The sequence below is a fragment of the Neofelis nebulosa genome, chromosome 11 (assembly GCF_028018385.1).
Source record: "Neofelis nebulosa isolate mNeoNeb1 chromosome 11, mNeoNeb1.pri, whole genome shotgun sequence".
NCBI lineage: Eukaryota > Metazoa > Chordata > Mammalia > Carnivora > Felidae > Neofelis > Neofelis nebulosa.
The window spans coordinates 170,626-239,577 of NC_080792.1; the positions used below are offsets into that span (position 1 = coordinate 170,626).

A 68,952-nucleotide genomic window follows, 5' to 3' on the forward strand; every position below is an offset into this window, starting at 1 on the left:
CTCAGTTTGGTAGAACATGTACCTCTTGAACTCAGGATTGTGAGTTCAAGACCCATGTTGGGCATGGAGCCTACTTTAAAAAAAAAAAAAAAAAAAAAAGACTGTTTTGGTTACCCTCAAGAATATACCGTGTTCCAAACTCTTTGAATCTGCCTGTCTAGTCTTTTTTGTGTAGACATTGGCAACCCTGTGGGAAAGCAAGTTATAGACATTAATTTGTCTTTATGCAGGTTACTACAAGTAAGCAGCTTGCTGATTAAGTGCCTAGGAAATGGCAAAGACCCATTCTCTATTTCCAGTGGATGGAAAATAAAATGTATGATTATATTGAGACTGTTTCTTATGAAACACAGAAGGAAACACCATCCCCCGCCATTTTGTAAATGGAAAAACAGGCATATGGGGCAAGAACTTGGCATACGTTCTCAGAATGAATAAGGTTAAATAGTTCTTTTTCAGAACTTCTTAAGTATTGAGAAATTAGATAGGAGATATTGCTTAAATTATACTAAATCCCTCAGACATTATGGTGAGTATTTTGATCCTGGAAGCAAAATAGGTTTCATTTGGACAACAGTGTGCAGTCCTAAACATTTATTTAAGGATTCATTTCTAAAGTGGGACCCAAATAGATTAGAACTTATAGACATGGTAATGTCCTTAGACCATTTATTACCGAATTTACCAAGTTTTTCATTTTAGTTTTTAAAATATTGAATCAACATGTTTAACATTTCAGTAGTAATGAATCTATTTTTGGTACCTCAATCTTACCTTTAGTCACATCAGTTAACACAAAATATTATGTAGACTCCAAGCATCAGCAATGTCAATAGCTAGAATATGGCTAGAAAATTGTACAGTACCGGGTGTTGATATATGTGTGTTCTGCTTACTTCTAAGTACCTTACCGGATGAAAATGGTCACTACCATCACCTGCAAATAAAAACGAAGTGAACAGTGAAACAGACTGTGACTAGGAAGCAGGGGCACCTAGAACCAGTGTCATACAACATCCAGTTCGTATGTTATTGATTTTCTAAGTTAGAGAAGCACAGTAGAACTGCATGTGGCTAAAAGGCCCTCATGGATGTATTTGGGGTCATGTGACCAGAGTGGAACAGCAAGTCACAGAGGCTGAGTGTGGGTCTCCTTGTGCATTTCAAAAATTCCTGCCTCAGTTACTGTGCCTTTTGTGTAAGTTATCTCGCTGACCTACACACGCACTCTATTTAGTTATTTGAAAGCACATATAAAATCTAGACTAGTTTTTTAAAATAACCCCAAATTACCTTCCCCACAAAGTGCATGATTTCACAAGTCCTGTCCCACGGAAGCGCCAACTGTAGAGGCGCCTTCTGTCCTTTTTAGGGCCAAAGACACTTTTCTTGTAATGAGAAGACCTTAAATGAAATCTACATGAAAACACTTTCCGGCACTCACTGGGCTATGGTCTATGTGATCGTATTAACGTGTGTGTGGTGTTGAGAGCGTGCGCTTTTCTGCTTATTCTCCACCGCTCTTCTCACTGTATTTCATAGACAGCGCAGGGTTTTCCATGCCTTTGGTCTTCTGACAGCTGCTTGGTAGGGGGCTGGGGAAGCAAAAGGAGTCAACCTATCTGTAAACCCTGGAAAAACTTCGTTTTTTTATGGATTTTACAACTCAACTAACAATATTATTTTGAGATATATCTATGTATCTGTACAGAAAAGTTGTCTTAAGAAAAACTACTGAACCGTTAAAACTTTATTATTCATTGCTATCATTCAATTTTCTCTAGCTTACTTCTACTTCTAGGTAAATGGTAACTTATTTAACATTACATTAAACTTTCCACATCATGGATTTGTAAGCTGTAAGAAACCAATTTCTGAAAAAATATATGCACTTATGACAACTAATTCTGAATCTGTACTTGTAGAACCACACAATCTTAGTTTGTAGTCAATATGTCTATATGGCTGAAGTTTGGTTTATAATTTAAATCTTAATAAAATTCTAAATTTTTATTAGAAAAGCTTGCCTTCTGAAAAGGACTCTATATATTTTTTCTTTAAAAATAAACATATAGCTCATGAGTTTGAGTGGGACACAAAAGTGGTCCGAAGAGCACCTCTTTAAAGGCTATGAAAAGCTCATCTGAGCGACTACTTACCACCTTAGAAATATTTCCCCTCAAAATGTGTCGATAGATCAAATGCATGAATGGTATTAGTGTTTGTTCTCGATATGACTATATGGTGGACAGACACAACAGATTTTGTTTGACCTTAATCTATTTTAGGAGGTCTTTCTATTAGGATGCACTATATATCTTGATACACAAAGAACTAAGTACATGTATGGAGAGAGTAGATGTAGTATTAGAGACAGTATTGCATCATCGTTAAGTGACAGGTCACCTGGAGTAAATTAACGTCGAGTAGGGTGACCAACTTGTCCCTACTTGCCTGGATGTTCCCAGTTTGGGCACTGGAAAGTCCAGAGAAATACCTCAAGTCCTCAGCACACTGGGACAGCTGGTCATTCCACCTCTAACCCCATTTCTCCATCTATGAAATAAGAGGCACCGTATCTCGTCCATCAAGGGCATGAAGCTCTCCAAGCCCCCTACCTTGGGCAACAAAAGGGCCCGCTTTAGGCATCAGGTGCCATCTATGTAAAATGGAACAGTATCGCCTACCTTTAAGCAAATGTTAAAGTGCAGATGGCCCTTCAGCAGACAGCACAGCGATCGCTCAGTGTGACATGACATTGTCACTAGTACTATTGTTCAAGTATTCAGCCCATTTCCTAGCAACAGTAAACAGCTGATAAATGTCTAGAAACACTGCTTAAAAGCTGAGGCAAAAACTAGGTTAGAGTTTGAGGCTGAGTTTTTCTTCTTTTTTTCTTAGGGTTATTTGTTGCTTCATTTAGTGAGCTCTTAAGAAATCTAGAACTGGGGGCGCCTGGGTGGCTCAGTCAGTTAAGTGTTCAACTTCAGCTCAGGTTACGATCTCGTGGTTCCTGAGTTCAAGCCCTGCTCCCTCTTTCCCTCCCTCTCTGCCTCCCCACCACCACCACCCGCACCCCACCCCCACGGCCCACTTGTGCTCAAGTGCTCTCTCAGATAAACTTTAAAAAGAATGTTTTTAAAGAAATCTAGAACTGCACGGTACTCATCAGATTAAAGGGGCAGCTGGATGAGGCTGAAAGAGGCGGGCAGCCGTCCTCCCACACGCACCTGGGAACTTGGCAGAAGGAGCTTGGTGTGTCAGGCTGCCTCAGAGAACACTCTCGTCCTGGAGGCTCCACCAGGGCTGCTGCCTTTGAAAGCGAGGGGAGGTCAGTCAAGTATCGACTACTGCACAGCAGAGAATTTCCAGGGCTCTTACTTCAAAACTTATGAAGAAACGAGGGCAGAGAGTTCTTTCTAAGAACTGTCCATGTGGACTTTTACGAGGGAGATGAAACCAACCTGAGTTTGAGGGAAGGGATAACATTGAGCCCAACCCAACACCAAGGAGGCCAGGTGGCCAAAGGTCTCTTATGAGCAACAGCGCTTTCCTGATAACTATGTGGGTCATTTTCTAAAAGAGCTCCGGAAAAACATCTATGCCCAGAGATACGAGTCCAGTGCGGTGACACAGCAGCTGTGCAGGGTCTCCGTTTTGGTGGTTATCTGTGGTGTGTGGATGAAGGTCTTCTGGCTCCCGACTGGCTTCGTCGCTGACTGCAGTTCGGTCTCACTGACGGAGGTGAAGGGCGGAAGAGTCAGCACACGGGTGGCTGAGCCAAAGAGCTCCCTGGAACCACCTGCGCTACGCAGGTCTCCACGCCACTGGGCCAGCTCCCCTTCTTGGACTAAGGCACCAATGCTGCTGTTGTATCCAGCACTGTCCTTGAACATGGCCACCTTTGCTTCTGTCTGGCCTGTCTGCCCCAACCCTGCACGCTTCCATCATGGTGATGTCTGCCATCCAGATTCTGGCCCACATTACAGAAGCGGCAAAAGGCGCATCTTTCCCATGACCGTGCTATTGGGAGTCACCGTGCTATTTGCACTTGCAGCCTTGGGAGGCCTGCCATCCGTTAGCACTGTGGGAGCACCCTCCGGCCTCCTGCTGGCTTCCACCTCGTGCCTCTGCCCTGTACGATCCACCTGCAGCTTTTTAAAGAAGACATTCACAGGGTCCCTGGGTGGCTCAGTCGGTTAAGTGTCTCACTCTTGATTTTGGTTCAGGTCATGATCACAGTCTGCGAGACTGAGCCCCAAATTGGGCTCTGAGCTGAGAGCATAGCGCTTGCTTGGGATTCTCTCTCTCCCTTTCTCTCTGCCCCTCCCCTGCTCGTTCATTCTCTCTCAAAATAAATAACTTGAAAAAAAAAAAAAAGAAAGAAAGAAAAGAAAACATTCATGACCCTTAACATGAGGCTGAAATCCAAGATGACTTATCCAGATCTCTCAACCATATTAGAAACCTCCATTCCATTAGCAAGGCAGTGACCCACTCTGGAAGCAGCATGCTGGTGTGGGTGGATGACAGATCAAAGAAAAGCGTTCACATAGAGACTTGGCATCAAAGGCTGACCAACAGCTACAACACAATTAGAAATCAGAATTCCTCTGTCACAGTGGTTCTCATCAGGGCAGATTCAATGACACCTTTGGTTATTATGACGGGGTGGGGGCGGGGGGGTGGCAGTGCCGTGACTGAAGCAGCTGAGGCCACGGGTGCCAGCCCAACACTGCACCGAACAGGGCAGTCACCCCCAACAAAGAATTATCACCCAAGAGGCGAACAGAAACCCTGACTTACATCACTTAACAAAGGTGGGCCAGGTGCTCCCCTCACCGCTGCACACAGTAAACTGCTGCTGTCAGCACCTCCAGACTGGCCTCCACCACACGGACAGTCACCAGCACAGCCTCAGGACAGGCGAGTTCGACCCTACTTGACATCCGATTTGACGGTGGAGGCCAACATCACAGACACGTCAAGAGGATTTAGCCACATCTACCGTGGAGGCACTGGTAACTAGCTCTTTGGGGTTATCCTGACCTACTTTCACAGTGACAAGCAGTGTTTTTTAGCAAATAAATGTGGTATGTATTTCTACATTTAGATGATTACTAACTCACAGTGACACATCTGTTAAAAGAATTAAACAGTTCTGTTTGCAGTGGTATAACAAATTTTAATTCAAAATAGACACTCTGAAACAATAGGTTAAAAAAAAAATAAACTTCAACAAGCTCTTTTTGGATTTACAACAGAGTACACCAACAATCACAGACCAGTTTCACAATCGCCTCAAAAATGCACATTATAGCAATTACATGCAGGTATTCTACTTTTTAAAATCCATAGAGTAACATCGTCTTATTTCCCAGAGACCGTCATATCCTCTGAGTACGTCGGACAGGTGCCTCTGCTGTGTACCACCAGGAATACGATTTAAGGTCAAAACTGGCTGGTCTCCATTGCTGGCTCTGGTGCTTTTAGTTATTGTGTGTGTGGAAAAAAAACCCTGGAGGTTTAACTGTCCAAAGGACAGTAATACAGTGGAGTTCTTCAGCAATCCCCATCCCACTAACCCAGACAGCTGGGCTAGAGGAAAGCCCATCTCCCCAGAACAAGTACGTTTACCTCTAGAAAACTGTCAAAGATGTAACAGCAACACGGATACAGCTCTTGCTCTACTCATTTCGCTTTGTTCTCTGAAAACCTATGTCTACACTCTAGTTAGCTTCCACACTCAGGGGTAAAAATTTTATTCCTGAGTCACATGGTCCTTTCCTTTCACTGGTTTATGAAGAGTTAGATTGGGAGGAGAGTCTGAGTGTGTGTTCAGCGTTTATTCTAAAGGCACTAAAAATGTATTGTCTTACTTTTGAACGGGGAAATGACTTACCACCATATCAAAAAGGGGAGAAGTCCACACTAAAAAGGATTTCCGCACCTACAAAACTGCTTTATTTGAAAATAACTCTTAACGAGCTAAATAGCAAGCTTCAGGTTCAGTATATTTTTAACAAAGGAAAACATTTGGTTTTCTATGAGTTGTAATAAAAGACAGCAGCTAGGACAAACTTGAAAAAATGTAAATCAGAATCACAATCTAGAAAGCAAGTACCTTGAGAAGAAGAAACCAGCGTAAGTTAATGCAGTGCGTCCTGAGGGAAGCACACACATCACAGGGGTGTGTACTCACTTCTGTCAGCCTCGGCGCTTACCGTTTGCTGCTACACGTGAAGCTAACTGAGGGAGATCAATGCAGTTAATCAAGTATTCTGAAACAAGCTGAAATTTCCTTAAATGAAAACACAAACATACAGATTTCAGTTTTCATCCCACAATACTGACACTACTAGGAAACAAGACGTGCATGGAAGAGCCAAGGATTTAATTTACATGACAGCGAAGAACTAAAAATAATTGTTACAAAATCAAACTGCAGGAAACAATAAATCCAAAACAACTATTCACTTCTTTTATATAGAAGTCTTTCTGAGCACCTGAAATAAATCTAAAGAGCAGCATAAAGACCACTGAAATTGATTAGTTCAACATACAGTGAAGAAAATAACATTTTTTTAAATCTCAATTGAAAAAACTACTAAATATCTAGTACTTCAGATTTCCTATTTTTTTTTTTACAAGTTTTGTGGCTCAAACTCAAAGTTCAACCTGTGTTTAACATTTTTAAGTTCAGACATATCAAAGCCTAAAAGCACAGAAGGCTTGTGATTTTTTATTGCTTTCATGCAAATGTATCTTCTTTTTCCAAAAAATGAAGCCACATCAATTTTCCACACCCACAAGAGTGAGGAAAGTAGTTCTATTTCCTTTTTACTAGGATATGGTCTCTTGTGGAAATAATCTCTAAGAAATTGCTTTTTTTCCTCGTAAGAACGGTCTTCATATTTTTTAGGATTTAATGCTAAAATCTGAAGGGCATCCTCACTAACGAGCGGTCCCTCTGTCCTGATTTCATTCCTTTGTCTTTTAAAAGGCACCGCACTCGTCACCTTTTCGGGAGCCAGGGCTGCGTCGGTGTTTATGACGAGGGGCCGCTCCTCCACGTCCCTCTGGTCTTCTGTCCCAAAGTGGCCATCGGGCAGCTTCCTCTTCACAGAAAAACTGGAGTCGTGGATCACCTCCCCATTCACCAAGAGCAGCTCGCTGTTCTCAATAAAACTAGGCTGGATCTGGAGGTCTGAGCTGCTGTCCTTTGGGGCACTCCTGCAGCGCAGCAGGTGGATGGCGATGGCTGCCAGGGTCATGTTGCCCGTGTAGACCCCACAGCAGTGGATGCACTTGAAGGCCGGAGACTTCAGGATGGTGTGGACCGTTGGCGTGATGTGGTGCCTCTCCTTCAAATGCAGCTCGTATGCCTCCGTCGTCACAAAGGTGCCAAAGCAAAAGGGGCAAGTCAGAGCCTGTTTGCTGGGGCTCCCAGAGGCGCCCTCCGTCTGGGGCCTCACCTTTATATACACAGGCACCAGTGACTTGGAGTGTATCCCCGCCAGTATCGCCAAGTAGACTTCCCGCTCCCCAAGCTCCTCCTTTGGCAATATGGTAATGAAGTCAAGATGGGGAAACAGCAGGTTGCCATTAGCATCGATATCCAGTTGAAAACCTTTGTTACTATAATCCACAGGTAACTTCTTCTTCCCTCGGTGCACAGTCCTACTGTGCTCCGAAAGACCTTTAATGTCATGAAAAGTGCACGGACAGAACAAGCACCCCAGGCCGTGCATGAGCAAGTGATGGATAAGCTCCTCCTCGGACACTAAGCACTTACAAGAGAGACAGCGAACGGTTTTCTCTCTCATCCACTTTAAAAACGGCGCACACGCTGCCAGCTTTTCAGGTTCCAGTTTTTCAGCAGATTTGGACTCACTATGCTTATGAGCCACTTCCATATGAACTTGGTAGACATTGGAAGGGAAGAGCTCATTACAGACCGGACAGGTTTTCCACTGCTTCGCCTGTTTGAGCGCCTGACTGGCCTCTGCCACAGATGGAGACGCCTGAACAAACATATTCTGAGTGGCATTTACCACCACTGGAGGAGAGGGCATGCTGGCCATGGAACTGGCCATCTGCGCAGCTGTGCCCGACTGCAGGAGCTGGATGGGCACCTGGGGTGGGGGCACAGTTGCAACACCTCCTGGAGGCACAGGCAAAGTGACAGATACGGGGGCAAGTGTGTACGTGGGAATCCCATTCACCTGTTTCCCTGTAGGTATCAGCTGTCTGAGAATAGAGCCTGACGTGAGGAAAGTGGTGTTCTGAGAAGCGCCAGGTCTAACTGGCTGACCTGCAGGCAGGATGTTGGTGCTCACAGGCTGATTCAGTTGCAGGACGCCAGGCCTCACTGGCTGGCCCACAGGGAGCACTCCTGACATGACAGGCTGGCTGAGCTGCAGAACACCGGAATTAATACCCTGGTTCACAGGGAGAACACCCGACGAGACCGTCTGGTTGGGAGAAAGGAGCCCCGGTGGGACGACCTGGCCTGCAGGCAGAACCCTCAGCGGGACCGTCTGGCCCGCAGACAGAACCCGCGAGGGGGCCGTCAGCCCAGCGGGGAGAACCCCCGATGGGGCCGTCTGGCCAATGGGGAGAACCCCTGACTGGACCATCTGGCCCGCAGGAAGCACCCCAGAAGTTGCCGTCTGTCCTGAAGGGATGACCCCGGCAGGGGTCATCTGGCCTGCAGGCAGGACCCCTGACGGGACTGTCCGACTCACAGAAATCACCCCTGGTGAGACGGCCTGAAGAACCCCGGGAGTGACGGACGGACTGACAGGAAGAACTCCAGGCCCAGCAGGTCTGTTTACTGAAAGAACTCCAGGCCCAACTGGTCTGTTTATGGGCCCGACCGGCTGGCTAAGGGATACAGCCCCTGGGCGGATGGTCTGGTTTAAGGGGAGGACACCAGTTGCAACAGACTTATTGATAGGTCCGACTGGCTGACTCAAGGGCAACACAGGAGGATTTGCAGACTGATTAAGCGGGACTCCATGAGAAAGAAAGACAGGCTGCGGGGCTGAGGGCGGCAGAGGGAGGTTGCTCTGGCCCACCGGCAGAGGACTGGAGACCAGGGTCACGTGGGACTGGGCAACAGCAGGCGGAGAGTGGGTGAGGCTTCCAGAAGTGCCTGAGGCCACAGTCACTGGCTGGACTGCGCCCTGCACTGGCTGCACGACGGTCTGGCTTTGGCTGTTCTGTGGCAAGGCAAGACGAAAGCAGGGAGATGTGGCTGCGATGCCCGGAGCTCCGCCGTTTGGGGGCACGGCCAAGGGTGCCGCTGGCTTTGGAGCAATGTGCATCTGCTTCAAAAGGCCGGGCTTCTTAATATGTTCTGAGATCACAGATCTGAGTTTATTTTCCAAATCCCTGTGTATATCTGAAGTCAAAATATGGTACATTAAAGCATCCTGGCTGCTGGCATTGGCGTTGCACTTTTTACAATAGTACTTGTCAGACGGTGGCATCTTCTCAGTAGAAAGACTTTCATCGGTTTTCGGTTGCTCACCCGTTTCCTCAGTTCGCAGGCCAAAGTAGGAGTTAATTAAGTAGTGAAAATGGGCTACCAGCACATGCTTCTTCATACTGTAGTACAAAGTGTTTGAAAAGTTACATTTTAAACATGTAAAACTTATCACATCACTCCTAGAAGACTTAGGTTCACCTAAAATATTCACTGTGTAGTTCTGGACTTTCCGGACAGGTGCATGAAACATTCTGAAGTGCCTTCCCACAACTTTGGGTTGAGAGGAAAATACACAGTTTGGGCAAGGGATCACCAGCTCTTGATCAATTTCGTCTTCATGGTAGCGATGTAAATGATTTTTGAAGGAAGTAAGCACTTTTGTAGAGTATTTACAGAGGCTACAACAGTATGGCTTTGTTCGATATCTCTGTTAAAAAAAAAAAAGAAAGTCAAACATACTTCAATAAAAATACCAGATCCTACACCTTCTACAGTTCACAAGTATAGGATTCTTTTTCTTCTAATGTGCCAGATAATGTAACACTATCACCCCTCAGGGAATGGTGTTTTTCTGAGCCAGGGCAAGCTTTTTCTTAGAGGGCCAGACAGTAAATACTGCCTCTATGCCAACTACTTGGTGCAGCCATCGTAACACAAAAGCGCCTGTAGATAATATGCAAGTCAATGAGCGTGGCTTTGTGCCAACAAAACTATACAGACACTAGTTCAAATTTCAAAGAACTTTCATATCACAAAACAGTATTCATTTTTCGCCTCAAACGTCTAAAAATGTAGCAGCGATTCCTAGCTGCAGACGGTGCTCATAGGACCTGGCCCATAGCACGTCACTCCCTGACCCCTTCCAGGCCATCTACTAAAACCTGAATCTCCTCACTCCAGTACAAGAAACCCAGTTCTCTGCTACAGAAAGTTAGTTTCTCCCTTTCTCCTCCCATTTCCCCTAGTTCCAATGTTGTTTATACTTGAAATTCTAAAACCTCTAGAATTTACCTGCAAATAACCTAACATGCAAATTGTTAAACCGTCATTACTGTTATTTCCCTCACTCCTAGAGAAGGTAGGAGCCAAATGGACAGTGCTTACAACACGCAAGTGTCCAATACGCTATGTGACAAGTTGTAAGGAAAGAGGCTGTTCCTCAAGGGCTACAACAATCCTGAACGAGCTCCAGGCCAGAACGCAGACCAACCACGCAGAACTTCTCTTCGGGGCAAACATAGGGGAATCCAATAGGCTTGGGGCATAAGAACAGGCATCTGTATAAGAGCAAGACAATGGAGCAATGCAATGTTCTAACATCCAAAAATTTGCTGGGTTTGTGAAGGTCTGACAGCCGTGAAGTCTTTGGTCTCGCAAGTCTCCAGACCCTAGAGGTGCTGAACCACAGAACACCTGGCCCTAGTGTCACTGAGGAGGAAGGTGAGACCTGGACCTTCACGCTGGGTCCCAGCATCGGCTGTAGGGGAGATAGGCTGTGTCGTAGATCTCTCTAAGACACGGATTCTTGCTGCCACAGTGGATCACCCCACCCTTCCTAAGCTTGTGTTCTCATGCCCCCACACACATTCTGTAGCTTCTGTCACCCTCTCTCTATTTGTACAGGTTTCCCTCTTGTCACAAGTCAGAGAAGTCACCCAAACATGTTCAGCAATGTGGAACTGCCTTCTCAGCAATTAGCAATATCCCAGGTTCTGCCATTCTGATAGCACGCAGAATAAACCTAAGGCAACAGCCAACCCCGGACCAAAAACTAAAAAAACAACAACCCGTATTTCACAGATTCATATTTTATTATCTCAGAAATCTGGATACACCTTACAACTAACAGTTCAACAGTACAACAAAGTTTAAGCATTGCTTTAGGTTTTTTTTATTAGTGGTTCGTTAAAAAATGGTGTGTCTCAGAACATAGTCAATAATGTTGTAATAACATTGTATGGTAACTGACTACACTTATTGTGGGGAGCACTGAGAAATGTATACAGTTGTTGAACCACTGTGTATATCTGAAACTAACATTATACATCAACTATACTTGACTAGTACAATTTTTTTAGCATTTTAAATTTTTATCTTTTATATATATATGTGTGTGTGTGTATATATATATGTATTTTATTTTAGAGAGAGAACACGCATACGTGCAAGCAGGGGGAGGGGCAGAAGGAGAGAAAGAGAGAATCTCAAGCAGGAGCCACACTCAGCTTGGAGCCTCACACAGGCTCAATCCCACAACCCCGCGATAATGACCTAAGCCAAAATAAAGAGTTGGACCCTCCACTGACAGCCACCCAGGTGCCCCTAGAATTTTTTATTTTTAAGTAACCTCCGCACCCAATGTGGTGCTCAAACTTACAACCACGAGATCAAGAGCCTCATGGTCTACCAACTGAGGCAGCCAGGAGCCCCAACAATACATTTTTTAAATGGTGTGTTTTATACTTAATGAAATAGCATAGTGAAAAACCAGTTAATGAAAATTACAGTCAATGAAAGAGCCAAAAGAAATTACTAACAACTGCACGTTACTATACATTAATGTTGAACAGATCTTTGGATTAGGGAAAGATTTCTTAAATATGAAAACATAAACATAATCCATAAAAAAAAAAAAAAAAACTGATAAACTGGACTCCATCAAAGTAAGAAAGCTTCTGCTCCGTGAAAGACACTGTTGGGGTGCCTAGGTGGCTCAGTCAGTTAAGTGTCCGACTTTGGCTCAGGTCATGATCTCTCAGTTTGTGACTTCAAGCCCTACGTCGGGCTCTGTGCTGACAGCTCAGAGCCTGGAGCCTACTTCAGATTCTGTGCCTCCCTCTCTCTCTGCCTCTCAAAAGTGGAAGGGAGGGAAGGAGGGAGGGAGGAAGGAAGGAAATGAAAGAAATACACTGTTTAAAATATAAAAAGACAAGCCACAGGCTGGGAGACAATATTTGCAAACCTCACACCTAATAAAGGACTTATATCCAGAATACATGTTGTAGACATGTTCAAGTCCCAATAAGAAAAAAATAACCCAAATTTTAGAAAATGGGTAAAAGACTTTTACACTACCGGAGGGCATCCAGCTGCCAAATATACACATGAAAAGATGCTCAACATCATTAGTCACTAGGTAAATGCAAATTAAAACCAGAAAAGGTACCACCACAACCCTATTAGAATGGAAAATAAGTGGATAAAACCATAAGCACCATAAATGAGACAGAATTGAGGCTAGCTTGTGTGCACAGTAACTAGACCCTTCCCCCCCCCCCGCCCCCATCACAGAGGGAAAGCAAAATGGTATAGCCACTTTGGAAAACAGTGTGGCATCTGTCATAAAGATAAATATGTACTTCTTTATCATATACAATCCAGCAATCTCAAGCCTAGGCACTAGGCACTAGGCAAGAGAAATGAAAGTCTACGTTCCCATAACAGCCCCCTGCAGAAGCTCTGGGGTGAATACCACTGGGGAACACGGGGAGTGGAGACCTGGGCCCTACTGGCAACAGAGGAAGAAAAATGACCAAGGACAGATGCAGAGGATGGAGTGAGGCATCTAGGTGCCGGCAGAAACCCCTGCCCTGGACAGTGCACCGTCTCCCTGTCAGGCTGCTTCCTCAGGTCTTGCACTGAGCTCCGTCACATGACGGGACCTTAGCACGTCTCTCTCCCCAAAACCCGAATGTTTAACAAATCTCTTTTTTCTGAGCCCCTGAAGACCTCACTGTAGCACAAGCAACAGAATCAATCCAGCATGACTGCACATTTATGCCACTTTAGGAACAAACAGGAATAAGGCCCTGAGCTAGCAGACAGCACAGCCTCTGCCACACCAGGCTTTGGTGGCTTTTCTGAACATGGTGTCCAGTCAACAAATCCAAACACCACTATTTCATACGGATTTAACACGTTATGCCTGGGCTCTATTCACCCCAACAAAAACATACACACCTTGAGGAAAAAACCTAACTTGTACCTCTTTGTATTAGGCACTCAGAAAGTTTTACCTACTTTGTAGCAGGTTTCAAAAAGTGTTTCTTGATGAAAAGCATATAATTATATATTACAGTGCATGTTGCGTTATAGGATCTTCTGAGAATTTGGAAGACAGAAATCAGTGAGATGTAAGAAAAGATTCATGAAGTCAAGGTCTTCAAAGCAAGGCATATCTGAACAGCCATATGCTGTTCCAAGCAGGAGAATTACCAAGTCAAAGTGGTTTCAAGGCATCTTGTGTCTGATGGTAGAGAGGGAAGTGTTGGGTCAAGGAGGGCAGGAGACCAACAGGTGTGACACAAGACAGGCAGAAAAGTGGAACTGAGAACAGTTGACAACAGAAACGTTGATACAGAAAATTGTGACAGAACAATGATTGACTAGTGATAGGAAAAGTTTATTTAAAGTCAAAAGTCCTGGGGAGCCTGGGTGGCTCAGTCAGTTAAGTGTCCGACTTCAGCTCAGGTCATGATCTCGCGGTCTGTGGGTTGGAGCCCCGCACTGGGCTCTGTGCTGGGACAGGCTGAGCATGACAGTGAGGAAGATGCTAATGTTATCGATGGCTGGATAGTAGGAAAGGGTTTCCAGAAAACAGTTTAATAAGGAGAATTTAGCTTGAATCTGCTTGGGTTTGGTCTCAAATTATTATAAATTGTATTCCTCAACTAAAAGATCCGTATTTTTAAATTGTAAGCTTTCAACTTTAAACTTCTGAAACCAGGATGTACTTTCATCACACATAATGTCATGGCATTTCTTTTTACTCAGAATAGTTAGAAACCAAGGCCCTTCTTATATGAGTAGCATCTTATGATCAAGGACAAATAACAGTTTCACTACATCACTTTTTCAACTTTATGTACAGAAACCTCTCAAAGCATCAATGATTCTATATTATAAAGCGTTTCACTTTCTCCTGCTCCTTCCCTGAGTGTTTCCATTTACGCCTCTCCCCCTCACTCATCAGCAATCCCAACACATGTGATGTTCCTCAAAAGTAAACTGAAACTTACCCCCAGCTTCTGAGAAAACATAAAAATCAAATACAAAAATACATACCACTTTCTTTCCAGAAGGTTCCCAGAGAGAAATATCTCCCCATGATGTGTTAAAAAAGTACTTCTCTCCTGGATCAAAGCCTTTAAGGTCCTTTTAAAAAGGGAGAAAAAGAGAGACCATTAAGCAATTTCAGAAGATAAATAACCTGAAGGGATTACTTAGCACCTAAGAAATCCGCGTGGGAAAGTGAAATGAAATGTAGCCCATGAGCAAACTGCAGCCATAAAGCACAAGAACAGAGGAAAAGGCTGAAATAATCCAATTAAATATTAAAGTCTTAACGATCTTTTGAAAAAAAATATTTTATTTTTTTAATTTACATCCAAGTTAGTTAGCACATAGTGCAGCAATGATTTCAGTAGATTCCTTAATGCCCCTCACCCATTTAGCCCATCACCCCTCCCACAACCCCTCCAGTAACCTGTTCGTTCTCCATATTTAAGAGTCTCTTATGTTTTGTCCCCTTCCGTTTTTAGTTTCCCTTCCCTTGTGTTCATCTGTTCTGTGTCTTAAAGTCCTCATATGAGTGAAGTCATATATTTGGTTTTTTCTGACTAATTTCGCTTAGCATAATACCCTCTAATTCCATCCACGTAGTTGCAAATGGCAAGATTCCATTCTTTTTGATTGCCGAGTAATACTCCATTGTGTATATATACCACATCTCTTTTATCCATTCATCCAGTGACGGACATTTGGGCTCTTTCCATACTTTGGCTATCGGTGATAGTGCTGCTGTAAACATTGGCATGCACGTGCCCCTTCGAAACAGTATACCTGTGTCCCTTGGATAAATACCTAGTAGTGCAATTGCTGGGTCACAGGGTGAAAAATTTTTTTAACATTTATTTTTGAGAGAGACAGAGAATGAGCAGGGAAGAGGCAGAGAGAGAGAGGAGACACAGAATCTGAAGCTGTCAGCACAGAGCTCCGAGCTGTCAGCATAGAGACTGAGTTGGGGCTCGAGCTCACAAACTGCAAGATTATGACTTCAGCCCAAGTTGGACGCTTAATCGACTGAGCCACCCAAACACCCCTAAAAATTAAAGTTTTAAATTGTAGTTAAAAACTATAGTTTTATAAGAAATAAACAGATGAGATTTCCCACTAATGATTTTTATTTTTTAAGTTTATTTTGAGACAGCACAAGCATGGGTGGGGCAGAGGGAGATGGGGAAGGAGGATCTCGAACTCATGAACCCTGAGATTATGACCTGAGCCGAAGTTGGACACTTAAACGACTGAGCCACCCAGGCGTCCCCCTGCCCCCATAATTTTCAAAAAAGAGAAGCTCCATAAGCAAACATGGTCTTCTGTCAGGGGTGAGCACTTGGGAGGCTCCTGGGAGAGTATCAAGTAGGAGCTCCAAGTGTGTGCCTGACCAAGGACACCAGAGTCAGTATGGGGAGGACAGTGTGGACAAGGGTGCGGCCAACACAACAGAAGGGGGTGAGGAGACGGAGGGAGGGATGGGGATAGTGAGAACTGGACAACCAGATGCAACAGTGTTCACACTGAATCCTGCGTCAGATAAACCAAGTACAAAACGTATCTGGAGGAAAACTGGAGAAGTCAGAATGTGGACTAGGTATCAGATGAGAAAGACAAGCGTTAACAACACCGAAAGATGCAGGAAACTGAAAAAGCATGATCAGTAAGAGAATAAGAGCTCACTGTGGTAAAGACTCTACTCACATAAGTGTTTGCACAAAGAAAGAGAAGGCTAAACAATAAGATGTCAGTAGCGGTAATCTCTGAATGGCAGAAATGTGGCATTTAAAATTTTATTTTCTAAAGAAAGGATTACCTCCATTTTCTAACTTTCCCAATTTACACTGCTGTTTTTACAATGATTAAAGATTATTTGTAATACAAAAAAGAATTAGTTAAGCCAGATAATAATATAGTAGCTGTCTTCAAATGTACCTATGCTAATACACTGCTTACCAAGTCAATTCAGAACTAGAGAAAAGTGCAAATTCGTACAAAGATTTAAATTGGAAATAATGTATTCTGAGGTGATGACATATGTACAAGTAAAATGTATGACAACAATAACACAAAGGCTAGAATGGGAAATGAGAGCATAGTATTGATGTTTTTTTCTTTTAATCTTTATTTATTAAGTAATCTCTATACCCCATGTGGGACTAGAACTCACAACCCTGAGATCAAGTCACATTTTCTACCAACTGTGCCAGCCAGACACCCTTTGTAAGGTTCTTATATGTGGAGCAGTATTATATTAGAAGGTAAACAGGGGCGCCTGGGGGGCTCAGTTGCTTAGGCATCGGACTCTTGATTTCAGCTCAGGTCATGATCTCACAGTTCGTGAGTTCAAGCCTTGCATCAGGCTCCATGCTAACGGTGCGAAGCCTGCTTGGGATTCTCTGTCTCCCTCCCTCTCTGCCCCTCCCCTGCTTGTGCTCATGCTCGCATGCTCTCGCTCTCTCTCAAAAACAAATAAACTTAAAAAAAAAAAAAGGTAAACAAAAACATACAGCTAATAAGCCAATAATGGGAGATAAAATGGAATCATAAAAACTGTTCAATCCAAAACAAAGCAGAAGAATAAAAAAGGAAGCACAGAGAAGACAGTAAAAAGAAACAGTGACATGGGCAATTTGAACCCAACCATATCCATAACCACATTAAAGAACAAGAGCTGGAAACTTTTTCTAAAGTAAAAGCCAGATAACAAATATCTAGGGCTCTGCCAGCCATGCAGGCTCTCACACAACTACTCAGTGCCACCATCATACACAAAGGCAGCCATGAGCACTAACAAGCATGGCTACGTTCCAAGACAGTTTATTTACAAAACAGACAGCAAGCCAGATTTGGCCCACGAAGCATAGTTTGCCTACCCCTGGTCTAAATACTTAAATTAAGAGGCACAGAGTATCAGACTGGGTAAATAAAAACAAGATCCAATTAAATGCTATCTACACAAATTTCATTTTAAACGTTGTTTTAAATGTTTATTTTTGAGAGAGAACAAGTGGGGGAGGGGCAGAGAGGGACGGAGACAGAGCATCTCCAGCAGACTTCGCACTGTCAGCAACAAGCCAACTTGGGGCTCAAAGTCAAACTCACAAACCAGGAGATCATGACCTGAGCCGAAATCAAGAGTCGTACACTTAACTGACTGAGCCACCAGGCGCCCCCAAAATTTCACTTTAAATACAAAGACAGACAGGTTAAAGGTAAAAAGATGGAAAGAGAGGTGTCATGCTATCACTAATCAAAAGAAAGCTGGAGGAATCACATTACCATCAAACAAAGCAGATTTCAGGGGGAGAAAAGAATATTAACATGGATAGAAGGTCACTTTGCAACAACAGGACAATTCATCAGCAGAACAAAGCAATCCTAAACGTGTATGTACTCAGAGAAAAGTACATGAGACAAAAACTGATTAAATTGAAAAGAGAAATAATCAAATCCAAAAATACAGTCGGAGACGTCAACACCCCCTCTTCTCTCAATGAGAGAATATAACAAATCCACAAAAATCAGGAAGGATAAGGATACACAGGACTGAACACAACCAACCACCTGACCACCTGACCAAACGCTAAGAGCTCTCCAGCCAGTAACAGCAAATCCACATGAAACACTTACCAAGACAGAGCTTGTGCAGAGCCCTATGTCTCAATAAATTTAAAAGAATTAGAATTATAAAGTATATTCTCTAACCAAAGCAAAATTTAACAGAAATCTGTAACAAAAAATAATCTAGAAAATCCCCAAATTCTAGAAATTAAACACCCTTTTAATTCATGGATCAAAGAAGAAATCATGAACAAAATTAGACAGCATTTCAAAACTGAATGAACGTAGAAACACGGTAAATCAAATGTGAAGGATACTTCTGCAATGCTCTCAAGGTACATTTATGGTGTTAGGTACTAAGAAAACAAAGGCCTAAAAAACAAGATCACCACGGCTCCTACAGATAAGAAATCATATGAACAACTTTATGTCGATAAATAGGACAACTTAAGTTGAAATGGATAAATTCCTTGAAAAAAGACCACCAAAGCTGGTTCAAAAAAAAAAAAAAAAAAAAGGAGAAAGAGAAAGAGATGATAACTTGATATCTAGTCAAGAAATTGAATTCAAAGTTAAAAACCTTCCCACAAATAAAACTCCAACTCCCGATGGCTTCGTTGGGAATTCTAAGCATTTACAGAAAAAATATTATCAATTCTACACTAAGTTCTTAAAAAGGAAGAAACAATTCCCAGTTCATTCCACAAGGCCAGCATTACCCTGACACCAAAACCAGACAAAAGATATTACAGACCATGTCACTCATGAACATAGATGGAAAAATCCTTAAGAAAAATTTTGCAAATCCATCCAACATATAAAAAGAACCAAGTGAGGCTCTTGGGTGGCTCAGGTCACGATCTCGCAGTTGGTGAGTTCTAGCCCCACATCGGACTCCCTGCAGACAGTGCGGAGCCTGCTTAGGATTCCTCCCCCCCCCCCCAAAATAAATAAATAAACTTAAAAAATGGGGCTAACAATCACACTGCATGGTAACATAATGAACATTCTTATTGCTATTTTAAGCTTCATTTCAATTTTTTTTTAATTCAATACCACCAAATGTTAAGGATACAACTGAAACCCTCACACACTATTTTTTTTTAACGTTTATTTATTTTTGAGACAGAGGGAGACAGAGCGCGAGTGGGGGAGGGGCAGAGAGAGAGGGAGACACAGAATCTGAAGCAGGCTCCAGGCTCTGAGCTGTCAGACCAGGCCCGATGCGGGGCTCAAACCCACGAACCGTGAGATCATGACCTGAGCCGAAGTCGGACACTTAACCAACTGAGCCACCCAGGTGCCCCCCTCACACACTATTATTAACAGGAGTGTGGAATCACACAACTACATAAAGGTCTGGCCGATTCCTATAAAACTAAACAAATAACCCCATAAACAGATGTCCACAAAAATACTTTTATAAGAACATTCATAAGAACCTTATTCACAATAACTAAAAACTAACAAGAGCCTAGGTGTCGAACGTCAGAAGAAAGGATCAATAAACTAATCCATCTAGGTAATGGAATACTGCAACCACACAGAACAATCTCTCACAGGAGCACATATAATTTCATTTACATAAAACTGTAGAATAGGCAAATCTAATCTATAGTACAAAATTTCAGAACAGTGGTAGTCAGTGGAGTGGGGCAGGGACTGACTGAAACAGGGCCAGAGGAAACTTTCTGGAGTGAAGGAATTGTCCTACATCTTGATGGAGACTCGTATTTCATGAAGATATGCACGTCACAAATCATCATCTGAAGACACTTTAGTGCATTTCACAGCATATGAATTCCCCACCCCCCAAATGCTGTAACAAACACTAAACTCTAGTGACACGTAAGCTGAGTGTTAAGGGTAAAATGTACTGTTGCTGCAACATTCTTTGGAATGCATCAAAAAATAAGAATGATGGGCTAAAGACAAACACATAATTGTTTAATATATGGAATTATTCCTATATACATACAATTGTTTTACAGATGATGATTTTTATATATGCACACACACACACACACACACACACATATATATATATTAATTTTGTAGAATTTAGGTAGATGAGCTTTCACTGTACAGTGCTTTCAACATCTCTGTAGGTTTAAATTTTTCATAAGAAAATACTGGAAAAGAGGGGCACCTGGGTGGCTCAGTCGGTTAAGCGTCCGATTTCAGCTCAGGTCACGATCTCGTGGTCCGTGAGTTCAAGCCCCGCGTCAGGCTCTGGGCTGACGGCTCAGAGCCCGGAGCCTGCTTCCGATTCTATGTCTCCCTCTCTCTCTGCCCCTCCCCCGTTCATGCTCTGTCTCTCTCTGTCTCAAAAATAAATAAACGTTAAAAAAAAATTTTTTTAAAGAAAATACTGGAAAAGAAACAGCAATGTTTTGTCACAGGAGATAAGGGAGGAGAGTTTATTATTTTTTTAAATATTATTTATTGTCGGGGCGCCTGGGTGGCTCAGTCGGTTAGGCAGCCGACTTCGGCTCAGGTCATGATCTTGCGGTCCGTGAGTTCTAGCCCCGCGTCGGGCTCTGTGCTGACAGCTCAGAGCCTGGAGCCTGCTTCATATTCTGTGTCTCCCTCTCTCTGACCCTCCCCTGTTCATGCTCTGTCTCTCCCTGTCTCAAAAATAAATAAAAAAAAAACGTTTAAAAAAAAAATTAAAAAAAAAAAAAATATTATTTATTGTCAAGTTGGCTTCCATCCAATACCCAGTTGCTCATCCCAACAAGTGCCCTCCTCAATGCCCATCACCCACTTTCCCCTCTCCCCCACCCTGCATCAACCCTCAGTTTGTTCTCTGCATTTAAGAGTCTCTTATGGTTTGCCTCCCTCCCTCTGTAACTCTTTTTTTGCCCCTTCCCTTCCCCTCCCCCATGGTCTTCGGTTAAGTTTCTCAAGATCCACATATGAATGAAAACATATGGTATCTGTCTTTCTCTGACTATTTCACTTTAGCATAATACCCTCCAGTTCCATCCACATTGCTGCAAATGGCAGGGTTTCATTCTTTCTCATTGCCGAGCAGTATTCCTTGTGTATATAAACCACATCTTCTTTATCCATTCATCAGTTGATGGACATTTAGGCTCTTCCCATAATTTGGCTACTGTTGAAAGCACTGCTCTAAACATTGGGGTACATGTGCCCCTATGCATCAGCACTCCTGTATTCCTTGGGTAAATTCCTAGTAGTGCTATTGCTGGGTCAGAGGGTAGTTCTATTTTTAATTTTTTGAGGAACCTCCACACTGTTTTCCAGAGAGGCTACACCAGTTTGCATTCCCACCAACAGTGCAAGAGGGTTCCCGTTTCTCCACATCCTCACCAGCATCTGTTGTTTCTTGAGTTGTTAATTTTAGCCACTCTGACCCGAGTGAGGTGGTATCTCAGTGTGGCTTTGATTTGTATTTATGGGAGGAGAGTTTAAAGGAAGTGTTCTCCAATGCCAGGTGTGTGTGTGTGGGGAGGGGGGGGGGAAGCTAGTAAGAAAGAAAAAACAATTATTAGGAAATAAATAGATACTAACAATATTCCAATATATTTTTATAGATAAGATATGGAAACAACAGGTTAATAAGCTCTTAAACATCTACTTATACATATATAGGTCTCTTAAAGATTGGTATAGGGGTGGGCTCACAACATGACAATCTGTAACACTGGTTTAAATGTCAATTTAATCCAAGACTTGACCCACAGAAATGGCTACTCTGAACACAACAGCACAAACTTGATGCAGTGAAGAACCAAGAATAAGTACCTAAATAAACAGAAAGACATTCAATGTTCATGGGTAGGGATACTGTCAAGATGTCAATACTACCCAAAGTGATCTACAACACAATCCTTATCGAAATTCCAAGTCTCTTTTGCATAAATGGAAACCCAATCTTCAAATTCATATGGAACTGCAAGGGAACCCAAATAGCCAAAACAATATAGGAAGGAAGGAAGGAAGGAAGGAAGGAAGGAAGGCAGGCAGGCAAGCAGGAATTGGAAGGCTCATACCTCCTGATTTCAAAACTTACCATAAAGCTACAGTAATGAACAGTATATGGGCACCTGGCTGGTTCAGTCTGTGGAGCATGATTCATGATCTCATGTAGCACCAGCATGAGGACAGACATATAGACCGATGGAACAGAACTGAAAGCCCAGAAATAAAACCCAAACATCCATGGCCAAATGATTTTTGACAAAGATGCCAAGTCCATTCAATGAGGGAAAAACAGTCTCTTCGATAAATGGTGCCAGGATAATGAATTTCCACAGGCATAAGAATGAAGTTGGACTCCTACTTCACACCACATACAAAAATTAATTCACAATGAATCAATGATCTAAACAGAAAGAAATATAACAATAAACCTCTTAGAAGAAAACATATAAAAGAATCTTCATGACTGGATTTGGCAATGGATTCTCTGATACGACATAAAAAGCACCAGCAACAATAAAAAAAGAAAAAAAAAGAAAGAAACTGAACTTTATCAAAATTTAAAACTTTTGTGCATTGGAAGATACTATCAAGAAAGTAAAAAGAAACCTACAGAATGGGAGAAAGTATCTGCAGATCATATCTAATAAGAGTTTAACAACCAGGATAAAGAACTGCAATTCAACAAGAGAAAGACAAATAATCCAATTGAAAACTGGGCAAAGGATTTAAACAGAAATCTCTAAAGAAGATCTACAAATGACTAGTGTCCGATTTCAGTTCAGGTCATGATCTCGCGGTTCGTGAGTTCAAGCCCCACATCAGGCTCACTGCTGTCAGCCTGTCTGTGTAGAGACCACTTCAGATCCTCTGTCCCCACCTCTCTGCCCCTCCCCTACTTGTGCTCTCCCAAAAATAAATTTAAAAAAAAAAAAAAGAAGATATACAAATGGCCAAAAAGCACATGAAAGATGCTCACCCTTGTTAGCCACTAGAATGGTAAGGGAGGGAGAGAGAGAAAGAAATAGAAAAAGAGAGAAAGAGGACAAGGACGTGGATAAACTGGAAATCTCATACGCTGCTGGTAGGAATGTAAAAGGGTACAGCCTCTGTGGGAACAGTTTGGCAATTCCTCAAAAAGCTCAACATAAAATTATCACATGATCTAATAATTCTACTCCTAGGTATATACCCAAAAAACTGAAAACAGGGGCTCAAATAGATACTTGTAAGCCAAAGTTCACTGCAACATCATTCACAACAGCTAACACATGGGACCAACCCAATGTCTACCAAGAGATGAACTGCTAAACAAAAAAGGTGTATTCACACAATGGATATGATTTAGCCATAAAAAGGACCAACATTTTGATACATGCTACAACATGGACTATGCTTAAAAACATTTACCTAAGTGAGATAAACCAGGCACAAAGGGACCAGTATTACAATTCCGCTTACATGACACATCTATAACAGGCAAACCCACGGAGATAGGGTAGATGAGAGGTCACCAGGGGCCGGGCTGGGGAGGACGGAGAGTTACTGTTTCATAATTAAAGTTTCTGTTTGAGGTGATGAAAATTTTGGAAACACAGTGGACCGTGAAACAACACAGGTTTGAACCATACAGGTCCACTTATACACACACTTTTTTCAATGAATATGCACATAGTACTGTAAATGTATTTTCTCATGATTTTTTTAACATTTTTTCTCTAGCTTACTTTATTACAAGAACACAGTACATAATACATTCAACGTACAACTGTTGGTGTTGACTTGTGATGTCAGTAAGGATTCTGGTCAACAGTGGACTATTAGTAGTTAAGTCTGGGGGGAGTCAAAAGTTATGCCCGGATTTGACCACGCAGAGGAAGGGAACTCAGTGCCCCCAACCCCCACAAAGGTCAGGAGTCAACTGCAGATACTGTGGATAGTTGCAAAACAGTGTAAATGTTATTAATACTGATGAAGTGTGTACGTAAAAATGGGAAAAATGGCAAATTCTATGTTATATATGTTTTGCCATAATAAAAAACATCTTTAAATATCCTTGGAAGATTTAGGAGAAAAAAGAGGGCAAAATATTTCATTACTTACTTTACACGGATTATATGCTGAAATATTTTGAATATATTAGGTTAGGTAAACTAAATTATTAAATATAAAAAAAAATCTGAGGTCTTAGAAAATACCAGTGAGAGCCAACTCCAAGGGCACAGGACTAGTGCAGCTGTATGGGGCCCTGTGCTCAGAAAGGCCAGTGCTGGGGTTTAATGCTCTGTTGTCACCATCTTGAAATTGATAATTATTTTATCTTTGAATTTGTTTTGTAAAACCAAGTCTGATAGGACAATGGGGCACATGGTCCTACCTCCAATTTTCCTGGGGAAGAGTCTGTGCCTGCTCTCCACTCCTCACCCTGCAGTCATTCCCACTCTCATCAACACCACCTGGGGCAGTGACCAAGCTGTTAGGAAGTCCACATTCCATCATCACCTCCAGTGGGAGCTTGGCACAGACTCAGACAGGGGAGGGCTCAGGTGGGGACCTTGACCCCTGCCTAGATCTAGGTACCACAAGCACCCCAGCACAGAGGCTGCAACCCCTTGGGAGTTACTCACATGCTGTGGGTTGGGACAACAGGCCTATGGGCCAGCCCAAACCCACTTTTTTATTTTGTACACTGCCCTGTAAGTTACATCGCCAGCCCCTACTTTAACCAATCAAATGTTAGCTTTAAAAAAAAAAATCAAGAGACTCCAATGAGTAGCAGGATTTAGATCTACTTTTAGAAAAGAAGATGAGGTTCTTGGAAAAGTCTATCTTCACTAAAGTTCATTTTTCTCATACAGGCTTTCAACAAGACTGTGTTGCCTAAAATCTGAAGTCCTAACTCTTGGGAAAGTACAGTCCCAGACACTCTGGAAATCAGAGAAGGTAGCATGACATCTCACTGAACTTGAAATGCTGGGTAAGGAAGAAGAAAGAATCATGACAGGTGTCCACTCCTTAGCTCCTCCAGTTTCCAATGCAGACTCTGCAAGCCTCACAGTCTTCCGCTAAATTCCCTTTGGCTCAAACTGGTCAGTGTTGGTTTCTATTGCTTGAAACCCAGATTCTAAATACTATGGGGGATTAAGAATAAATGCATCTGACATGGAAAAGAATTATTAATATAAAATTCAGTGAAAGACAAAAACAAAGCTAGTGTACTATCATATATAGGCTGATCACTCTCACTTAAATCTAGAAAAATACACAATGTTAACAACGGATATTGTGGGGTAATGGCTTATGAATGAGTCTTCTTTTCTTATCTATGTTTCTGCATATGTTTTCTAATTTTTCTAAACTGAACTTTACATTCCCTGAATTTTAAACAATTTTAGAAAATATAGGACCAGCTACAAATTAAAAAACAAAAAACAAAAAAACTCCCTCAAAAGAATTAGTAACATTTAACCCAACAGTTAATCTAAATGAATACTTGTAAGCCATTCAGATATCTCAATTTCACCTTATAAAGTATCTGTATCCACATAATCAAGAAAGTAAACAAGTCTTGAACAAATTCAGATGACTAAACACATTCTTAGGCTGATGAAGGAAGCAAAAGTTAGTGTAGTGTTCTACACAATGTCAAAAACAAAGGACACCAGGATGAAAATTTTAGTTGTTACTGGTGTTTTATCTAAGAATAAAACAAAACCAATTTTGGAACAGAACTCCATTTATAAACTGAATTCACATTCAAGGTCACGAAAGAGACATGACAGCCAAAGGCCTGACCCTAGACTAGGTCCATCATGGACAAGGAGGACATGCTATAAAGGATCAGAGGATATAAAAATACCAGTTTGCTTCAGTTGATAACCATCCTGTGGTAATGTCAGACTATCCTTATTCTTAGAAAACACACATTTGAAGTACTACATACACACACACACACACACGCACACACACACGAGCAAATGTTAAAGCAAACTGTGAATGACTGGTTAATTTGGCTTAAGTGTAATGTGTTCTTGAATTCACTCTGCTGGTTGGATGGGGGTTAATCAACTGGGTTGTGGTTCTAAATTCCATGTTCCTGGAATACCCTTTCTAATTCTTCCCACTGAGTAATCCTACCCATTCTTTAAAAATAAAGAAAACATTTGAAATCTCATCTCCATAAAGGCCACACTAGCCTCCCCAGCTAGAAGTGATCTTTCTGCCTATTTCTCACTATTACTGTTAACTATGTCTTTCGACTCCTACTAAACTGTCATCTCTCTAATAAAGGTGAGGATCCTGGTATCTTAATTCTCTATATTCCTTCACTGTAATAAGGACGCTGAGGTCCAAAGATTAACTGATTTGCCCAAAGTCACATAACTAGCTAAGAGCCAAGATTAAAATAAAAAGCATCTCTTTATATCCCCCCAATGATCCAAAAACATTCTTAGTCTATTTACTGAAAGATGCTAGTACCCTTCAGGGCCATTTTTTGAGCATCAACCACATGCCAGGCACCACTGTAGGAGGTTCCCACATGTTACCATTTGAAATATCCTGTGTCTATATGTACACACTTGTGTTCTTAGCTTATATATTCTCCACAAATATTAAATACACATACTTAGTGCGATAAAGTGATTTACAAGAAAGTTATAAGAAATGATTAATAAGGTTATTCAGATGACCTAATATGGATTTCTCAGATAAATGTGGTCTTCATTCACAGTTCCTGAAAACGCTTACAAGCTGTAAAGGTGCAATGGTATTTTGTTATTAATGACGGCGACTGGTAGAACCATCCCCCATCCCCCACCCTCCCCACCCCCCACCAAAAAGTGCAGCTGGTTTCCAGGATGACCACCCCAGCTTCTGGGGAGGTGAGAGGGGCTGGAAGTTGGACAGACCAAAGACTTAATCAATCATGACTATAAAAATTTTATTTCTCTCTTCAGACAGCTTCCACACGTGGGAAACCAGAACACTTCTGTTATATGAGGGTGGGGGAACCCCCCTTACACACACACATTGTAATTGGGTATGCAAACTTTATTATTGTTTTTTTTTAATTTTAGAGAAAGAGAGAGAGAGAGAATGGGGGAGAGGCAGAGGGAGAATTTTAAACAGGCTCCATGCTCAGTGCAGAGCCTGATGCAGGGCTCAATCCCACGACCCTGGGATCATGACCTGAGATGAAATGAACAGTTGGACATTCAACCAATGAGCCACCCAGGCACCCTGGAATTGGGTCTAGGAACTTTAAAAGACTTCTCTATTACTAATGGCCTATGTCTACTATCAGCCTTCTCAATCTTGTCTCCAAATAATCACCTTGCTTTCTTCCTCATGCATAAAACATGACTTATAAACACAGATGCAAAGAACTCTTGAGAATCCTCTTACTTTAAGACTGCCGCTGAGCAGTAGCATCTCCCCAAGAGCTTCGACTTCAGTATCTCCCCCATCCTTATATTTGCAGATGGACTTTCCGTCATAGTCTGTTATTAAAAGTATTGCTCTACATGGGTTTTTACTTTCATTCATTCGTTCAAAAAATATTTGTTAAAAATATATATATAGATGTGTGTGTGTGTGTGTGTGTGTGTGTGTGTGTGTCTGTGTGCGCACACCAGATCACAATTTTGATCACCGTTATTACAGTGGATTACGAAACAAGGAGGTCCTTGTCTTCTTACATTTAAGTGGGGGAGACAGATAATAAATAACATCAGCTACTATGGGAGGTCTGAAGCAAAACAGAGCAGGTAACACAACAGAGAATAGAGGGGAAGGCAGCATTTGAGAACAAAGATCTCTCTGCGACAGTAATGTCTGAACAGAGAATTACCTGGAATCCTTCAGAAATTAGTATTTGTCTACTTGAGAGCAACAACCAGTTCTGGCCATAACGAGGATCCTGGTAATTAGTTTTACACCAACTTTTAATAAATAAAATCAATCTGGCTGAAAGTCTGAGATTTAACCCTTCTCAGGCCAATACTGTGACTCAAACTGTTCACGAGTTTAAAAACCAAAAAAACAAAGAGGACACAGTCTTATTTTGTTAGTTATGAATAAAACATGCATACAATTACCAGTGGCTTCAAGGATACACACCAGACCTTAACGATATTTATTTCTTTACTACATATGCCAGCCATGTATTCTCAAGTTATAAGAAAGGAAAAAATTATACGAGAACACAATTTATCAGAGTATGTGACTGTGACTTTAATTTTTAAACTTTTGTTAAGACTGCACATAAATTCACAAATCAGAAAACCCCTATCACATCATGTACAAATTCCCATCTGGTGATTACTCCAACAATAGCGGGAAATCAAGTTAGGGTCTTCTTTTGCTAAAATAACAAATAATTCAATACACTCCCTTCAAGGATCAAAAACCAATATATTTGATAACTAATGATGATAAAAAGGCCCACCTGAAAGTAACTTTAAAAACTTGAACAGCTTAAAGCAGCTCACTTTAAGTCAGAAAGACATAAAGAAGAACTAATGATGCTCTCACGCAGTCATTTGATTAGCAATTTCCATCTTGAAGAACCTTATCCATTCTTCAAAAACTCCCCGTTCAAATCTTGCCTCCATAAGCCAACCTCGCGCCTCTAGCATCACTGTCCTCTCTCCATCTGCCTCATGCACTCTTACCTTCAGCAACTCCTTGCAGCTGTCAAGCCCAATATCCACAAGAATGCCTTTCACCTTTCTTCGTACCTTCCTGATGTTGTCAAGATTTTCCACAGGAATTTGAAACATTTTTGAATCTTTCCTTAAAAAGAAAGAAAACAAAACTGAGTACCTGTATCTATATCTTTAACAGAGTTCGTAAAACACTAAGAACAGAGTAATTTTCAACAAATTATGCTAGGACAACTACATATCCATATGCCAAAAAATGAAGTTCGACTCTTTCTTACCACCATACACAAAAATCAACTCAAAAATGTATCATACACCTCTGTGTTAAGAGCTTAAACCTTAAATCTCAAAAGAAAACAGGCATAAATCTTCGTGACCTTGGATTTGGCATCGGATCCTTAGATATGACACCAAAAACCACTAACAACTAAAGAAAGAGTTGGACTTCATCAAAATAAAATACTTTTACGCCTCAAAGAAAACCATCAAAAAAGTAAAAAGAGAATCCACAAAAATGGGAGGAAACATTTGCAAATTGTATTTCTGAGAAGGAACTTCTATCCAGAACATATTAAGAAAATACCTCATAATTCAATAACTAAAAGACAACCCAACTTAAAAATGGACAAAAGATCTGAAGATTTCTCCAAAGATAATATGCAAATAGCCATTAAGCACATGAAAAGACGCTAAACAACATCAGCTGTGGAAATGAAACTCAAAACCACAATGAAATATGTAACTTTACACCTACTAAAATGGCTTTAATTTTAAAAAAAAGAAAAAAGAAAAAAGAAAACAGACAACAGCGCTGGAAAGGATGTGGAGCTACTGGACCTCTCATACCTGGAGCGAATCGTGTAAAATGGTGCAACCAGTTTGGAAAATAGTCTGGCAGTTCCTCAAAAGATTAAATATATAAGTATCACATGAACCATTGATTCCACTCAAGAGAAATTAAAAACATGCATCCAAACAAAAACCTGTTCACAAATGTTCACGGCAGCATTATTCATAATAGCCAAAAAGTGGAAACAACCCACATGTCCATCAACTGATGAATGGATCAATAAAATGTGGTATATCCATACAATGAAATATTTGGCCATAAAAAGAAATAAAATACTGACACGTGCTATGATGTGGATTAGCCCTGAGGAACACTGTGCTAAGTAAAAGAAGCCAGACATGCAGGACCACATATTCTAAGATTCCATTCTTATCAAGCATCCAGAACAAATTTATGGAGACAGAAAGTAGGATATTAGTTGTCTAGGGCTGAAGAGGAACTCTACGGTGATGGCTAAGGAGCAACACCAATGTTCTAAAAATCAAATGTGACGATGTATGCCCAACTCTGTGAATATACTGGAGGACGGTGAATTATTCACTTTAAACAGGTGAATTGTACGGTATGTAAATTACATTCCATAAAGCTGTTTTTTTCATGTTTATTTTTTTATTTTTGAGAGAGAGAATGAGAGGGGCGGGGTGGGGGGGAGAACAAGAGGATCTGAAGCAGGCTCTGTGCTAACAGCAGAGACCAAAACATGGGGCTTGAACTCACAAGTTGACGCTTAACCAACTGAGCCACCCAGGCGCCCCTCCATAAAGCTATTTTTAAAATATCTGAAAAGGCATAAAATTAAACTAAACCCTGTGGTACTTGACCAGAATAGGAGGTACAGGCGTGACCTTATTGTTTTTAATATGTACTTAAATAAAAAATAAGTACAACCGTAAATGTGTGTGTATATATTCCATAGCTTTGTCACTAAGATGGCCTAAAAGCAGCTGCACACTCCAGTAGCAGTGAGCACTCCTAAGGCCCAAATCTTACTTTCTAAATAGAACTTTCCATTAAAAAAAGAACGAGGACTCCTTAGAGAAATGGCTGATTCTAGGGCTGGATCATGGAAAAGACAAGATGAGCTGAGATTGTCCTGTACCAGAAAATAATGAAGTTGCTCAAAGAATGAAGAGACTTGTCAAAAGGACTCAAAAGAAGCCAGGTTAAAGAAGTTCCCACAACCCAATTATGGGACAATTTGGGCATCCAATAGATTACAACCTGTGCCAACGCATTTTCCAAAGACAACGCGACAATATCTCCCATCCCACGTGCCATTTTAAAACATGATCTCGACAGGCCTCCTCAAAGGTGGGGCACAGATGCCCTTGGACCTGGGCAGAACTTTTGTGGCTGCCTCAACCAACGAAGTATGGCAGAAGTAATGCCACGTGACTTACCAGACTAGAGCACCAAAATGCCACACACTTCTGCCTGTCTAGGAACCTTCTTCACTCTTGAAATCCAGACACCACATCGTGAGGAAACCTAACTGGCCCACGTGGAGAGACTACATGGAAATGCTCCGACATCAACCACCAGACACGTGAACGAAGACACTTTAGACACCTGCCTATCATGTCACCTCGGCCTTAGAGTCTTCCCAGATGAGGAATCAAACAAGTCATCTCCCCTGCTCCTGCCTGAACTCTGGATTCAAAGAATTAGAGTTTCAGAAAATGTTTTATTCTATGAAGTTTTGAGGTGCTTTGGTATATAGCAACAGTGACTGACTAAAATATAATCCACCAGAACATAAATTTAAGTCCATGGTGATTTAAACAAATACACTGAAACTCTGATCAGGAATGGGATATGTACATGATTTCCAAGCGGCTCCCTAAACATTACTTAATAATAAGCAAGAGTAGGGGCGCCTGGGTGGCGCAGTCGGTTAAGCGTCCGACTTCAGCCAGGTCACGATCTCGCGGTCTGTGAGTTCGAGCCCCGCGTCAGGCTCTGGGCTGATGGCTCGGAGCCTGGAGCCTGTTTCCGATTCTGTGTCTCCCTCTCTCTCTGCCCCTCCCCCGTTCATGCTCTGTCTCTCTCTGTCCCAAAAGTAAATTAAAAAAAAAAGTTGAAAAAAAAAATAATAAGCAAGAGTAATTCACAGAAGTCTGGTGGACTTCTTAGCCCAAATTAAGAGACCCTGTACAAAATAGCCTATATTTATCAAGTGCCCAGACCATACAAGGTAGCACTACTCATAACAGCCAAAAGATGGAAACAATTTAAGTGTCCACAGAATGGTAAATGGATAAACAAAACGTGGTACACCCATACAACACAATGCTACTTGGCACTAAAAACTAGGCACTGATGCATGTTACAACAGGAATGAATCTCAAAAACATGCTAAATGAAAGAAGGCAGACGCAAAAGTCCTCACTGTCTGACTCCATTTACGTGAAATATTTACAAGACGACTCTAGAGACAGAAGGTAGGTAGCTGTTGGCTGGGAGTGGGAACAGGTTATTGGAGTGTGCCAGAAATGTTGTATCATTAGACTGTGGTGATAGTCATACAACTCTATATGAATCATGCACTTATAAAAAAAAGATCATGAAGAAAAAAAAAGTTACAGAGAGGGAAGGAGGCAAATGTAAGAGACTCTTAAATACTGAGAACTGAGAGGATGGGGGGGAGGGGTGGGTGATGGGCATCGAGGAGGGCACCTGTTGGGATGAGCACTGGGTGTTGTATAGAAACCAACTTGACAATAAATTATATAAAAAATAAAAATTAAAAAAATCATGAAGAAAAACTAAAGACCATTTCCCACTGAAACAGTTCCCACTGAAAGATACTAAAAATAAGTAAATACAATGGGCCAGTCTAACTGGATTCTTTTACTAGAAATGTTATTGGAGCTGGCAAGACTTCCGTGGGATCTGAGGGTTCCATGGTAATCATGTATTTATTTCCTGACTCTGACGGCTGTACTCTGGATATGCAGGATGCTTCTCTTGTGCTAAAGGGCATTGGGGGTAATGTGGCATCTTGTTTGGCAACTTACTTTCAAATATTTCAGGGGGAAAAGTTCTTTGTATTATACTTGCAACTTTGTATAAATCTGCAACTATTTCAAAAAGCTTTTTGGTGGCGCCTGGGTAGCTCAGTCAGTTAAGCATCAGACTCTTGATTTTGGTTCAGGTCATGATCTCACACAGTTTATAGATCAAGCCCTGCGTCCAGCTCTGCACTCACAGTACAGAGCCTGCTTGGGATTCTCTCTCCCTCTCTGTCGCTCAAAAATAAATAAATAAACAAACCTAAAAAAAAAATAATTAAAAAAAAGGTTGTTGTTTTTTAAATGTATAAGCTATCAAAGCTAAAAAAGTCAAATTCAAGTTAAAGAACACCAGGTAAAATAATGAATGCCAATTTTTTATTATCAAAATAACTTTTAAAGATTGATAATATCTATTGATAGTGAAAGTACACAAATCATAATTTCTACATGTTTAGAGGGTAATTTGGCCATATCTCAAGACTTAAAAAAATTTTTTAACGTTTTATTCAGCTATTATATTGATTTATTTGAGAGAGAGAGAGACAGAGAGAGAGAGAGCGAGCACGCAAGCAGGGGAGGGGCAGAGAGGGAGACACAGAATCCAAAGCAGGTTCCAGGCTCTGAGGTGTCAGCACAGAGCCGGATGCGGGGCTCGAACCCACCGACGGGGACCTAAGCTGAAGTCAGACGCTCAACCAACTGAGCCACCCAGGCGCCCATATAGCCAAAGATTTTAAATGACAATTTCTATGAGTCAGCAATTCCACTTTCACACCCCTCTTGTAACCCCTCCTCCCCCAGCATAAACCTGGTGCCCCTCCAAGTTCACACTTCTTGCACGCACCAGGTTGCAATTATCTATTTATATATCCATTTCTCCTAGTAGACTGAACTTCTTCAGAGTAGGAATCATGTTTTATTTGCATGTCTGGGGCCTATCACTGAGTGTAATATACAGCAAGTGTTCACAGTAAATGAACAAGAAATTAAATAAAACAGGCTAAGAATCACAAGACATGCAGACAAAGGTTCAAAAGGTTATGGAGGATTAGAGCTGGAGCCCAAGACAGTCTAAGTGAACAGACCAGCATCAAAAACCGATTGAGGTAAAGGAAAAGTCAATGTATTTGGCAAAAGGTAAGTAAAACCAAAAAGGCAGCCTAGAATCAAATGAGCGGGTCTGGGGGGAAGAGGGGTTAACATGTAAGAGGGAGAGGCTCAGGGTGGGTACAAAGGAAACACAAAGTTCCTCAGAAGCTATCCTGAAATGAGTTTTCCAAACCCCATTATCTAGGTCAGAAGTGTATCTCAGGCTCCAAAGGAGAGACTGAAGGATCATGCAGTACTTTATAACTGAAGGATATTAAGTCACAGGAAATAAAGTAAAATACTAAAATTATTGGAAATGAAATGTACTGAATTGGGTTTAGCTTTTAGAAGCCTCACCTCACAGAGGCGCTGTCAGGAGCCTCGTGATGGTGTCCCTAAAAACTAAACCCAAGGTCGGTCACTGTCAAGCCCACACTGGCTCCTATGGCCAGAGCAAGGCTCAACAACAGTCATTAGATGCTTTCCACTCAACTCCACCAGACTTGCTTTCGTTTCCCCCCTAGAGTTCCATCACCCTCTCTGCCTTTGGGGCTCTTCTTGCCCAGAGCCAGCTGCTGGTTAGAAGTGTCCAAGATTAAAGCCACCACCCACATGTACCTGAAAGAAGGAAGCTAACTTTGTCACTTGCAAAGAAGTATGGCTTTACATAGTAAGCACTGGTCTTACAGGGTTTTCAGAAGCACCGCGTACAGGTATTGGTGGCCTTTCAGCAGCACCAGCTTAGGGGCTGGACTATTGTCACAGGCTGCTTCCTGTAGGCTGCTGCGGACTGCTAGCTGGCCCTACAGCTACTTGTTCAAGGCTTGGGAGTAGGGCCAGGAACTGTCAGTCTTCTTCCTTGAATCTGGAGAATAGGCACTTTTTATTTTCAGACAGAGGTGCCCCCATTCCCACACCATTGCTACGGCGGTTCCCCCCCCCCCCAAAACAAGTACATTAAATCCTTCTCCGTCACGAAACAGGAGACTAATGCAGCTGCACTCCTCTATCAGTCTCAGTTCACAGTAAGTTACCTTTAATGTCAGTGTGTGGTACACGGGGACCTACCAAAAATCCCACTGATGTGCACAACAGTATTTCCCAAAGGGGCATTTGTAGGGTTTCCTTTGTTGTTTTTTAGCATCTTGATCATTTAAGAACATTCCATTCTGGAAAAAATAACACTTCAAAAAATAGCCGTTCAGGTAACAGACGAAACTTTTCAAGCCAGAGAACCCTTGTTCTTGTGAAATCGAAGTTCCAAAAGGGTTTCACATGAGAGGCAACACTACACAGTAGTCTCACCGGCAAAGACTCTGGAACTGGGGGGCACCTGGTGGCTGAGTCAGGGAAGCCTCCGGCTGGATTTCAGCTCAGGTCACGATCTCACCGTCCATGGGTCTGAGCCCCGCTCGGGCTCTGCGCTGACGGTGTACAGACCGCGTGGGATTCGCTTGCTCTCCCTCCCTCTGCCCCTCCCCTGCTCACTTGTTCTCCCAAAATAAACAAAGAAACATTTAAAAACACACGGATATTCTTTAACCGTACTTCCTGGGTTCAAATCAACTCCACAACTTATAAGCTGTAAAAATCTGGCAAATTACTTAATCCCAGGGCCTCAGGTGACCGTAAAACAGGAGCGCACAACCTCGGAAGCAGTTGGTGAGGATGAGTGAGTGAATACAAGAAAGGCACAAGCCCTGTGCTTGCTATCATCTAACTTCAAAATCCTAATGAAACGTCCCGGCCACTGGAATAATACAGGACTTGCTTTTCAAGCAACTTAAGAAACACGTAATGCCCGTGCCCTACGTGTGAGCACAATTCGAAGGCCCCCGGCCGCCTCCTCACCGGGACACATTGCCTGGCACAGGGCGGCAGCCAGTGGAGGGCAGGGCAGAAATGCGGCCGCGCACACGCGCATCAAGAGCACACGCGCAGCAGGAGCACACGCGCATCGAGAGCACACGCACACAAAGCTCACAGGTGCCCCGGGGCCGCTCCAGGTGACAGCCTGGCCACAAGCCGGCCTCCGTCTCCCGTAACCAATCAACATCCAGCCACCCCCCCTCGGTCACACAAGTCAACGGGTCCCCCACTCCTGGCCGTCTCGCAAGCGGCACCCCTTCCCCTTCCCCGTACAGATCCCTGGTGCCACGCGTAAAGACCAGCGGCTCAGCGGTCCCAGCTCCAACCGAATTATCAAAGTTCGTTCACAAAACCGCCAGTCACGCCTGCATCACCTACCTCGGACCAGAGCGGAGCCTGCTCTCGTCACCTCCACTTTTACTCGCGGTCCCCCCCACCCCCAGCCGTGCGCAGCCCCCATCAGCCCTGTGTGGCCCACCGGCCCAGCTCCCGCCGCGGGCGCCTCGTGGCGCCAGGACCCGGGGCCGCTCGTTCGATTCCATCAGAACCAGCGTTAACCGCATTCTAGCAAGCCTTCCACTCAAACGCAGAGAAAACACTTCAAATAGTTAACTATCATCAGGCAACTGCGCACTACTTGAACTGGCAGGTGGCATTTTTGACGTCCCAAAGCCCAATGTTCGCAGGAAACTCGCAAACACCATCTCTGCCGGCGCAGGCAGCGGAGGCACACGGAAAGTTACAATTTTAATGTCAACATCTGCATATCCATCGTCGCCATTCACGTCAACAGCTCCGGAGTGGCTGTCGCGGTCCGGAGCTGCTCCAACGGTCCCTCTCCGCCAGAGGACAAGCGCCCCCGGGCAAACCTCGGGGCGGCCGTGTCCGCCCGGTCGACGTTAGCGGCCGCCCCCGGCTGCTCCGAGAACAGGCTCCGGGGCGAAGCTCGGGGCGCTCGGCGCGGCGGGAGGCGCGCCCCGCGGAGACCGCCCTCACCTCGCCCCGGCCCGCGCGTCCCTCGGCTCCGCTCCGCCCGGCCCGCCCCTCACGCCCCCGCCCCCGCCCCCGCCGCCCGCGCCCGCCCCCCGCCGACCACCCCCGACCCCCACGTGACGCGGAGGGATGACGGGCGCCGTCCGGGCCGCGAACCCCGCGCCCAGAGGACGTCGCGGGATTCGTGAGGCGGCCGCGGGCCGCGGGCTGTGGGCGGGGCGGGGCGGGGCGGGGCCGCGGTCTCGGCCGCCGTCGGGACTTCGCGGGCCTGGGCCGGGCAGGGCCGGGGGCGTCGCCGCGGGGCTGGGCCGGGGTCGTACCTACCGCTGGGCGCCAGGAGCGCCGCCGCGTCCCCCGCCGCCTCTCGCCGCGCCGCCGCGGCCCGCCGGGGCCCCGCGCCCGCGCCCGCCTCCGCCCCGAGCGGCGGGACCCCCGCCTCGGCGCGCGCCCACCCCCGCGCGACCCCGTCCCCTCCTCCCAGCACGGCCAGAAAGAGAAAATGGCGCTCGATTTGCCTCCGGAAGTGACGCGTGCCCTCATTTGCATGCCAATACAGCCAGCCAATGGGAGGAGAGTGTGCATGGGACCCCTGGACACTGCCCCACAGGACCCTTGGGGCCCCTGCCTAAAGCTGGACTGGAGGCTCAGGAGTGAGAGTGGGGGTCCCCAGTTGGAGCCCCCGCCCCTCCCCCCCTTCCTGCCACAGTGGGCTGGCCTGCCAGCCTCTCACTAGCATCTCTGCAAACTCTCGAGAGAGTTTGAGGAGGTGATGACGTCATTGAAGGAGGGGTGGAGCGAGGGTGGCGTCGACCACGTGACCGGTCACGTGGGCTCACCAGAGCTTTGACTTCGTTTGCATGGAATGGGGGTGGAGCTAGTGGCAGTAGCAGGAATGGGTGACCCCGCCCACATCTCAGAGCCAATAGGAAACCGGGCGTGAGGACAATCTTGCCCTGCCATTGGAGAACAGAACTTGGGCTATCAGAACTTCGACAAGTGTGCCCTTGAAATTGACACATCTTGGTGAACTGGCTGGATGGGGTCTCTTGAACTCATCATTCTTTTCTGAGAAAACTGTCACACTTTTTCTTGAGAATTCTGATTTTTAAGTTGGAGCCACACTATATGTTGTGTAGAGAAGAGGTTAATTGCATACATTTGTAAAAACTCTTAACTGCCCTAAAAGTTCACTTTTGCCCAGATTTTAATTGTGAAGCAATACTATTATATTTCTCAAAACGAGGTAACACGTGAAGTAGGAGCTTTCAAAATAGCTTTGGGTATTCATCCGTTGAGTCGAACTTGCATGGGGGAAGAGAAGGACCACACCGCCTTCAGGGATCTTGCACTTTAATGAGAGGCCAGGTGTGTATGCAAACACCTCCTTTTACTTATCCGGTCCTTGTCCTATTCCTGCTCCTTAATGACCATTCCACCCCTTTCCCATTTCATTGACCCTCTCTGGGCAACACCTGCCCTTCCTCGACTTCATTTTCAGCCGAAGACCACGTCTCCTTCCAGAACACCAAGACCATCAGACTTTGTCTGCCTCAATCTCCCAGCTGCTACGTGCACAGCTATTTGCTCAACAACTACCCCGACCTGGGAGTCAGTTTCACAGGATGTGTCTGTCCCTTTCACAACCAGTCTGTCACTCCTGGGACCTTGTTTGCCCAGCACCTCATGTTCGGCCATTCTCTCCCATAATTTCAGCTTTTTCCCCTTTACCGGTACCTCCTGCTCAGTAGAGCCCAGAGACCCAAAACAGCAGGCACTAAATAAATGTCTGAATTCATTTAAAAATTGTGTTAAATTCAGGGCTGATATTACATGACCACGGTTTGCTTCTTTACAGGAATTCCCTGCAGGGATACAAGTCATAATTGAAGAAGTGTTTGTTCCTTACATGTATTAATGAATTATGATTTAATATGGTAATGAATCACAGTGGTAAATGGGTATGATATACCTGTATATATTCCATTGAGAAATCATGAGTGTAATGAACAGTAAAGTTAAAGCTTTCCAGTCCCCCTTGGTCCAGATAAAGGTGCTCTAAAGAGAGCATTTTGTCACATTTCTCCCAACATTGCCTGGGCTCCCTTGACTCTACGTCCTCGTGTTCTCCCGCTGCGACCCTTACCACTGCAGAAACACCTGGGTCACCCGTGACCTCGCAATTGTCAGACCCAAGAACAGATGTGAGTCCTCACCTTTCATTGGTAATCACTCTCCCTTCCTGAAGCTCTCCTCTCCCTGACAACTCCCAAGCGTGCCCTTTTATCATCTCCAAGCTCACGGGCTGTTCTTACGTCTTCATCAGCTTCCCTTCCTCAGCTGATCCTTAAATGTGGCTCTCCAGGACCATGCCCACTTTCATCCATTTTCAACCCATGTTCATTACCCAGGTCCTATGTGCCAGGCACTGTAGTAGGTATCAGAAGTCCCACCCCTCTCATTTTATTTCTCTGCATCCTCTCCCTTCTTCATCTCCATTGCAGACTCAAATGTCACCACTTCAAATCCCAATCAGTATATCTACCTCTTTCCTAAGCTTCACTTTTATTTTTCTGGCTGCCAATTGGCAGCCCCACTTGGGTCTCCCGCAAGCACCTCAGATTGAAAATGTTCCAAACAGCCCATCAGCCCTCCTCAGAATGACAGTGAGCGGTGTGCTTACCTGTCCTTCACTTTCCCATCTCCAGTTCTCCCGTTTGACATCCTAAACCTTCCTCCAACCGCTTCTTTCACTGGCAGCCTTGGAACTCAGGTCACTCCTGATGAACACCAACACAAGCACCTACCTTGTCTCCAGCTTTGGGTCCCAGGTATATTCTCTAGTCAGCCATTCTACCAACCAGCTGAGGAAAGCTGGGCCCTGCCATCCTCCTCCTGTCTTCATCCTTCCACATCCCCCCCCCAGCATCAAGCCCAGTGGGGAACAGGGCACACAGCTCCCCACGCTTGACCAGTCCCAGCCCATCTGCTCCCGAAAACACCACACAGTGTTTGTTCACAGACTTCCTTTACTCCCCACTGCCTGAGCTAATTTTCATTCCGTTGCCATCCAGGGCTGAGTTCTGCTGGCCTCTCTTCCAGGAAGATCTCCCTAACCACAACCACTAGACACAGAAACATCCCAGAACGTGGGAGGCGCTTCTCCTCGGTATTCCAGAACATTCTGTGTGTGTCTGTCACTGCACTCACCGTGTGGTTTTGTCAGCATCTGCTAATGTGTCTCTCTCCCCAGGAGTGCTGACCAACAGGGACCACGCCTTCTTCAGCACTGTATCCCTGATGCCTAGGCTACTTTAGTAAATATAATGTAAATACATATTATAATAAATATAAAACTTCAATAAATGTTGAATAAAAGCTTTCCCCCACTTATTCTTTTTTATTTTTTTAATGTTTATTTATTTTTGAGAGAGAGAGCAGAGTGTGAGCAGGGGAGGGGCAGAGAGACACGGAGACACAGAATCCGAAGCAGGCTCCAGGCTCTGAGCTGTCGGCCCAGAGCCTGACGCAGGGCTCGAACTCACGGACAGTGAGATCGTGACCTGAGCTGAAGTTGGACGCCCAACCGACCGAGCCACCCAGGCGCCCCTCCCCTACTTATTATGAAAGATTTTGAACATATTGAAAAGTTGAAATAATTTTACAGTGAATACTGTCACTGAGATCTTACAATCAACATTTTGCTCTATTTGTTTTATCACCCAGCCATCCAGATATTTACCTCTTGATCCATCCTTTTTTTTTTTTTATGCATTCAAAGAAAGTTGCTGACATCAGTCCAGGTCACTACATCCCTACATACTTAAGCATGGATATATAAGGAGTGATGTTTAAAACTACAATCAAGAGGGGCGCCTGGGTGGCGCAGTCGGTTAAGCGTCCGACTTCAGCCAGGTCACGATCTCGCGGTCCGTGAGTTCGAGCCCCGCGTCGGGCTCTGGGCTGATGGCTCGGAGCCTGGAGCCTGTTTCCGATTCTGTGTCTCCCTCTCTCTCTGCCCCTCCCCCGTTCATGCTCTGTCTCTCTCTGTCCCAAAAATAAATAAAAAACGTTGAAAAAAAAAAAATTTAAAAAAAAGAATAAAAAAACACAGGGGCGCCTGGGTGGCGCCGTCGGTTGAGCGTCCGACTTCAGCCAGGTCACAATCTCGCGGTCCGTGAGTTCGAGCCCCGCGTCGGGCTCTGGGCCGATGGCTCGGAGCCTGGAGCCTGTTTCCGATTCTGTGTCTCCCTCTCTCTCTGCCCCTCCCCCGTTCATGCTCTGTCTCTCTCTGTCCCAAAAATAAATAAAAAACGTTGAAAAAAAAATTAAAAAAAAAAAAAAATTAAACTACAATCAAGAGCTTTGATGTTGAAAGACTGTCCCTCTCTCTCCTGCACAGAAGAAATGAGCAGTCTGACCCAGCGTGACTCATCAAGATCATTTTCAAAGACTCAGGAAAATTCACTGCGGAGATGTCAGCCAATCATTCAAAATCAGAAGCTATACCTGAGGAATTATCTGCGAGGCATGTCACGGCACACACGAGTTTGTTCTGCTTTTTCTTAACCAACTTGGTGTCAGAACAAACACAGGTGATTTGATTTTAGTTGTTCAGTTGGGTTTTTAAAAGTGAAGGTGCTGTGCTGAATCTTTCCTACTCTCACCTCTAGTTCACCCCATAATCAGCATTAGCATTTGTGAGTCCAGCATAAAGAGAGCAATCTGGGTGACCACAGAACAGAGAAAAATCTTAAACTAGTCTGACACGTCAGCCCACAGGCAGTTTTGTACAAATTTAAAGGGTGGGAAGCCCTTTGGGCTTCTTGCTGCCCCGAGGGCCCTAGCTTAGAGAGAGAAGTGCTATTATAAGTGCCTTTATATGTAAAGAAGGGGGGGGGGAGCACCCTATCCTCTGGGCAGACCCCAACCCACATCAAGACACAGATGGGTGGGGGCGCCTGGGTGGCGCAGTCGGTTAAGCAACCGACTTCAGCTCAGGTCACGATCTCGCGGTCTGTGAGTTCGAGCCCCGCGTCGGGCTCTGTGCTGATGGCTCAGAGCCTGGAGCCTGCTTCTGATTCTGTGTCTCCCTCTCTCTCTGCCCCTCCCCAATTCATGCTCTGTCTCTCTCTGTCTCAAAAATAAATAAACGTTAAAAAAAAAATTTTTAAAAAAAAATTAAAAAAAAAAAAAAAAAAAAAAAAAAAAAGACACAGATGGGTGAACAGAGCGGGCTTGATTTCAGCTCCCACCCGCCCACCCCAGCTTGTCCCCATGTAGGGAATGCACACTCTGCAGCTACATCTGGCAGCCGTGACTGATCTATGCACAAAGAGACAAACTATACACGTGCTCATGTACAATAAAATAAATTGCTAAGGTTAACCTAAAACCACTGAAATTCCTATAGGAAAGAGGAACAGTTATTCTTTGTGAACAACTTACGTGTAATCATGCCTTTTTTAAAAAACTGTTTATTTATTTTTGAGAGAGGGAGACAGAGTATGGGCGGGGGAGGGGCAGAGAGAGAGAGAGAGAGAGAGAGAGAGAGACACGGAATCTGAAGCAGGCTCCAGCCTCAGCACAGAGCCTGATGCAGGACTGGAATTCACAGACCCCAAGATCATGACCTGAGCCAAAGTTGGACACTTAACCAGCTGAGGCACCCAGGCACCCCGTAATCATGCCTTTCTTGCCTTTGTTCTACATACACATTTTGTGTGTCTATTGGGTGCTAAAGAGACAGTGATGAGCAAGAAACAACAGCTTAGAATCCAGTGGATAAGATCACTAGTGAACTAGCTACACCATGAGAGTTTAATTATAAACAGAAGTAAACACTCCTGAAGAAGGTAGGCTCTCCACACTTCTGTGATGCAGAAACCTGATCTAGAGTAGAAGTCTTTTTCTTAATTCAAATTAGTTAATGTACAGTGTAATAATGGTTTCAGGAGCAGATAGAATTCAGTGATTCATCACTTACATATAACACCCAGTGCTCATCCCAACAAGAGCCCTCCTCAATGCCCATCACCCATCTAACCCATCCCCCACAGACCTCCCCCTCCAGCAACGCTTAGTTTGTTCTCTGTATTTAAGAGTCTCTTATGGTTTGCCTCTCCCTCTGTTTTTATCTTATTTTTCCTTCTCTTCCCCTATGTTCATCTGTTGTGTTTCTTAAATTCCACATAAGACTGAAATCGTATGCTATATTTCTCTGACTTCCTTCACTTAGCATAATACCCTCTAGTTCCATCCACAGTGCTGCAAATGGCAAGATTTCATTTTTCATCACCGAGTAGCATTCCACTGTGTGTATGTGTATGTGTATACGTATATGTTTATGTGTATATATATATATATATATATATATGGCACATCTTCTTTATCCATTCATCAGTTGATGGACATTTGGGCTCTTTCCATAATTTGGCTATTGTTGATAGCACTGCTATAAACATTGGGATGCATGTGCCCCTTCGAATCAGCATTTTTGTACCTTTGGATAAATACCCAGTAATGCAATTACTGAGTCATAAGGTAGAAGTTTTTACTTTTTATTTTTTTTATAATTTTTTTTACATTTTATTTATTTTTGGTAGAGAGAGACAGAGCACAAGTGGGGGAGGGGCAGAGAAAGAGGGAGACACAGAATCTGAAGCAGGCTCCAGGCTCCGAGCTGTCAGCACAGAGCCCGATGCGGGGCTCAAACTCATAAACCGCGAGATCAGGACCTGAGCTGAAGTCGGATGCTTAACCGACTGAGCCACCCAGGCACCCCAGAAGTTGTTTTTTTTTAATGTTTATTTATTTTTTGAAAGAAAGAGACAGAGCACGAGCTGGGGGAGGAACAAAGAGAGAGGAAGACACAGAATCTGAAGCAGGCTCCAGGCTCTGATCTGTCAGCATAGAGCCTGACGCGGGGCTTGAACTCACAAATTTGAACCAAAGTTGGATGCTCAACTGACTGAGCCACCCAGGTGCCCCGTGGGTAGAAGTCTTAAAGAAGCAACAACCTGAAGTCAGAAGTACAAGTAAACATTAGTGGCTCAAAGCAGTGAGAAGAGGTAAGAGGAAGTGACTCCAGGCAGCAGGAGCACCCCTGAAAAGGCCCTGGGACTGGAGGGAGCATGGGGTAGTCAGATTGATCAAAGAGACCAGAATGATGGAAGTGCAGATCACAGGAAGAAAAATACTATGAACGGAGGCTAGAGACCAAGTCATGAAGTCATTTTGGTCTTCTTAAGAAGAAGCCAAGTCAGTGTTTTCAGTAGGTGGGTTGATAGAATTAGATTTGCATTTGAAAAGTATAGCGAGCTATAGCAGAAAGGCGCGAGTGGTGATGGAGGAAGGGTGGCCATAGCAACAAGAGTTAGGAGCTTGTTGGAGTGGCCCAGAAGGAAGATGGTGGTAGTGTGGAGTTGAGATTACGGCAGTAGCTCTGAAGATGAAGAGAAGCAGACCGCTGTAAGAGACATCTGGGAGGCCAAGTGAACAAGGCTTGATGATAGTTTGGACACTGCTGTGAGTGAATATCAGGAAGGATGGCATTGAGCAACTCAACACCAAAGCCCCCAAAGTAATTCAATTAAAAAATGAGGAGAGGATTTGGATAGACATTTCTCCAAAGAAGACATCTAAATGGCCAACAGACACATGAAAAGATGCTCAACATGACTCATCATCAGGGAAATGCAAATTGAAACGACTGTTTTACTCCTGAAGCCAAGACAACCCTGTATGTTAACTAACTTGAATTTGAATATTCTCAAGTTTATTTATTTTGGGGGGGGGGGGGAGAGAGAGAGAGAGAGAGAGAGATCGTGAGTGGAGGAGGGGCAGAGAGAGAGGAAGACACAGAATCCGAAGCAGGCTCCAGGTTCTGAGCCGTCAGCACAGAGACCGACGTGGGGCTCGAACTCATGAACTGCAAGATCATGACCTGAGCCAAAGTTGGACACTCAACCAATTGAGCCACCCAGGCCCCCCCTTAACTAACTTGAATTTAAATTAAACAAACAAACAAACAAACCACAATGAGATATCACCTCACACCCGTCGGAATGGCTAGACTCGAAAAGACAAGAAATAATAAATGTTGGTGAGGATGTGGAGAAAAAGGAACCCTTTTTCTATTGGGGGAAATGCAAACTAGTGCAGCCACTGTGGAAACCAGTATGAAAGTTCTTCAAAAAATAAAAAATAAAGATGCCATATGATCCAGTAATTCCACTACCGGATATTTACCCAAAGAAAATCATGAATTGAAAAAGGTATATGCACCTCTATGTTTATTTACAATAGCCAACATATGGAAGCAGTCCAAGTGTCCATAGATACATGAATAGATAAAGAAAATGTGGCATATATATGTATATATATATATATATGTGTATATATATATGTGGCATATATATATATACATATATATATATATATATATATATAATATTATTCAACCATAAAAAAGAATGAGATCTTGCCCTCTATAACAACACGAGTGGACCTAGAGGGGATGCAAAGGGAAATAAGTCAGAAAGAAATACATATAGTATATGATTTCACTTCTACATCCAATCTATAAAACAAAACAAATGAACAAACAGACCCTTAAATACAGAGAGCAAACTAATGGTTGCCAGAGGGGAGGGGTATAGGGAAATGAGGAAAATGGATGAAGGGGATTGGAGGCACAGGATTTCCGTTATGAAATGAATAAATCACAGTAAGAAAAGGTACAGCATAGGGAATGTCGTCAGTGGTAGTGTAGTAGCACAGTGTGGTGACAGGTGGTAGCTATACTTGTGGAGAGCATAGCATAACATATAGAGACGTTGAATCCCTGTTGTATACCCGAAACTAATGTAACACTGGGTGCCACCTATATTCAAATGGAATAAATAAACGAATAATTTTTTAAAAGGCAAAACCTCAAGAAAGAGGGAAAAAGAAAATGATTGTGTTGAGGATGGATAGTGGAAACACTAGAAAAAGAATGAGGGATCACAGATTTGGTCTTGGCCACATTGAGCATGGCTGTTGAGACCTCTAGGTGTTAGTATCAAACTGATAGTTGGAAACAAGATCTGAATCTAAGAAGAGAGCCTGGCATAGAAATATACATTTGAAGTTACCATAATATAGATGATAATTAAGCCCTGAACATGGATGAGAGAGAGGAAAGAATGGAACACAAAGGTTCTAGTATAAAAAATGTACTAGATGGAGGTTATTTCTTGGAGTCACTTCTACCCTGTGATTCTATATTTTAATACAATAATAAAGTTAAAGTACAAATCACTTTGTAGACAACCACTTTCCTAGGTTTAGTATGACAACAAGATAATGGAAACTTGTAAATTGTATAGTTGGTGTTGGTGTTATTATGTAATTGGCAAAGTATTAGATCCCATACTGATAGAAAAGAATTCTATCATAATAATTCTAGAAGTAATTTCTTCAGAAGAAAATTTTAGATATGTTCATTTCGATTATCTACATGAACTATTGTAACACTTTGGGAAAGTTTGACAGGGTCAAGCTTGGTGAGGTGTATAACCAGTGTAATTCAGCTTACGATGGTGGGTAAACACAGCCAAGTAATCAATGGGACAATGACCAGTGGAATAATGGTGTAGTCTGGTGCCGATAGGAGGGGCAACTTACCCAGGCAGGCACTGGGGAGAGCTGACCAGGGGAAGTGATGTCTATCCTGAGGATGAACCCAGGTGAAGAGAGAAATAGAAGGAGTATTCCAGGTAGAATAAATAGCCTTTTCCAAAGCCAGAAAGGAAAAGAAAGCAAGATACATTACAGAGAATAAAAGGTCAATTTTGTTATCAGCTCAAGAGAGAGGACTGGAAAACCAGAGATACAGAGGGTGAGTTTATTCCAAGGGCAATGGGAGCCATGAAAAGACTTAAAGCAAGAGGGTGACCTAAACAAGTGTGTGCTTTGGGAAGGTCACTCCAATTTCAACTTTTAGTACCTGTTTGTTTCAGGCAGTTTCATAATCTACATTAATCCAGTTTGTCATGTGGAAGTAAATGAAGATCACCCAAGTGAGAACACACAGCAGTTATCTTTTCAGGCCTTGCTCTAACAAGTGAGTCAGCCACCAACACATGTGTTTGGTAGAGTCTCAGAGGGGGCAGAAGAGGGTGCTCCGATTGGAGGCTGTTGGCACAGGAAAGTTGGAGGGGGGCTAACTAGATTTGTCACAGTGTGTGTCTGGGGGCATACAGGTTCAGGGAACATGTTTGGCTTTCTCTTGCTGGTCCTAATTTGGAAGAGGAGAAAACAAATAGGGAAGCTGGCAGTCACTGACCAAGCCCAGATCATTCTGGGCTGATGGCTACAGAGAAGGTTGTAAATGTCCATTTGTATAGTTAGTCTCCTGGTTCTTCTCCCTTTCAGATATTCTGTCACTTGTGAGAGGCTGACCAGTTCATGGGAGGCTGGGGATCCAGATCTTCACAGCTTGGGGACTGTTTGGTGCGTCCACAATCACTCACATGATGATAGGTGGTCTTTCTGTTGCTGCATCATCTGACCTGAGAGCAGCAGCTGCCCAGAAGCATTCAAGATCAGACAGGATGTGACAGATCAGCATCATGACCACTAACAATTCATACTCTTGTAGGGTGCTTTGGAACTAGGAACCCCATTTGCCCAACCCAGGCAAGAAAAAATATCCCATAGGCCATGATGATTAACCTTAAAGAGACAAATGACTTTTCCTTGAAGCAAAGTATGGTCTGTTCTCCTTTGCCTGTTTCATTGATCCAAGTACAGCAAGAAGCGTCAGCAGTGACATAGAATGGGCCTGACAGGCCAGCAGGAACTCTAGAGCAAGCCCCATCACCCATCAGCATTTACACGGATCTGTAGCTCCCCAGGGCAGCGGGGACACAGCTTCTCTAGGGTAAACAGCAACTCTCCTCCTCTTTGTAGCGTTCCCACCTTTAGGAACATTGCTCTGGTTGCTGGCATTATAGTGAGTCAGAAATCCATCCAGAAAAAGTGCCTGAATAATCAAGGTAGCCTCATGTTGGAGCTCATGTCTGAGTTATGGTTTCTAGTGTAGAGGTCTCTAGAATTAGGGCCTCTGTGGACAGACACGTCTCAGAGTACTGTTCCTAAAGTGAATCAGGTGTTAGTCTAATGTGGTAGAACTCCTCCTTAAGGAATGTGGTGAAAACCTCAAGACAAGGGAAGGCAACCTGGCTATGCGTGCATGCGCGACACTCCTCACAACTCTGTAACACAGACCGCCCATTCAGACTGTATGTTACCATATATGGGAGACAAAGGAGCAAAAATTGTACAAAAGTCTACATCCCACTGAGCTGGGGTCTCAGTTTTTTGGGTGCGAATCCACTGAGCCCGGGCCAACAAGACAAAGTTGCTTCCTGGACAGAAAAGCCTCGCTGTCCCGTCTCTCTGTGTGAGAATCCTGCTACACAGAGGCAAGCAGCACCAACTGTCCTGGCCCCCAAAGTAGTATCCAGCAGGGGCACATGGAGAATCCAGGAACAAAGGACTTACCTGTGACACAGGTGGAGACGAAGGCCCTACTTTAGCTGGTTGTGTATTTGGGTCTCTATTTGTCTCTTTCAGGTGGCAGGTATCTTGCTCATTGTTCTATGAGTTATCAAATCAAAATTTAGAACTACCTAGAGTTTGATCAATAGATTTTATTAATTTATCCTTTATCTGGGAGAGAGGGACATGAGCAAAGTCACGGGTTAGGAAGATTTATGATGAGGAATTGGCTCACACAATTAAAGAGGCTGAGAAGTCCCACATTCTGTTGTGCGAGCTGAAAACCCAGAAAGCCAGTGGTGCAATGCCAATCCGCATCCTGTTGGTATGAATCCTGGTCTAGGACAGGAGAAGACTCCTTCCAGCTCATGCAGCCAGGCAGGAAGAAAAGTGAAGTAATTCCTCCTTCCTTTTGTTCTATTCAACCCCTCAGTGGCTTGGTGGCTTGAATGATGCCCACACACTTCGGGGAGAGCAGTCTACTTTACAGAGCACACCAATTCAGATGCTAATCTTATCTGGAAATACACTCACAGACATACACAGAAATAATGCTTGGTCTGGGGACCCCATAATCTTCATACTAAAATTAACCATCACAACGGGACATGGCCAGGAACCAAAGCCTCAAGGGTCTTTTAAATATCTTCAATGAATTCTATCTGGCTGCTACTCTCCATGGGATTTGAATATGTTTCAGTTATTATATGCATATTTTCAGAATCAGTTGAAGTATTTCCTTGCCAAAAAGCTGTAGCCCTTTATAGTTGCTAAAAACTGTTTGATTTTGTGTTTCCAACCAGGGGCATGCCAACTTTTATAGCAAGTGATCAAGGCACACACTATTGGAACCGTCATGAAAGAACTCAATGAAGTGTCCCTACTTGCTCAAAAACTACCCTGCCTCTGTCATCTGCAACATTCTGGAAATGCTGAAAGAGCCAAAGGCATCCTTAAATTAGCAAAATTTTCAGAAAGTCTGGGCTCCTTTGGCCAAGAGTACCCCACTAGCCCTTACAGCCACATGGTTTACACCCTCAGGTGCACATCAGTTACCCTATGATCTGGTAATGGGGAAGGCCTGTGCATTAAGGGACTTTCCCTGTGAGACTAAACCCTGCCCTGCTGCGCACAGACATGAGAAAATGTTGCAAAGGACTCACGTACTAGCCCCTCCATCACCAGCAGGTGAAGGAGGCCTTGCCACATCATTCCAAATAGCCTCTTCGTGACCTTCTACTCGGAGCTTTTGTCTATTGGAAGAGACATCTGAGAAAACTGCTCTTGAACTTCATTGGAAGACCCCTCACCTTCCAACCCAGGGACAGATGTATCACTAACATCATATCCAGCAGTAAAACTCAAGAGAGTCAGATTTCACAACGTGATTCACGAGTTACAACTAAAGAAGCAATCCACAATTACACCAAGTTGGAAGACTATTTCCATAAGGGACCTCAGACTTCAGCCCATCTTCAGAAGCAGGCAGTGGACCTGACACCTGCAGAGCAAGCTGATGGCCTCACAGAGTGGAGCTCTTCCACCCACAGCTATAGTAAATGATGGGCTCTGCTGGAAGTTGAGTTAAAACTCCAGTGGCTTATCTGGATTGTCCCTCCACAAACAGATGATGGGGAGTTTTATAGTTAGGGATGCCAGGGAAGGAGGCTGGTGAAGAGTTTCTTCAGGTTCCAGAATGCCTGATCATGCTTCAGCTCCAGGACAAGAGATTCCTCAGTCCCTCCCTGAAAACTTAGTTAATTCATAAAGAGGTGTCAAAATCTCAGAAGAAAATGGCCTCCATTATCGGTAATATCCAGTTAAACCTGTAAATCCTCCCAAATGCCATTTTGTAAGAGACCTGGGATAAGTTAGGCTGGTCTTTAGTCTACTGGAAGAGTGGGGTTTTTTTTCCTCCTGAGCTAGGTTATGCCCTAAATAATGGGCCATGCTTTTGCAAAATTGTAATTTATCTTTTGAAACTTTATGTCCCTTTTCTGCCAAGGCTGAAAGTGAATGGAGTCCTTTTCACAGGATTTGTTGTTTGAGCAATGTAGAAAATCATCTACACAGAGTGTCAGAATTGAATCATGAGAGCAATTTAGATCCTTTCAGTCTTGATTGAGGACCTGAGCAAAATAAGAGGAAGGGTCAGTGAGCCCCCAGGGCATAACCATCCAGGTGTACTTTTGTGCTTCCCAGGTAAAGGCAAAAGGCACCACGTGTCTTTATCAAGGGGCCCACCGAAAAGGGCAAAGATCCACCATACTGAGTAAGTGGCTTCAGGAGGAATTGATGGCAAAATGGTATTTGGGTTAGTGGGAAGGGAAAATGACAAATTTGTTGATACCTAAGGTCTTGAACAAGTTGATATCCTCACCCATTTTGTTCCTTTACTGAAAGAACAGGAATGTATGTGGGCAAGTATGGGGCACAAGAAGGCCATCAGCTAGAGGCCTTCAGCTAGAGGCTTGATCTCTTCCTTTGCTTCTGGCTTCAAGGAATATGGGGGAAGTTCAGATGTTTTAGTAGGATCTAGCTGAACTTTTACAGTATAAATGTCCCATGTCCATGGAGTTTTTACACTTGTCAGGTATAGGATCAAGATCTTTATATCTAGGGTCTGCATCAAATATCATGGAGAAGGCAGACTCAACTTGATTATGAAGACATGAGTTGTCTGGGATTCAAGGAATTGTCCTTGTGGTGTGCATTTATGGTCTAGTCAATTTTTACAGGAAATGTTTCAAGTATGACTTTGGAGATGTCAATCTACTTTTCTGGCTTTCTTTGGACCCTCAGGTTTATCATGGAAAGATGGATCCTGTACGTCCCTTTCCAGGTCAGCCCAATTGGCTTTTGCCATCCAGGATTTGGAATATGAAATTCTGTTGATATAGGTCAGATAACCCTGGGTCACATGGATCCAAAAGAATTCCAAATCCAATGAATAGTTGTTGGCCTTATCTGGTTTCAGAGAAATCCTTAATTATAGTTCTTAATTTGCCTTGGGTCCAAGGATTAAATTCCACAGTTGCCTACATATCTGCCTTATGGAAGGAAAAATCTCTAGAGGCAATTGGTAATTTGGGGTTTTAAGGGAATTCTGGGGAAAGTGAAGGGGGTCTGGAAGATGGGAGAGGAGGGCAGAGTTGATGGGGGTATGTATAGAGAGCAACCAAGGCAGATCCCAGGGGGATGAGTCACTGGTTGTTGTCAAAGTGTGTTAAGTTGTTCATTAGCTTTAATCAGATAATCTTCTGGTGAAATAATTTCCTATTCAGAATATAATTTGGAGGGCTCTGCATACTAATAAAGCCCAGCAGGTGGGCCAGCAGGTGGAACACCAGAGAAAATGCTCTGAGTCAAAGCCAGGCTCTCAGAACACAAGACTGAGACAAAAGGACAACCTCATCTGGTTTCATTGGTGACTCACAGTAGTTTGTCCAAGAAGACACCAGTCCATGGGAACTACAAACCCAAGTTTTGTAAGGCTGGCTCAGACAACAGGCTCGTGGGCCTATGCTGAGGTTCTACTCTGAGATTCTTGTCATTATGACCAAACACTTTTAGACAGCACAACAGAAAACCACAGTGTAGGGGCACCTGGCTGGCTCAGTTGGTACAGCATGCAACTCTTGACCTCAGGGTTGTGAGTTCGAGCCCCACATTGGGTATACAGATTACTTTAAAATCTTAAAGAAAAAAAAAAAAACAAAAAAACAAGAGGGGTGCCTGGGTGGCCCAGTCAGTTAAGTGATCGACTTTTGGTTTTAGCTTGTGTCATGATCTCACAGTTCATGAGATCAAGCCCCACATCGGGCTCCATGCTGAGAATGTGGAGCCTGCTTGGGATTCTCTCTCTCCTTCTCTCTCTGCCCCTACCCTACTCATGCACAGCTCTCTCTCTCTCTCTCTCTCTCTCTCTCTCAATTAATAATAATAAATATAAAATAAAATAATAAAATAATATAATAAATAAAATAATAATATAAAATAAATAATAAATATTAAAAAACAAGAATGCAGGGGCGCCTGGGTGGCGCAGTCGGTTAAGCGTCCGACTTCAGCCAGGTCACGATCTCGCGGTCCGTGAGTTCGAGCCCCGCGTCAGGCTCTGGGCTGATGGCTCGGAGCCTGGAGCCTGTTTCCGATTCTGTGTCTCCCTCTCTCTCTGCCCCTCCCCCGTTCATGCTCTGTCTCTCTCTGTCCCAAAAATAAATAAAAAAACGTTGGAAAAAAAAAAAAAAAAAAACAAGAATGCAAAGACAGCAGAGGGAAAGGATGCCTTACAAACTGGAACTAACAAGATCTGGGCAGCAGCCTGAGGATAGCTTATATATTCCAATCAAAGACTGCAGAGTTCAGGGGCACCTGGGTGGCTCAGTTAAGCGTCTGACTTTGGCTCAGGTCATGATCTCATGGTTCGTGGGTTCAAGCCCTGCGTCAGGCTCTGTGCTGATGGCTCAGAGCCTGAAAGCCTGCTTCAGATTCTGTGTCTCGCTCTCTCTCTGCCCCTCACCTGCTGGTGCTCTGTCTCTCAAAAATGAATAAAAACGTTAAAAAAAATTTTTTTTAAAGATTGCAGAGTTCAGACCCCATGCCAAATTACCACAAGAGCCTCTGTGGGGACGACACCTGGTCAAAGGTGGGGGGCTGCAGTGACAGACAGGGCAGACTAGACCTTGGCAGAGCCTGCACAGCAGTGGAAAGAAATGAAGACCACGTGAATGAGAACAAACATAGTCTACTTATCCAAAGCTTGCTGTGACCAAGGGTTCAGCCACCATCACTTGGTTTTTCGGAGACTCAAAGTGGAACAAAGGTCACCTCAGGTATGTCCTGATAGTGGCTGTGAGCCTGCGGATGCTGTAAGTGGCTCCTGGAAGTGGGGCGTCCAATGCCATGGGTTCAGGGAGGAAATTTAGCTTCCTCTGAGTCAGAAGCAGGGGTGGAAGATGGGGCAGTTGTAGTCGCTGATCAAGTCCTACTGTATATATGCTCTGGCCACCATCATTCGCATGTATATTCTCCAGTCAGGATCTACGGCCATTGTTAAAAGAACCACGTGAGATCTCAGCAGTGTGTGTGTGGAGGGCCTAGAATAACAGGAAACAGACACACATGTTGGAGCCCCTGCCTTTCCCTTCCTCTCTCAAAGGCCCTCAAGCCCCGGGGAACATGCCCTTCCCTTCCTCTCTCAAAGGCCCTCAAGCCCCGGGGAACATGCCCTTCCCTTCTTCTCTCAAAGGCCCTCAAGCCCCGGGGAACATGCCCTTCCCTTCTTCTCTCAAAGGCCCTCAAGCCCAGGGGCTCCTTTCACCCACCACCACATCCATCTCCTCCTGATCTTTGCCTCATCTAATCTGGGCTCAGGTGGCAGGGGGCAAGTGAGGGTGAATGAGGTCGGGTGTTAGCTAATCACACCCCTCCTTGAGGGGTTTGAATTCTGACACAGAAAAGTCTCTAGAACACAAAAGAATGAAGTGATAATGGTGGCTTCATGGCTTGGGATCTGCTCATCTGAGGTAAGGGGCCATTTCTCCTGCCCTCTAAGGTGGTTCCAGTCTTCCTTTGACTTTCTGCTCACTAACATCCAGGAACCCAGGCAGCATTGTGCGTCTTCTGTCATGGACACTGTGCTGTGCAGTAATGGCCAGTGACCCTGGCTGCCACATTCCAACTCTGCTTGCCAGAGAGAGAGAAGATGAAGGTTTGGTACACCCCTTCAGAGACCCTGCCCTCACCAGAGAACCCAGGGGGAACCTCTTCTCAAGATGATGGACGCACAGATTTAGAGTAAGTTATGGATGCCAGTGCATTTCCCACAATCAAAGAGGACTCAATTATAAAACAAAAAAAAAAATGTACTGACAAGTGTTAACTTGACTATTTTCAACTACAATCATTTGCCTTTTGGTCACTCATATATTAAAATGATGGCATTGACATATATTGCCTTACTTAATAGATAAATTATCCTTGGTGGCACGGTGACTGATGGAGCTCTAAGGAACTTGCTAGAATGGCATAGTACATTGGAGAAGCCACATAGGCTTTGGGGTCACACAGAGCTCAGTCTTAATATGGGTTTTTCCATATGAGCTGTGTGCCCTCAGGCCACTGTGGAACTCCACTGTATGTCACCACATTTGTTAATTGGGGATAATATTTATCTCAGGACTTTTTATGAAATGGAATGAAGTATCATGTATAAGTAGCTGAGCATAGTGTCTGAAATCTAGTTAGCACTTACTTAATGTCATGTCTCCCTCTCACTTGCAGGTATGTATCAATTGAGTGCTGCTATAAGCCTTATTTGTAGAGAATGGCAACATAAAGACAAGTTGTAATTGTTCATTATTGATTGGAAAATGGCAAAAGAGTCCCAATAATTTACTTTGTTACTTGACTTTACAATAGACTGAGAAGGGGAAAGGAGAGACTTTAACATATAGCAATACATCATGGCAATGTTTAGTTATGGTTAAAAAATATAAGATAAATGATAATATTGAGTGAAAATGATCAGTTGAAGACAGAGGATGAGCTACGGATTACATTTTCTTTTATTGAGGTGAAACTCACATAACATACAGTTAATAACTTTAAAGTGTACAGTTTAACAGTGTTTAGTACATTCCATCACTTCTCTCAGTTCAAAACATTTTCATCACCCCAGGAGAACATCCTGTATCCATTAGGTAATCACTCCTCATTCCCTCTCCCCCAGCCCCTGACCACTAATCTTTCTGTCTATGGGTTTGTCTATTCCAGACAGTTCGTGTAAAAGGGATCATATGCTGTGTGATTTTTTGTATCTGGCTACTTACACTTAGCATAATGGTTTTGAGGTTCATCCAAATTACAGCATCCATCATAATGCATTCTTTTTAATAACTGAATGATATTCCATTGTCTATATAAACTACATTTTTATTTTATCTTTTTTTTTTTTTTTGGAAAAATATGGGATGCCTCATGAATTTGTGTGTCATCCTTACACAGGGGCCATGCTAATCTTCTCTGTGTCATTCCGATTTTAGTATATGTGCTACCGAAGTAAGCACTAAATCACATTTTTAAAAATTCATTCATCCATTGATGAACATTTGAGTTGTTTCCACATTTTGGCTATTATGACTAATGCTGTTATAAACATTCATGTCCAAGTTTCTATGAGGATATATGTTTTCATATTTTTTGGATATGTATATAAGAGTGAAATTGCTGGATCGTAGGGTAATTATGTGTTTACCTTCTCGAGGAACCACCAAACTGTTTTTCATAGCAGCCACACCATTTTACAACAATATATGAAAGCTCCAATTTATTCACACCCTCGCCTATGCCTGCTATTTTTCATTGCTAAAATAATAATAATAATAATAATAATAATAATAATAACATCACATAGCACCTAGAAATATTTTTAAATGTCCAGATCGCAACATAAATGTACAAAGCATACAAAGAAACAATGCAAGCATGAGCAGGGGAGGGGCAGAGAAAGAGGAAGAGAGAAATTCCCAAGCAAGGTCATGCTGTCAGCACAGAGCTCGACATGGGGCTAGATCTCAGAAACAGTGATATCATGACCTGAGCCAAAATTAAGAGTCAGATTCTTAACCAATTGAGCCACCCAGGTCCCCCAACTTTAAGTGTCTTAAATGTTCACAGGGAGCTGAGGAAACCATAAACAAGGAACTAAAGGCAATCAGGAGAATGAGGCATGAACAGTAGGGAATATCAAAATAAAGGGATAGAAATTATAAAAGGAACCAAATAGAAATTCTGGATCTGAAAAGTATAGTAGCTGAAATTAAAAATTCATGAGAGAAGTCCAGCAGCAGATTTGTTCAGATCTTTCTGAAAGGATTGACAAACTTCACTATAGGACAACTGAAACTACCCTGTCTGAGGGGCAGAAAGAAAAAGAATGAAGCAAAAAGAACAGAGTCAAGGAACTTACAGGACATTATTAAATGTATCAATATACACATTATGGGAATCCCATAAGAACAGAGAGAGAAGGGGAGCGGAAAATATTTGAAGAAATAAGGGCCAAAACCTTCCCAGATGTGATGAAAGACATGAATCTACACATCTAAGAAGTTCAATGAACTCCGAGCAGGATAAACTGAAAGAGATATACAATATACAAACTATCAAAAGACCAAAGAGAAAATCTTGAAAGCAGCAAGAGAGAAACAACCTGTAACATACAAATGATCTTTGAGAAGGCTAACAGCCAATTTCTCCTCAAAAACCATGGAAGCCAGAAAGCAGTGGGATAACATTTAAATAATGTCAGCTAAGAACTTTATAGCCAGCAAAATTATCCTTCAAGAATGAAAGAGAAATTAAGACATTCTCAAATAAACAAAAGCTAAAAGAATTCATCACTAGTAGACCCATCCTACAAAGGAAACCTAAAGAGAATTCAGTGTAAAACAAAAGGAACCTAGATGGTAACACAAAGCCATACAAAGAAATAAGACCTCTGTAAACATACAAATAAATAAAAGCTGGTATAATTGTATTATTGGGCTATAACTCCTCTTTTTGTTTCCTAAATGATTTAGAAGCCACAGGCATAAAACAATAATTATATATTTATATAATGGGCACACAACATATAAAGATGTAATTAGTGACAATGACAGCATAAAAGGGGAGATGATGCTTGATAGGAGCAGAGTTGATGTATGCTGTTGAAGCTAAGTTTGTTTCTATCCCACCTAGAGTCATAAATTTAGGATTTAACTCTAATCCCCAGTTTCACTAAAAAAATAACAAAAAATTATATAGAAAAAAAATGAAATAAAAATCAATCTAATATAAAAGGAGATAGCATTGGAGGAATTAAAAAACAAAAAAATAATAAATATAGAAAACCAAATAGCAAATGGACAGATCTGAAGAGCCTAGCTGGCTCAGTAGGTACAGCATGTCACTTGATCTCGGGGTTGTGAGTTCAAGTCACACGTTGGGGGTAGAGATTACTTAAAAATGAAATCTTTTTCAAAAAATTGACAGAACTTGGGTGCCTGGGTGGCTCAGTTGGTTAAGTGTCTGACTTCAGCTCAGCTCATGATATCACAGTCCGTGAGTTTAAGCCCCATGTCAGGCTCTATGCTGACAGCTCAGAGCCTAGAGTCTGCTTTGGATTCTGTGTCCCCACCTCCCTCTCTCTGTCTCTCTCTTGAAAATAAACATTAAAAAAAATTTAATTGACAGAACTAAGTCCTTCATCATCCATAATCACTTTAAATGTAAATGGATTAATCTCACCAATTAAAAGGCAGATATTGGCAGAATGGATTTAAAAACATGATTCAACTATATAAGAGACTCAATTTAGACCCAAAGACAAATAAGTTGAAAGTGAAATGATGAGGAAAGATATTCCATTCAAATAGTTACCAAAAGAGCTGAAGTGGCTATACTAATACTAGACAAAGTAGACTTAAGTTAAAAACTTGTTATAAGAAAGAAACAAGGGCATTACATATTGATAAAAGGGTCAATTCATCAAGAATATATAACAGTTTGGGGCGCCTGGGTGGCGCAGTCGGTTAAGCGTCTGACTTCAGCCAGGTCACGATCTCGCGGTCCGTGAGTTCGAGCCCCGCGTCAGGCTCTGGGCTGATGGCTCGGAGCCTGGAGCCTGTTTCCGATTCTGTGTCTCCCTCTCTCTCTGCCCCTCCCCCGTTCATGCTCTGTCTCTCTCTGTCCCAAAAATAAATAAAAAACGTTGAAAAAAAATTTTTTTAAAGAATATATAACAGTTATAAACATATATGCACTAAATAGGTGGAGCCCCAAAACATAAGTAAATATTGATAGAATTGGAGGTAAAATAAACAGTTCTGCATTAACAATTGAAGACTTCAACACTCCACTTCGATAATGGATAGACCATCTATACAAAAGATCAACAAGGAAACAGAATTTGAACGATACTAAAATCATGTAAAGCTAGGGGCGCCTGGGTGGCTCAGTCAGTTAAGCATCTGACTTCAGTTCCGGTCATGATCTCACAGTTTGTGAGTTCGAGCCCCACATCGGGCTCTGTGCTGACAGCTCAGAGCCTGGAGCCTGCTTCAGATTCTGTGTCTCCCTGTCTCTCTGCCCCTCCCCCACTCATGCTCTGTCTCTGTCTCTCAAAAATAAATAAACCCTAAGAAAAAAAAAATTTGATCAATTAAAGCTAATAGACATATACAGACCACTCCACTCACCAACAGCAAAATACACATTCTGAAGTGTACATGGATCATTAAATTTTAAATCAACAATTGAATGCCTGCTCTTTTGATCAGTTGGCTATTGGTAAGAAAAAAATAGAATTACTTATTTGGGTCTTTGTAACTATGGGCAGTCCTTATTTCTAATACTTCCAATGTGCTTTGAAGACAGCCTACAGTACAACATCAAGCACAAAGAAGCATTTCCTTGGGTCTGCAGTTTCTTGATGTGCATGAAATCATGTAGAATGATTGTTGATAAGTGTAACATTGTATTTGAACTAAAATTATACTGCTGTTTTCCCACTTGCCAACTTTTTCAGAGGGAGAGATATACTTCTCACATTAGGAACGTGAAAATTCAGTCTTTGACAAGTCCACTGTCTCTACTGATACCAGCATAGTAAAGAGGTCATGAGGGGGGCATCCCTGATCCATCATTCCAGAGTCAAGCCTAGTTAGTGCTTTCTCCTTGAATACCAGGAATTCTGGAGAAGGTGCTCATTTCAGGTATAACTGAAAGGAGGTAAAGCTCTTCTGCACACATGAAAAGGAGAAAAAATCATTTTTTTTTTGTTAACATTTATTTGTTACTTAGAGATAGAGACAAAACACAAGCATGGGAGGGGCAGAGAGAGGGAGACACAGAATCTGAAGCAGAATCCAGGCTCTGAGCTGTCAGCACAGACCCCGACGTGGAACTCGAACCCAGAGACCGTGAGATCATGACCTGAGCCGAAGCCGGACACTTAACCAACTGAGACACCCAGGCGCCCCCAAAATTAATTTTATTTATTGACATGGAGGTGAACTTGAAAATCTAGGGAACTGACACTATGGTGATGCATGAGGGATCTCACTCCAATCCATTATTATCATAAATCTATTTATTCATTTCTAACTCCTTAGGCCTGGAGATTTCCTCCTGTGCGCTAAATCAAGGAAGTTATGGATCTCAAATTCATTTATTGTGGCCACCAATTACTCCAGCTATTAGTCAACCAACAAAGCAAACTGTAGGAGTCACAACCAGCTGCTCATGCTAACAACAAATCCAGAATATTTGCTAAGTACCTCTATATCAACACATTCAGCTCAATCCAACATTGCTCTACTCCTTATTATCAATAAAATCACTTTCAAACATTTTACTCAGGATTCTTCTGACAATAACTACAAAAAACAAAACTTCATATATGCCTTTTTACCTAGGTTAGACTTTGTATTCTTCTTCCATGACGTGCAGGTAATGAGTTTAGAGGCAACAAAACGTGGTGGGATGGGAATAGCATTCTCTTGCAAACTAATTACCTCAGTGAGAACATACAAAGTCTGCAACAGGGAGGCAGAAGTTCATGGAAGTTCATTGTTCTCATATTCATCAGAATCCACTCAAAGATCCCCATTCCAATTCTTAGGGCTCCACGTTTCCCCAGTCAATGTCCTAACTTTTGGTAAAATGTCTGGAGAGGCTGTAGTGTCAACTTGTATTGTTCTCCAACAACTTGAGGGGCGCCTGGCCAACAACTTGAGGGGCACCTGGGTGGCTCGGTCGGTTAAGTGTCCGACTTCGGCTCAGGTCACGATCTCACGGTCCGTGAGTCCGAGCCCCGCATCGGGCTCTGTGCTGACCGCTCAGAGCCTGGAGCCCGTTTCAGATTCTGTGTCTCCCTCTCTCTCTGCCCCTCCCCTGTTCATGCTCTGTCTCTCTCTGTCTCAAAAATAAATAAACGTTAAAAAAATTAAAAAAAAAAACAACTTGAAAGATAAGATTTGGGTCAAACAAAGAAGTGCACTCTTTTATAGCTTGGGGTCCAGCCCACTTGCTGGAACAGCTTATGAAAGTTTAATCAAACTTGGTGTCCTTGGAACTCTGTGCATAGGAAATCCCTGCCTAGCCTACGGAGCCCCTTTACCCACTAGCACTTGCAAGGCTCTGTCTCCCCAGGGTACTCTCTGGTTCCCTCTCAGCCCCTTTCAAGAACCCCTGACAGCAAAAATAAGCTGGAACAGTTCTTAAAAAGCCTGGAGCAGGCTTGAGGTTAAGAGAAGAAGCAAATTTAAAGAAGCAGAGTGCAGTCACTCTTGTTCCTCGTAGCCTTATTTTGTCGGGTTTGTTTTGCTTACAAATAGAAAGTTAAAACGTGCTATCATCTGAGGAAGATTTTTATCAGTGACATATTCAGCGCTCATCTTTCCTGGGCCACCCCAGGCAGCAGCTCAGAGAACAGCAACCCATGTAGTCCCCAGGAGGGAGTATCTGGCTCAGTATTTGACACACCTGCAAAGTTCACGCCCTGTGATACCAGTGGCTAGTTTCTGAGCACCCACCATCTGCCACAACATGCCAACCACAGTGCTTGAGGCACCCGGCCCTGCTGAGGCTGAACAGGGAATGTTCTGCTCTCTCATTTCAGCTCCTATCATAAGTGTGTCTTTCTGTGGCCCATTTGGTGCCACATTTTTTTGTTGTTATTGTTGCTATTGCATTTTTGTGCTTTTTCTTGGTGTTTTCAGTGTTTAAAAAGTCCCCAAGCGTAGTGCTGAAGTGCTATCTTAGTGTTCTTACATGCAAGAAGGCTGTGATGTGCCGTATGGAGGAAATGTACGCGTTAGATGGGCTTCATTCCGGATGGGTTAGAGCACTGCTGGCTGTGAGTTCAATGTTAATGAATCAACACTATATATTAAATAGGGTGTCTTTAAACAAACACACACATAGAACAAGGTTTTGTGTTGATCGGTTGCTGAAAATGTTGTGACCAGAGGCTTGTAGGAACCTAACACTGTATTTCCTGAAGAGCGATGGTCCACATGCACTAATTCAGTGCTGGCAGCAGCTTCATAGTGCCTCAGGACCACGGTTACAAGACTCAGTGTATTCGTCTCCATTTCGCTCTAGAGAGAAGCAAAACAACACTCTGTCCTTTTGGTGGAAGAGAAAACCGCAAGCCGATGTCCAAGTACAGTGCAAGCTGGTGTTAGCAGAAGCACAGAGCAGCCGTGTCCCAAGCCTGGACTGGCTTCACCTCACTTTCTGTAATGTTTCTAGTGTTTCCTCCAGTGATTTCCTTCTGCATAGGGTTCTCCAGAGTTGAGTCTCAAGCTCTTTTAAACAGATCCACCTGCCTTAACAGAAAAATAACAGAACAGTTGGATTGCTGGCCTCCTAATGGTATTCTTACGGTGTTCTTAGAAGAGGGATACAAATATTTTTTAAGGAGAGAAAGTCATCATTTAAAAATTGGTTTATAGGAGCACCTGGGTGACTCAGTCAGGCGTCCAACTCTTGATTTCAGCTCAGGTCGTGATCTCATCATTCGTGGGATTGAGCCCCGCATTGGGCTCTGTGCTGACAATGCAGAGCCTGCTTGGATTCTCTGTCTCCCTCTTTCTCTGTGCCTCTCCATTCTTCATGCACGTATGCTCGCTCTCTCTCTCTCTCTCAAAAAAAATAAATAAACTTAAAATATTTCGTTTACACACAATATATGCCTGATTCCCAAACCAAAAAACACACACACATTCATCATATGACGTAGAGAAGGGAAAAAGAACGAACATTTAATTCTCAAAACATCCTTAGAGATGTTCTTGTCTCCTTTTACAGAGGAGGAAACTGCAGCTCAGGGAGATTCGGATGGTCCCTAAATCCACACCAGCAATGGCACGCAGAGATGGGCCATCTGACTCCACGCTCCTGGTGTTCCCATTTTTCCACAGGAATCACCCTTCAACACTGGCCTTCAGGACCAGAACGGAGACCGGCCTGACAGAGTGCAGATATGACTCCTGACAGACAGCACCAGCAGGAGGGAGCCGACCAAGCCGTTAGCCACCTTGAGCCTGATAGCAACAAGTTCACATTAAAGACTTCTCGACCTGATTTTTGGTCGTCATCTTCCTCTGTGTCTAATTTTTCCTCATTTTCCGGGTTTTGTGTGTTCACATCACCACTGAATAACATTGGGACTTGGTCACCAAAACCTTTCTCCTTATTCTTCCCTCTCCAAGATGCTCTCTTCTCTCCTTGCCATATATATTTTTACATCATGATGCAGTCTTTCAAAATCACCCTCTGTAATTTCAATAACTTTTAGCTTCCTGGATACTCCAACTCCCTCCTCTCTGCCTTTTCTACCACCTTCCTTTCCTTCCATAAAGTGCTGGCTCCAGGCGGCTGAAATGGGGGTGATTTCTCTCCATTTTCACATCAGGACATACTCCGCGTTTGTTTTAAAACACACAAGAAAACGGATTTCTAAATTATTTAGGAGGAAAGTTGATGATTTTCTTTTAAAATAAAATATAGGTGAGGCTCACTTTGAGAACTCAGACTCTGAACCTCAGCTAAGTGTGTGGCTTTCCCCGTGAGACACTCCCAGATGCATCCACATCCATTTCTGCTCTGCAGCGCACGCCCGGTGAGGAGGGCAATGACCTTCGGGAACCTTTGCAATTAGTTATTTGCCAAAAAGTAAACATTTTGCATGGAAAACTGCATAATACCTAATTCAGAATTTGTCCATTATCATAATTGTCATGTTTTAATAAATCTTACTCCTTTTCCTTTTATAAAAGCAGAATGCTCACATACTTCAAAGAGGTGCCAAGCTTAAAACTTACCCTTTAAGACAGAAACAATTTCCCCGTATCTGTCTCCATCATTACGTATTTCACACACAATCCTGTTCGCACCATGCAATGTAATTTTATATATGGCTGCTCATTTCTTTTTGCTTTTAGTGATTTTATCTTACACTTCTCTTTTGGCTTCACTGTCCTTTATCCAACTCCAGATTATAAGATTAGAAGTGAACATTTTTTCTGGCCTTGCCCTGGAACACGGCCAACGCTCAAAAATAGCAAACATGAGAGGCGCCTGGGTGGCTCAGTCGTCAAGCGTCTGACTTCAGCTCAGGTCACAAGCTCACAGTTCATGAGTTCCAGCCCCATAGCTCAGAGCCTGCTTTGGATCCTCTCCCTACTTCTCTCTCTCTCTGCCCCTCCCCACTCATGCGCTCTCGTGCGCTCTCTCTCTCTCTCTCTCTCTCAAAAATGAATAGACATGGGGCACCTGGGTGGCTCAACCGGTTGAGCGTCTGACTTCGGCTCGGGTCATGATCTCACGACTCATGACTTCACACCCCGCATCCGGCTCTGGGCTGACAGATCAGAGCCTGGAGCCTGCTTTGGATTCTATCTGTCTCTCTGTGCCCCTCACCCCCTCTCAAATATGAAGAAACATGAAAAAAAAAATTAATGAATAAATATGTTTTAAAAATAAAAAACAATAAACATGAACAGACACGGTCCACCCCTTGTAAGGTTGGGTTCGTACCACGATTCTTAGCCATTCTGGAACACAGCTGCACAGGCACGGGCAGCCGCGTGCCCGGTGAGGGGTCCTCTCTTGAGGGTGTGGCCGTGGAGGCGCAGAAAACAGGCAACCGGAGTCGCTGGTCCCGTCTCAGGTCATCCGACGGTGCCGCTGAATGGCCAGACTGCGACAGGCCCAAATCCCGCACCGTGGAAAAGACCCGGGGCTTTCTTTCCCTCCGCCACCACGTGAACAGCAGTCACACAGTGTCAGCTTTAAAAATGTCAGAGCTTGCCCTGTGCTGTTGTAAGACCTGATCTTGTCCTGGACGTTGAGTCCGTTCTCTTGGAAGATGCAGAGGGGCCCTGCAAGGGTGGGGTCAGAAGACGACGGCCGCGAGCGAGGCGTGAGGGTCGCACCTGCCCCTCGCCGGACCCTCCCTTCTTCTCACGGCACTTCGGGCCCCCGGACACCCACACTCCATTTCCTGGGCCCGTCCCGGCAACTCCACTCTGCGTCCAGTGGGTCGAAATAAGGCGGGGCCTCCCGGAGCTGCCTGCCGTCACAGACCTGTCCTACCTGCGGGGGAAACCGGGAAAGAGCCGGGCTTTCGGTCACTACCCCCTGCACGGCAGGGGGCGGACGGGGCGTGCGCGGCGGGGCGCCCGTGCTAACAAGGACGCTTGCACGTTCAGCCTGTATCTCCTCTGGTGATAAAAACTCGGGGGCAGGGAAGGGGTGGAGGAAGGCCTAGCTGGTTCCATGGGGCAGAAGGACCAAAAAAGCCCTAAGAATCGCGGAGTGCTCTGACCTACCCCAAGAGGTTCCCAGGTCCGCCTCCAGGTTGCTTTTGCTGTCTACCCCCCTCACTTCCCTGGCGGGTGGACTCTGCTCCGGGCCTCGCTCTGAGCTTTCACTGCGCCAGGGAGGCCGGACATAGATCAGGGGTGCCCGCCACCGCCGGGCTGCACTGCCGGGCTCCCTCTCTGTGGGAGCCATCACTGCGATGCTAAAGGCCACTCACAGGTGAGCCACTGAAAGGAGTCCTTGACTCCTGCTAACCCAAAAGAAGGGAAACAACACACTCCATGCCACTCAAGGGGAGCAAGTATGGAATGCCTAGAAACCAACACGTCAGGAAAACTTCACCTCATGAGCAAAAGAGAACATTCGGGTCAAGACACATTGCTGCAAATCTCTGAAATGCTAAATGTTCCAGTTTTCTCTAAGAGACCCATTCCAAATATAGATTGGAACATTTCAAAAGGAATGGTTTGTGTCAAAAGACATGCATTTGGGGATGCCTGGCTGGCTCAGGGTTGGGCACACGGATCTTGATCTCAGGGTCGTGAGTTCAAGCCCCACTTTGGGTGTGGAGCTCACTTAAAAAAAAAAGAAAGAAAGACAGTCATATTTTTTCAGATAACAAACAATAAAAAGGACGGATGCCCAACTATGATAGATTTGGCCTTGGAATAATTGTCATCGATTCTTATTACCAAGCTTTCATCTGTAAAGAAGGTCACGGGTCACATGATTATCAGGTATGTGGGGCCAGGATCTAAGCCGGAGGACTGGGGACATCCCAACACAAAGGAGGTGGATCCATCGCAGAGAAGAGCCCCACGTCTGGTCCAACAGAGGTATGGGCGATAAATGCCTTCCCTATGCAAGCAGCCGACCCAGCCCGATGCAGAGTGAGGCCACGATGGATGGAACAAAACACGTGTAGTTTAGGAATGTTTCCATTCTCAGGGGCTCAGATAAAAAAAAAAAAAAAAAAAAAGGCATGATGCACTGACTGTATCACTGGAAGACAGTCATTACGATGTCCTGTGTATACAGCGAGTCTAAATCACAATGTCTAATCTCTGTAGATACCCTCCCCAAGCATTCAGACACAAAACTTACAAATATACTTATTTCACCCCTGCCTAATGATTTTAAAGAACAAATTTTCATTTAGAAAGCCCAAAACTCAATACTCACATAATTCTCTTCAGAGAATACAAATTTGGAGAATACTTAAAAATAAAGAACACTGTCCTATCCAAAATCTTCCCACACTTCTTTGACAACAGATATCGTTCGCTAGGGTTGGGCGAATTACATAAGCTGTTTTCACTTCTGACCCATCTTGGAGGAAGGACAGGAGGAACAACGTGCTCCCTGCTTAAAGCAGCAACTGAAACGCGGTCCTGCATTGTTTCCTCCTCTGACTCAGGGGATGCGGGGCTCAGGGCCTCACTATATGCTGTGTGGCCCGCAGGCCCGAGTTTGCACAGCTGCAGATCCCTAGCATGACCAAAAGGAGACCACGTCCCAAGGAAACACCAGCGTACAAGTAATGGCGCGTAATGCAAATGTTTGGTTTGCGCCTGGCTCCGGCCTGCTTCCCCAAAGGCCAAAGATCAAACTGCAAACCCTCAACTCCACATATGCCATTAGCAATACATTTCCAGAGGTTTCAGACCAGACTTCTTGCTTTTTCATTTAAATTTAAGACTTAGGATGTTTATGGTACCATAATACAAAGTTTTAGTCTTGTGAAATTTTACCATTTTCGGAAGTATCCCTTTGAAGTATTTTTTATGTGTATTTATTTATTCTGAGAGAGAGAAAGAGACAGTACCAGCAAGGGAAAAGCAGACAGAGAGAGAAAGAGAGAGAGAGAGAGAGAGAGAGAGAGAGAGAGACCATGAGCAGGGGGGAGGGACAGAGACACAGAATCCCAAGCAGGCCCGCCCTGTCAGCACAGAGCCTGACCAGGGGCTCGAACTCACACACTGTGAGATCACAAGCTGAGCCGAAATCAGGAGTCAGACGCTCAACCTCTGAGCTGCCCAGGCGCCCCATTTTGAAGTATTAAAATTATATGTTCAACGCAATAGTGGGGTTGGCTCAACGCAATGCCAAGAGAGAACATGACACGTTTGTGGTAGGAAACACGTTCACACCTTCCGCTATCCGAAGTGCAGAGCCCACGCTGTGTCAGCGGTCATGCCACAGATGTCCCGAGCCACAGAAACTACCTGGTCAGAATCAACTGCTTGGCCAGCTAATTTCTGACTGAACACAGAATGGGAGCCCTCTAAGCAGAAAACTTAGTTTCAAAACATGATATTTCTTTAGACGTTTTGGGAGTTTTTCTATGACCACAAGATTAGGAAAACTTACTTATTCCAGGTTACCTTGTTAGGTACGATCATATTTCTTGATACTCCTGATAATTGTTTTTATTTTGAAGTTTATTCATTTTGAAAGAGAGAGCATTCGTGCGCACGGGTGGGGGAGGGGCAGAGAGAGGGAGAGAGAGACAGAGACAGAGAGAGAGAGAGAGAGAGAGAGAGAGAAAATCCCAAGGAGGCTCCACACTATCACCGCAGAGCCCAACGCACGGCTCAAACTGAATGGTGAGATCACAACCTGAGTCAAAACCAAGAGTCAGACACTCAATCGACTGAGCCCCCCAGGCGCCACCCCTGCCACTGGATCATTTTCTTCAGACCCATCTTTGTAAGGTGTAAGTTTACACAGCACTATTTTCTTCTCTCCTACTTATTAGAAGACCAAAAAAGCAGAAATTTTTCTGATCACACACATAGTTTTGGAGAACCCACCAGGAACGCCACCCCCTCAGCTGTCATTGCATGTTGTTTCTATGAAACTGTCCCTTCCCCTTTATTTATTGAACAACTCCCAAGCAAAAAGGAAAACAAAAACAAAAGTGCTGTGCTCCTTGCATTTTTCTTAAGTCCAACCAAACTGGTAGCAGCATGAAGAGCCTACGTACAAAGCAGTCAGTGAAACTTACAGGAAGCCACTCAAAATATCATCAGGGCAAGTCCACCTGTGATTCAAGTTCTTCAGAACAAATAACCGGAGAAACTGAACAAACATCCCCTCCTCTCCTACCTCCAAAAAGAAAAACAGAAGGAGACTTAGCCCCCGTGTCACAAACGCGCCCGACCCAGTGGTCGCAGGACACGGAGCCGCCACCAGAAAGCTTCTGAGTGTGTGTGTGTGTGTGTGTGTGTGTGGCCACCCTGCCTCCATCCGCACTCTGCTTTGCAGCTTGAGAGCAGAGTGTTTCTCATTTGGATAGAAAAAGCTCTTCCGGGAATTTTCTGTACCGGGTCCGTCAGTCCAAAGGACACAACCAAGTCCATATTGGGCCCCCACAGAATTCGGCCCTGGCTGGATATCAGCTCTCATTAATGCTGGTTTTAGAGCCGACTCTTGGACGTTACGGAGCATACACACTGATTTTAAAACCGTGTTGAAGAAATTCATCTTCGCAATGACCATGCTGCTCACCACGGTGACTCTTCCTCCCTGCCCCTCGACGCCGGGACTCAGACGCCGGGCACACTGCCACACGTGGCGTGGGGGCCACGGAGAACGCACTGTGACTCCAGCAGACGCCGGTGAGCTGCTCCCCGTGAGGACGCCCACCTGCACCCCACGACCACCTCAGTGTGGGAGAGCACATCACCGACAAAGGTGCTTCCACTCATTTTGATCGTCACCTATCCAACAGGAGAAAAACAATTCCGTTTCCTTTTCTTTGACTACAGTTGCCTCCTGGAGCATTTGCTCGCAAAGACCAGGTCCCCCACGGGCACCCCAGGGGCTCTCTGGCTCCCGGTCCTCAGTGAGCATCACTCTGGGCCGCGGGGGGGCTGCCCAGGATCTGAAGGATCAGCCAGGACGGTCACAGGGTAGGGCCACCCCCACAGGCTCCAGAGAGCCTCTGACCTGGACAAGGGCATGGGGCTCAAAAAATCAGTCCGCGAAGACACTGCCCACTTTAACACCAGGGGGAGTGTGAGGTTGGCACGGAGGAGGGTGCCTCCGCCTGCAATTGCCAGGAGACTCAACGGTGCAAACATGTGACCCCCTCCCCTTCAGTTCCCTGCAAGCGTGTCAGGATGGATTGTTGTATCCCGACTGATGGTCGCGGGATGTGATGGCATGGGGATTTTTTTGAATGGCATGTTCTGATAGGAGGAAAATATTTTCGATATTTGGGTTTTAGGGGCGCCTGGGTGGCTCAGTCAGTTGAGCATCTGACTCTTGATTTTGGCTCAGGTTGTGATCCCCAGGTCATGGGATGGAACCCTGAGTTGGGCTCCATGTTGGGTATGGAGCCTGCTTGGGATTCTCTCTCCCCCTTAGGCCCTCTCCCCTGTTTGTGCGCGCGCGCGCTCTCTCAAAATAAATAAAATAGAATGAAATAAAATAAAACAAAATAAAACAAAACAAAACAAAACAAATATTTGAGTTTTAGTTAAATGA

At 43.8% G+C, this 68,952-nt stretch overlaps 1 protein-coding gene, 1 long non-coding RNA gene and 1 other non-coding gene across 9 annotated transcripts; all 3 read right to left on the minus strand.

Moving 5' to 3' along the window:
* Positions 1-5,159: 5,159 nt before the first annotated feature.
* ADNP2 (ADNP homeobox 2) lies at positions 5,160-37,228 on the minus strand. Of its 7 annotated transcripts, none has more exons than XM_058691718.1 (4): positions 36,865-36,979; positions 28,735-28,855; positions 14,558-14,647; positions 5,160-9,920 (listed from the first exon to the last, which is right to left on the minus strand). In XM_058691718.1, exons 2-4 carry the CDS (start codon positions 28,840-28,842, stop codon positions 6,645-6,647), a joined length of 3,474 nt encoding a protein of 1,157 aa, XP_058547701.1. In that variant the 5' UTR covers positions 28,843-28,855; positions 36,865-36,979; the 3' UTR covers positions 5,160-6,644. The 7 variants fall into 7 exon arrangements, with proteins under 7 accessions (XP_058547701.1, XP_058547704.1, XP_058547703.1 ...); XM_058691721.1 differs by having other exon boundaries at positions 28,735-28,850; positions 36,865-36,952; XM_058691720.1 differs by having other exon boundaries at positions 36,861-36,879.
* On the minus strand, positions 15,112-20,545 carry LOC131489856 (uncharacterized). Its single transcript, XR_009250774.1, has 2 exons — positions 20,497-20,545; positions 15,112-20,261 (listed from the first exon to the last, which is right to left on the minus strand). It is a non-coding gene; the product is annotated as an uncharacterized LOC131489856 (long non-coding RNA).
* A 17,819-nt stretch (positions 37,229-55,047) lies between the features above and the next one.
* On the minus strand, positions 55,048-55,154 carry LOC131490696 (U6 spliceosomal RNA). The gene has a single exon (XR_009251196.1). It is a non-coding gene; the product is annotated as a U6 spliceosomal RNA (small nuclear RNA).
* Positions 55,155-68,952: the final 13,798 nt, after the last annotated feature.

Excerpts from the sequence above, each read along its gene's own strand:
- ADNP2 (XM_058691716.1), bottom strand. The coding sequence starts at position 36,110 with ATGCGGTTAACGCTGGTTCTGATGGAATCGAACGAGCGGCCCCGGGTC. Across the intron at positions 28,856-35,925 it reads AGGCTCCGCTCTGGTCCGAG|GAAAGATTCAAAAATGTTTC; the intron begins GTAGGTGATGCA and ends TTTCTTTTTAAG. Across the intron at positions 9,921-14,557 it reads AACCTTCTGGAAAGAAAGTG|AGATATCGAACAAAGCCATA; the intron begins GTATGTATTTTT and ends TTTTTTTAACAG.